This window comes from Trichosurus vulpecula, chromosome 1 (assembly GCF_011100635.1).
Source record: "Trichosurus vulpecula isolate mTriVul1 chromosome 1, mTriVul1.pri, whole genome shotgun sequence".
Classification (NCBI taxonomy): domain Eukaryota; kingdom Metazoa; phylum Chordata; class Mammalia; order Diprotodontia; family Phalangeridae; genus Trichosurus; species Trichosurus vulpecula.
In genome coordinates, this window is record NC_050573.1 from 459,926,608 (window position 1) to 459,998,696 (window position 72,089).

Consider the following 72,089-nt stretch of genomic DNA (forward strand, 5'->3'; position numbering starts at 1 on the left):
TGAACTAAACATAACAATCTTTTGGTTGAAATTATGTTTGGATACTATAAATTAGGAACTGGTCATTTCATTTAATGACCTTAGGTCATGTCTTCAAATCTTTAAGGATTCATGATTTCCTTAGTGTAATAGTCCATCAACTCATGAAAATCATAACCCATCTGTACCTTAATAGGAAGTTTTGTATATTACTATAGTCAAGTTTCTCATGACAAACTTCTGTAAGTTTAATTGGGCTGCCTGATCTATAATAGAAGCCATTCTTTTTTGGTAGGACCTTCCTGCTATCACTTTCAAGAGCCCAGGGTCACCTCCACACCAACATGAGGCATTAGAATAGGAGTTTATCAATGTTTTTTTTTAAAATGCTACTTTTTAACATATACCATTTTAATTTAAATTCAATTAATGTTCTTTTAAAATCTTATGTTTGTCATTTTTTCTTTGCAAATAATCACATATTCTATAGAATATTAAATATAAATATATTATTTGTAGTAAGGAAATAGAACGTATAGGTAAATGTTATATCATGTAATAATGATTGTAATACTTGTGTCCCTTTCAATGTTTCCCTTCCTCAGTTTTAGCATTCCACTAAAATGTATGTGCAATCAAAAAAAGAGAATTAATTAAGGTCAGTGGGAAGGGGCTGGCTTAACAATATAAAGCCTCTAGATACATATATAGAGGTGAAAAATATTGGTAAAAAATAAAGTGCTCTCTTTTACACTTTATATTCAATAAAATATTCTATACTAAATCATAATCTGTTCTGAAATAAACATAATTCATTCTGTTGGGTTGATGATCGTCCCTAACTCATCCATGAAATCATTACAGTGACAGCATGAAAGAGGGAGGGAGGGGCACTCGATGGAGCAATATAGCTTATGTAAGAGTACTGAGTAAATAACATTAGGGAAAACATTCTAACATTCAAGTCTAAAGTACATTTTGATTGGTCATTTAGAGTTGTTTAATGTGCTAAATTGATTTATTGACTTAAGAGACATGTTTTCTCTTTGGTCTATGGCAAGTTGTACCTGTCCATTTGTGGTAGTGTTAGTCTTCAAGTCTTTGACTATAGCAAACTGTTGAACATGTGCTCCAAGTTCAAGTGCATATTTTTAGATGTATTCAAAAGGAGATTTTATTAGTCCTATTTCTCCCCATTTATGCACAAGAAGATATGTGTGGCCCTCCTTACAGTAATGTCTTTCCTTTTCCCAGCTCCCATGATTTTCCAGTCCTCTATCCAAGTCTTCCACAACCTTCACCTGAGTTATGAAGCTGCCAGGAGAGGGTGGGGCATCATAGCAGAGCATGCTCTTTTCCTTTCAGTAAGCCAAGAAATATTCATTAACACTTACTAAGTGTTATGTATTGAGTAACTGCTCCTGATACAAAGAAAGGCAAAGACAAAACAAAGTCTTCAGGAATTTACCAGGAGTAAGATATTATTTGAGAGACATGGGACTGCTTTGCTCCTGAAAACCTTGCTCTATGCTTGGCCATACCCTCTTTAGCACTGGGTACAAAAATATTTAGTTATTTATACTTCTTAAAGCGATTGTCTCTCAAACCATTGTAAGAAAAATATGAAATGTTTTCAGCAACACACTTTTGTAACACTTTCCAATGGTATACTTTCTGATTTCTTGATCCTCGGGGGGCAGGGGACTGTTTTTCCACTTTAATTTGGCTATCACAAGGGTAAAGTTTCAGATTACATATGATATGGGCATTAACTGGAACCTCTGGTTCCAAATCTATCTATGTGGGAAAAGATGAGAGAAAGACAAAACTGCGATGATTTTCCACTGTGCATTTGAGATAGTCAGAAGGATAAAAGAATATAATAGTGTCTTTTATGCACAGAATCAATTCTATCCCACATATTTATAATTCTACATAAGATCAATTTTTTTTCAATAATTGTTTTTCCTTTATTTTAACTTATAGAAAATGGGACTATATTTCTTTAAGAAGAGTCTCATTGCTATGTGTTACATTTTCTACACTTTGTAATATCAATTAGCCATTCTAGTCCCCTGCTTACCTTAATTAATGCCTAGTTTGTTAAAGAAAGAAGTCCCTTCAGCTCCACTCTAGGGTAACAAACAAACCAGCCACAAACTACTGATGATGGATCAGCTTAGGGACTATTCATTAGTTGTGTGGAGGCAGTTTATGGGATAAATTTAGTCTACATAGTATTTAAATTAAAAGCATGGCTGTTCTTTGGTGTTTCCTCGTGTTCTAGTTTAATGTTATTTTGCATTTGTGTCAAGAAATCATCAAAACTGGAACATAGATATTAGAAGCATTCAATTATATGATACTGCATGTGTTGAGGTTTTTTCCCGTACAAAAAGCAATATGTTATATTGATTTTTCTTTTAAAAAGCTGTCTATACAGGCTAAAAGAAATAAAGGGCTGTTGTAATTATCTGCAGCATTCAGAGAGGAGGGAGGGAGCCCTGTTAGTGAAAACAAAAACATTATATTTTGTTGTGATTTATCAAGATTCATTATCTACATTGATCTAATCCACCAGATAATTACTCAGGTTTTCACTTTATTTTGCTTGTTTAAACACAGTCAAAGTTGTATTTCAATTATTATGAAATATCCCTCAAGTAAATATTAGGCAAAAAAAAATTTGCCAACACTTTGTGGTACACATAGTTGGCTGGCATTGTAACAGTTCAATATTTCACTGACTTCAATATTATTATCAACATTTAGTATTATTTTTACTAATTTTTATTTTAAAAAGGAAATTGACTGTCTACAGGGAAAAGCTGATTCTTCAATCCATTGCTCAGTTAGCCCAGTTGTCTGTGTTCTATGACTCACTTTGGTCTCTCTTTGCGGGATCTTCTGGATTGCTCAGTGATACCCATTGGTGTTCTGTTCTGTGTCAATTCAATTAATCATTCATTGAATGCCTACTATGTGTAAGCTATGCTCTGGGCACTAAAAAATAGTTTTTATTTTATCCTAGAGGCAATAAGAAGCTACCAGAAATGTTTGAATAAGAGAAGGACATGATCAGACCTGTGCATTTGGATGATTATTTTTTAGCATCTGTGCAAAGAATAGAACACAGTGAGAAGGGCCTGGGGTCAGGAGTCTATTACAATAAACCAAGAAATGAGATGATAAAAGCTGGAAATACAGTAATGACCATATACGTGGAAAGACAGGAACAGATGTAAGAGATGTTGAAGACATAGAATTGATGACCTGACATCTGATTGGATGGGGAGGGGGCAGGCTTAAAGGAGATAAAAGAATGAAAAGACTCCAAAGTCACTAACCTCTGTGGCAGAAAGAATGATGGTGTCTTTAAAAAAAATGAAGTTTGGAAGAGTATTTAAAGAAGATAATGAGTTCTGTTTTTAAATATTGAATTTGAGATGAGTCCCATAACAAAAGAATGTAGAATCTAGGCATTCAACAGCACAGGAAACACTTTTTTTAGTTCTCAAATTCTGAATTTATAGATATGAGAATGAGAGAGAGAGAGAGAGAGAGAGAGAGAGAGAGAGAGAGAATATCCAATACACTATAGAAAACAAAAATGACGATTTTATATAAAGGTGCAAATTTCACTTCTTACCATTGGCTTTTTTTAAAGTATGTAATATATACTTTCCAAGTAGTCCTCCTTTCTACACTTCCTCAGAACTTCCTTTTATTCTTTTATGTGCATATTTTAAATGTTTCAGTGACTGCTTTTTTGAGGGGGATCATTGTTTCTAACTCTCTCTTCCCTCTAGATTCTTCCACTTCAAACCCAAAACTAAGCAAAAGAAAAATGTCTAAAAAATAAACAATCAAGCAATATAAATCTTTACAGTGGTCATGTCCCCCCAAAATTAGAGAAAGAGACATTTATCCTATATCAACTGCACCACATCCCTGTCAAGAGGTGGGTAAATTTTTTTCCCCCATAGGTCCTCTGCAGATGTGCCTGGTCATTGTATTGATAAAAGGTCTTTTAAAGTTGTTTTTCTTCAAAATGTTGTCGTTGTCTAAATTATTTTCACTTCATTCTGCATCAGTTCATACCACCTAGCATCCTCTGTAATCATCTGCTCTTACAGTGCAATTATTTCATTCCATTTGCAGACCACAAATGATTCAGCCATTTCCAAATTATCTAAGAGGACATCTAAAGCACCCTCTTAGGTATCAGTCCTTTTCTTTTCTATTCCCTCTTTTTAATCTCACTTCAGGATCAGGAAGTTTGGTTGGGCTATGGCTATTCTCTACCAAGTATTATTCTCCCTCTTAAACCCCCTGAGATCAGCAGGGCCACTATTAGAAGCATCATTCAGATTTAGCAGAACTCCTCCTAACCCTCTGTAACTATGGTAACTGTAGGTCCTGTTTCCATTGATATCCAACACCTCCTGTGTGCTAGAAACAGCTGATGTTGAATAAGTGACCCGGGCCACCTCTTGTTTATACTGTTTGTCATCTGAAGCAGACTCATCCTGCTGTCTGTCCAGACACATCCTCTTCACAGCACTTCTACCTTTACTCTCACAGGCTGAAGCCAAGATACTCTGCATCTGCTGCAGTAAGGTGAGGAGGAAAAGGCTGAGAATTAAAAGCTTTCAGTCACTTAGCTTCTACTCCATCTGTCTCATTAACTTTCTTGGAATCTTCTTGCTCATTGTGGTCATCCTCATTTCCTCTGTTCATTGATAGGTCCTCAGCACTTCAGTCTACACTCTCATTCTTGCCAGATTCATAACTTGAGTAGTTGCATGCAGGGGATGCTTTTCCAGACCAAGGGCCTAGATCTTTCAGTGGCCGTGTGCTCAGGTTTTTTTTTTTATTCGTGGCTTTTCTGGGAGTTCAGTGATTCTTAAATAATCTTTTCTTGATCTGTTTTCTAAGTCAGGTTTTTTAAAAAACTTTCAGATACCTTACATTTTCTTCTATTTTTTAAATCATCATATTTTGTTCTAATATTTATTCATCTTAGTTTAATGTACTTGTTAGGGAGTCCTGTACTTGAGTAGTTTTTACTGCTTTCTATTTTCTGTTACTTGTTCTTTCAATTCTTTTCTCCAAAGCTTTTATTTAAACTTATTTTTAACTCTTCCATCTTTTCTTCAAAGAATTCATACAGTTCTGTGAATTGTTTCTCCCTTTGAGTCTTCTTGAAGTTTTTTCTTTTTTATTTGTAATTTTTAAAATTTTAAACTTAAATACAAAATAAGAAAAGAGAAAAAGAAACAAACTTAAACACTAAAACTAAAATAATACAAAATAAGAAAAGAAAAAAACTCATTTCTATGTATATAGCAGAATGTGAGAGAGGATTCAAAAATATACAGCAATAAATTTCCATTTCAAGAAAGCCTATAGAAAAAGTTTTCCTTCAAGAGATCAACAATACATTTTTTAAAGCTGGTCAGCGTCTTTTTGGTACTCATCTCTCCAGGTTTAGTACCTGAATTGTGGCTTTGCACTAGGGGCAGGCTCTCTCCTCTGCCGTGCTTTGGAATGTGGTGATCAGGCCTTGATTTTACACATAGTTTCTTTGGTTCTCTGGAGCCCTCTATAACAATGACTTTATATACTGTGGAAACACCATACACTATTTTGGTGTTTCCAAGGTCCCCATTCTGAAGCTTTCTGACCTCCTTGGGTCATTTGACTTGCTGGATTTCTTAACATTTTTTCTGTCCAGTATAAATTTTAGATTTTTGCTGGAGTACATGGGTGAGTACCAGATGATCTGTCTCCTTTCAGGCAGCCATCTAGGACAGAAGTCTACAGGATATGCTTCTATGCCTCCTCTGGTTCCATTTTGAAATCAAATGTATATAGAAGGCTAATCTACAGTTGTTCTGTAACGACTGGAAATAGTCAAATCTAGGGAAAGGGGACTGGCTTTTCTTCTTCTGTGACCTGTAACTTATGCTCTCTTAAGCTCAAAGGGGAAACAAATACACATAAACACATATACCTATGGCAATATATATTATACATATATATGTATATACCCACATGTATAAGGTATGCATATACATATATTTCTATGTATGTATGGGATTCTTAATGTTCACTGATTTCTAAACATCAACCAAACATACTAAATAGTTGGCTCTTCTTGACCTGTAAGGCTAAATGCCTTCCCAAATCTAAAATCTGCCACACTCAATTTCTGATTACTTTGCTCCCCTTTCCCAATTCTACTGCTATAGCTAAATTCCAATCAGGAATCTACTTGATCACTCCTTTTCTTCCATCACCATATACCTGAGATCACAGGAATTATTTTTTCTAGGTTTTATGTTTAGGAGAAAATAACTGTATAGCAATTCAAAATATTACTAAGGTAATGTAATTAGAAGTATGAATAACAAAAAAACCATTTATATCCTTAACATCTAAGTTATCATATCCAGTTACAAATTCCCAGAACTAGCTCTGTTCATTATGATTCTTACTTTGACCAGTGTATTTACTACCTCGTGAACTGAGAGGAGAAAGGTATCTTCTATATCACAACTTTGAGGAGCCAATTTTGGGATTTCCTCAGCTGGGCTTTCTGGATTAAACTCATTTGCCAGATATAGAATCCCAGGCTCCTCCTCAGACAATAAGAAAAACCTCCTGACAGCATGGTGGGTTTTATGAGATTCATCCATATTACCACAGAACCACTTGTTATTTGATTTTCTTAACTCAAAACAAAAAAAAAACATGGAAGTAGAGATGAACCTAAGTTTTCCCATCACCTCAAAAATCACCAATGAAAACTTGATCTCTAGATTAGGTCCACAAAGGATAATCTCTTACTAAATCTGACTTAAATCTCATTTCCTAGGATTATTTATAAAATATTTCTAAGAATTAGGAAGTTTAATTTGATTCAAAAGAAAATAAAACAAAGATGAATGAAATTATATATATGATATATATGTATATATATATATGTTATACATGTACACACACGCATATATATGCACATACATCTAAAGCACATTATTTTGGGTGAATGCCATGTAGCCATGGAACCATTAATAATGTCATTTTTTTATGTCATAACTAACCAAAGGCATTCTGAACAGATATTAGGTAGATAGACTTGTCCACACAACAAAAGAGGTGAAGGGCTATGAATTTTACAAATCAACCATCAAATCTTTATTAAGCAGTCACTATGTGCTAAGTTCTAAGAACACAAAGAGAAAAAAAGTCCCTGATTTCAAGGGGCTTACCTCGGAGATAGCAGCACAGGGTATTATAACCCTTGGAGGTATGAGTTTTCAAGAACATATTCAAAATCAAATCTCTAATATGGTCTGGAAAGCAAGGAGATGGCAACTCTTTCCAAAAGACTAAGGGTAATACTTCTTGAAACCGCCTAAACCATAATTTGAGTAATTACCTTCTCCCAATCCTCAATTTGGCTTCTGTTTCATTGGGATGTAGTCTGAATTGGATATTATTTGAATCTCAGCTGGAAACTGCTGTTTTGACTAGATGTAATTTCATATTGTATATAGGATATTTGGGTATTTATATCACTTTCACTTCCTGGCTGAAAAAGGCCTGCTACATTGCTGTGTGCTATTAAACAGATGCCAGGTTTTATTCCTGACTTAAATGCGTTTCAATAATGGGTGAAAGTTGAAAAAGTTTGAGAAGGCTTTGGCAAATGTTGAAGATGAATGGCATTGTATTAGTGTGAATATATTATACATTCCCCCAAAGACTGCTACTGGTCCCTTCTCTTACGATCTCATAAATTATATGGCTTAATATTGGCTTTGGAATTTTCCAGATGGATTGGTCCTCTAATGGCACTTCTTACATTCATTTTTTTCCCTTTGGCAAAAGAAAGAAGAGGACAATCTTATTCAGATTGTAACAATGAAGTATCATTCACTCGTTCAAAATGGAAATTGTCATTCCTTTTTTTGGTGGCACCCTAGAGTGTTTCTAAGCATCTCAAGAAATATCATGAAACAAAAATTTCTCAGAAGAGAATTCACTCTAATTCAGCATAATTGACAAAATAAATATTTGGGGTGAAGGCTGTAGCAACCAAAGCTATTTCTGAGGATCACTAGTACAAACATAGCATAACCTAGATTTGAAATTAATTCCTTTTTGTATCTTTATTCTTTCTGTTTTAAATGTAGGAAGTTTTCAAAGGCCATTTTGCTACTTAAAATCTCAGTATCATACTAAATTTTATATTTTAAGGGGATCATTGAGGTTATAGAGAAACAAATTATTTGTCAATTACTTAGGGATGGTGAATAATTTTAGAGGCAGAATACGTAAGAAAGTTGAGAATTTGAATCCTACTTCACTGGCTGTGTGAATCTAGGGATCTCACATGTAACCTTTCTCAGTCTTACTTTCCCCCATATTAAAATGGAGATCACAATAGCACCTCCCTCACAGAGGTTGTGAGAGTCAAATGAGTTTGTGTGTGTGCGTGTGAAAATCTGTATGTATGTATGCATACACACAGAGATATACACACACGTATGTATATGTATACGTGTATGTGTGTGTATGTGTATTGCAAAGGTTAAAATACTACAGAAGTGTTAGCTATTATTTATTATAAATTTTATTTATACTGTCATAGAAGCCAAATGTCAAACAGCCAGTTGGTTTACCTCCCATTTCATATAATTCATGTCTAAAAAAATTTTGGACTCACTCTTATACAGAGGTGGGGAACCTGCAGCCTCTAGGTCATATGTGTTTATTCCAAAATATTTGCATTTACTCTTCAGGTTATTCTTGCTATCTCAAGAAATGGTTTGGATCAATAAGGATTACGGTGATACAGTAGAAGAAAAATATTGACTCTGAGGTCTTTGAACTTTGAACTTGGGTTCAAATCTGCCATAGTTTCCTAATGTTCCTAAACTTCCTGTTCATCATCTGTAAAACAAGGGAGTTGATTTAGATGAGCTCTAAGGTCCCCTTGAGCTCAAAATGTAAGAACCTATCATCTTCAACTCTGTTTGCTCAGTGATTACTGTTTTTAGTATCAATGACACATATTTATGTAAGGATTTAAAATTTAGAAAGTACCTTGCTCATAATGACTGTGCAAAATAGGAAATGTGATAATTATTAACATTGCAATTTTACAGGTGAGGAAAACTATAATTCAGAGAGGTTAACATCCTTCCTAAGGGACAAAGAGCTACAAAATGTCAGATTGAGAATCTGGACTCAGATCTCCTGACTGGTGCCCTTTCTTGTAATCACTGCCCTAATAGCTAGCTTGCTTTTATACAGTGCTTTAAGGTCTGCAGAATGCTTTACGAATATTATCTCATTACATACAGCAACCCTCGGAGGTAGTGCTATTATTATCATCCCTATTTTATATGAGGAAATTGATGCAGATGGAGGTTAAATAACTTTCCCAGGGTCATACAGCAAGGAAATGTCTGAGGCTGGATTTGAATTCAGGTCTTCCTGACTCCAGGTGAGCACTCTATCTATTGTGCCACTGAGAACTGAAAGGGACATCAGTGGCCATCTAGTCCAAGTCCCTCGATTTTGTCATCATTGTTCAGTCATGTCAGACTCTTCATGACTCCATTTAGGGTTTTGTGGAGCTTTTTTGGCAAAGATACTGAAGTGGTTTGCATTTCCTTCTCCAGCTCGTTTTATGGGTGAGGAAACTGATGCAAACAGAGTTAAGTGGCTTGCCCAGGGTCACACAGCTAGAAGTGTCTGAGGCCAGATTTGAACTCACAAAGCTGAATCTTCCTGATTCCAAGCTCAATGCTCTATCCACTACCCTTCCTTTTACAGATAAGAAAACTTAGACCTATAACACAACTCTCTACTATACCACATCGCTACTCCCCTACTTCATATAGCACCTTGTCAGTCACATAGACCCAGTCCAAGATATGCTTGCATTGGAAATGTTCTAAATTTGCATGTCTATCAAGAAAACATGCAAAATTCTGAACAAATGAGGGAGGTTCCAAATTGACTTTTCTTAAATGTTGATATTGGAGGATCTCCATGTAAAGCAGTGACCTAAGAGAAGGTAGTATAGGTGGCACATCAAGGACCCACCAAGAGAAAGGAGCCAGAGATAAAGCTTAAGTGGAAATTGCTGCTCTTTCTTCTGTTAATAGGCTTGTTCCTTGTTCCAATTCTTATCCTCTCAGAATTATTCATATGAGAAGAAGGGGAATGCTCCCAAAAAGTGAGTGTTTTGCTGTTTGCAAGGCAAATGGAAATGTAAGGAGTACCCATGCCAGCAAATCTCACATTTGGTACATCCACTCACTGGAAAAGTAGCAGTGAGCTGGTTTACAATAATCTAAAGCATCCTATTTGCGTCATCAACATATCACGACCTCTTTTAAACTGAAATTATTCTTGGTTGAGCAGCCTACACAAGTGAAAGTGTTGAAAGACAATACATACAATAAATATAACCTCATCACCAATACTGTCTATTTTAGGGCTTAATATTGTGTTTTGTTTTTAATAAAACTTGGTCAAGACAACAGGGCATTAGAGCCTGAGAATTCTTTCACTTTTAGAAATTTGTTATTGGCATGCTTATTACACTTTTCCCACCTCAGATAATTAATTTTGTGTACATTTGCTACCCTTACAAGGATTTCAGCTAGTGCTTCTTTAGACGGAGCCAGAGGAGGCTGTTATGACTCACAGTACAATCCAGCAGGAGGCTGCCCAACCTTTAATGTGAGATAATAATTAGGGGCTGTTATTACAAATAACTTAAGTACACAAATAGACAAGTACATTTCCTAACTTTCCACAAGGTAGAAAATTTCCTTCACTTCTTTACAAAAGAATTATGGGGTTAATATTATGAGTTGTTAGATTTAATTTCAGCCCATATTTTCCCAGACCCCAATGCACTGTGAGGTATCCATTTAACCAGTGAGAAAAGGATTCCCACACACAATTCCTACTTATTGGAACTTTTTAAAAGTTTAATTTTCATTTCAACTAAGCAGGAATTGCTGTGACAAATGACTCTCTATCTTAGCAACAAAGAGAAATGAATAGCAGCATAGTTGAGTGAATTAGCTCTAACGCTCTGATTCTGGATTATAAGGAATATGCAAATATAGCCCAGGTAACAAGATGTCCATTAAGTGCGAGAAGTGCTATGGGAACAAGTCCACCAAAATGAGCATTCATTTCAACCAGTCACATATATACATTAATGTTTAACCTAATGATTAATAGAACACAGAATCTACTGCTAGAAAGATACTTAAGGGCTATCTCATCCAACCTTTCCTTTTTTTAGACAAGGGAAGCAGAAAGGGAAAGAGAGGTTCCCAATATTGCATAGGTAGCAAGTGGCAGAAGAGTGATTTGAACCCTCTAGATTCTAAATCCAGCGTTCTTTCCTGGTACCATATTGGCTTCCTCCTATATCAATGTAATGATACTGTTCTATAAAGACATCCAGAGAGACAATAGATAGAATTATCACTTATTCAAAAAATAAAAGATATACTTCTTATCCTATTACATCCTGAAGACTGTAATATCTTCCTCTTATATTATACCCATTAATAGGAATGTGTAGTAGACATTTACACTGGAGGGAAGGACAGGCCAAACAGAATTCATAACTTCTGACTTTAAAATACACTTATAAATCAGTCAACTATTCCTTCCTCCCCCACCTCCATCAATCTTTTGGTAGAAAAGGAACATTCTTCAAGCCCAAAGGGAAGCTCATCTGTTTCTGACTGTCCTCTCACACTCCCTCCTTCATCTACACTCCATCCCAAATAGACTTTACATTTTGAACCGGATGTTAGAATGTGTTTTATAGGCATAATGGAAACAGAAAAGAGTTTTATAGATGTAGTTACAGAATCTATCTAACCTTTTCTCTTCCCATTGTAGAACTCCTTGGTGCTCTGAATTTCAAAAATTTCAATTAAGCACTAGAAACGGTATGTGTATGTATATGTGTGTGTCTGTGTGTGTCTGTGTGTGTTTGTGTATGTGTCTGTCTCTCAGAGAGACAGAGACAGAGAGACACCCAGAGGATCTGAAGGTAGAGATAGAGGCAGAGATATAAAATAGGGAAAGGCAAAGATATTCCCTTCCCCTACACACACACACACACACACACACACACACACACACACACACACTTTTTCATCAGAGAATCAGGCTTGTGGATTTATAAAGCCAAAGTAATGTTACCTAGGGCTTTGAAATTGTAATTTTCCCCACATTAGTACCCTTTCATACTGTATAGAATGTGGGTACATCAGAATAGACTTTCCAGTTTGGCTTTTGATGTAAGGGAAACACAAGAGTGGAGCATTCTAGCCCCAGCAATGGACAATCTCCCAACTCCTTTTTTCTTCAAAGATGTTCTTTAAAGCCTCTTTTGCAGCTGAAGCCTTGTCCAATATTTTACAATTAATGATTTGGCAGTGTTAGCTCCAATATTTGTTAGCCAACAGTGGGCTGGAGTGGAGTTGGCATACAGATCTTCAGAGGTTTGGAGATTTCAGTTAAAAAGGCTCCCTCTTTTACCTTGTACTACTCAAACACTGACGCTTTACCTCCCTGAAATATTTAAACAAGTCGGCCCAACCAAAATGAAACAGAGTACGAGGGAAATGAAAGCATTTTTTTCACATGGTGAAGACATCCAATTTAGTAATTTGTTCATCAGAGAAATATCCAGGATCGAAGGAATGGAGAGATTTTAAAACCTTGTACTCTGCTGGGGGCAAGGACCCATTTCTTAGCTCTATTCAATTTCAAATCTCACCAGGCATTTAAATGTGAAAGTTTAAGAATCCTAGGGGGAAAAGAAAGCTCTATCCAGGTCAACTATGCCATGGTCAGGTCCTCCCATTGCCAAGACACAGCTTCAGTCAAATATAGGATACCATCAAATCACAGAGAAGAGAGATTTGTTATACAGGTTGACAGGACAAAATATAAAGCACATATTGCCTACAAGATGCTAACACACCAATTGATGTTCCTGTCATCTGACATTATTTGCCCTTTTCCTCTCTTTCAGTTTAGATGGTCATCTCTCCCTGTTTGTGTGTGAATACTTGGTGAGGGATATAAAGCATGCTTTTGTTTTCATTGGAAGTACAATATTTGGGAAAGATGTCTAGAGATGGAATCCTGACTTGGGTTCAAATCCCACCTGTGACTCATTTTTTTCTGTTGATGCGAACGAAAGATCATGTAAACTCCTTGAGACTCCAATTAATCATCTGTGAAATGGGCATAATAAGATCTAATCTCCCTACTTCACAAGCTTGCTGTAAGAAAGAGTTTATAATATTAGTTGCTATTTTATTATTGCTATTATTTTGGTGTCATGTACCCATGGACACTAAGAGCAATCTTTTTTTTTCTCTTTTGTGCTTTATGGCATCATGTGGGAATTAGGTTGGGGGTCAGCCTGCTTTTATAAAGGATAGTCCATGCCTTCAGGGAAGAATAGTGAGCATCCAGGAGGTGCTTAATTTCTCACTGCAGAGGGAGATGCCATATCGGCTGAGGCACATCTTCAGTCTCAAACTGATCAATTATTCAAGAAGCATTCAGTAAGCACCTACTAAATGCCAGACACTGTGCTAGGTACTGGAGATAAAGAGACAAAAGTGAAACAGTCCTGCTTTCAAGGAACTTCCATTCTAATGAGGAAATACATCATGTATGGATATTGGTATATGTTGGTTGAATACAAAGTAGATACAAGAAAGCCACAGAGGAGGGGGGTAGCAGATACCGGGGATGGGGAAAGGCAAGCTAGTTTAAAGAAAATGATATTTGACCTGAGTCTTAAACAAAACTAGAAACTTTTTGAGGTTCAAGTAAGGAGCAAGAGCATTCCAGGCATTGGTGGCAGCCAATGTAAAGGCTTAGGGATAAAAAATGGAGTATTATATAGGAGGAACAGTTGGAAGTCTGGTACAGCTAGATAGTAGTATAGCATAGTGTGGAGGAGAGTAATGTATAAGAAAGCTGGAAACGTAGATTGAGGCCAGGGTGTGAAGAACTTAAATAAATGAAATGTTCACATTTGTTTCACAGAGGTAAGAGAGAGCCATTGGAATTTATTAAGTTGGGGTGAGGGGGGGTGATAAGGTCAAACCTGAATGTTAGGAAAATCACTTTAGTAATCGCTTAGAAGACAGATTAGAGAGGGAAGAGAATTGAACTGAAGGTACTTGTGATAGTTCAGGTGGGAGGAGATGAGAACCTGAACTAGGATGATGTCTTAGTAAGGGAAGAGAAGGGAACATGTACCCGAGTTGTTTGGGAGATAGAAACAAGATTCGGCAACTGATTGACATATGACACCGAGGTCACAAATAAGTAGAGGTGAGAAGGGAGCACATTCGAAGCATGAGTGATAGACTGTATGAAAACAAAGTTGGAGCATTGAGAGTTAAGAGTGAGTAAGAGTAAGAAAGCTAGTTTGACTGTGAGTTTCTGAAAGGGAGTTATATTTAATAAGTCTGAAAAGGGAGGTCGTGAGGGCTTTAAATTAGAAACACAAAGGTTTATATTGAATGCAAGAGGTAATAGGAAGCTGCTGGAGTTTACTGAGTAGAGGAATGAAATGATCAGATCTGTAGTATACCTGATCACTTTGGAAAGTCACTTTGGTATCTGGGTGCAGGATAGAATGAAATTGGGGGAGATGAGGTAGGGGAATGACTTAGGAAGTTATTGCAATAGATCTAGGGTCATTTGTTTGGCCTGAAAGAATATTCCTGAGCATTATGACAAGGAGTATCCACTGTTATAATTGTCCTCCCTCCTTTCTTCCCCTAAGAACTTGCAACACATTTACTTTTATCCTTATTGGGAGAGAATCAGAAGAGCAGAGTTCAGAAGCTAATAAGGACTGTTTTGCTTTCTGGCTCTGTCTCCAGCACAGATAATTTCATTGGTAGTTCATTTTGGGTTACATTTCTGGGGAGCTTTTCTCCTTTGGGGAATATGTGGAAGCAAGGCAACCAGCTAAGAAGAACGTTACTTCATTGCTCTAATAGTTCCTCCATAGCCCCTTTTTAAGATTACTGACTTAAGTCCACAGAACATTCTCTTACCAAGCCATAGAAACCTCTTCATTCTGGAAGCTCACCCCACCCTTCCACTACTTCTCACATTAGAAGTGTTTTTCACCATTAACGTCTCACCCTCTGGTTGTCTGGTTCCTCCCAGAACCTCCATTTAAGAGGTGGGGATGAGGACAACCATGTCTTCATTCCTCTCCAGGCTCAATTGCTGACTTACCTTCACAGAACTTTCTCTACCATATCCAAGTGCTGGGTGCCTTCACCCTCCACATCCTCCATTCATTTTTTAATATCTTATCTTCTCCCACTAGAATGTGAGCTCCTTAAGTTCAGGGACTCTCTTTCTATTTGTGTTTATATTCTCAGTGCTTAGCTAGGTGGCTGGCACACAGTAAGTGCTAAATAAATGCTTGTTGACTTGATAATAAACAAAGAAAGGCACATGGAGAAGCCGTGTAGGATGGACCCACAAAAGACACAAATGATGTAAGTGCAGGCATTCACAGATTTGTGGGTTTGAGTGTTATTAGTTCTTTTTGAAGGTGTCATTATCAAGTGGGCTGGAAAGCAAAGATACCTCAGACCAGACCAATGGTGACCTGATCTGAGGTGGTTCAGAAAGACATGAATCAGTCCCAAGATTGCAGGATTCTGACTATTCTTTTGGCTCCAGATTTTATTTTTTTATGATGTAAACTTGTCCTCCCTAATGAAGAAACGGAAAATCACCTGACTGACCTTTTAAACTCTTCCTTTATTTCTGCCCATTGCCTGGATAACTACTTCCAAATCTTGAAAGCCCTAAAATAACCTTATCTTTCTCTGCTTCTTCTCTCCCAGCGTCGTTCAAATACTGTCCTCCCAAACCCTGACACTTTTCCAAGTCGTCTTCTTCTTCAGGTACCAATTATTCCCACCAATCTGTTCCTCACAGCATCTCTAAAATCTGTTCTTTTCTCTTTATCTCCACAACTAAATCAAGTTACTTCAGTAACTCTGTCTTCCTTCCTTTTTGGCATGTCCCTTTCTCACCTCCTTTCTTTCTATCTGCTCAATATGCTACAACCAAATGCATCTTTGAGTCCTGTGATCTTGTCACTCCTTCCTTAGTTCCCTCATCAAGTGTATGCCAACTTATTTCATGAAAACAACCTTCTCAGTATCACATTCAAGTCTCTGTATCACAATTCTTACATCACCTGCCTCTTCTTAGGTTTCTTTCTTTCTTTATCTCTCTGCCTATTTAAGTCACACCTCAGTGACCCCTTGAATCAGAGCTTCTTAACCTGGAGTCCATGCCCTCCTGCCACTCCTTCCTACAGTGAATTTATGGATAGATTAAAAAGAATCTCTAAAACTTTTATAAGGAAAAAAGACCTCTTTATTTTCTCTAACCACTAACTGAAATTTAGCAATTTCTTAAATATTTAAAAACATAATTCTGAGAAGGGATCCTGACTGCCAAAGAGTCCATGACAAAAGCAAAAACACCAAAAAGTAAACAAACAAACAAAAAAACCTTCTCAGTCACTTTTATTCCCCTCTATTATGAGACTTGCAAAATGAGAAAGGGAAAAAAAAGAACAAACAGCTTAACCTTTGGAGGGTTTTTTTGTTCTGTTTTGTTTTTTAAGTACCTTTGGAAATTTATATTTTCATGTTGTTTCTGAAGCATAGGAGAGAATAAAATATTATTGAAGAGATTGCCCATTGTACATTTTTGATAGTTGGAAGAGATACTTAAAGCAGGGAGAGGAGTTGGTGCTATAAAAAGGAGTGGGAAGCTATCCCAAGAGCCAAAGTCAGCCCAGTAATGGGAGTGTGCAAAGCCTGCAAAGCATTCTGGGTAGCAAGATCCACATTCTTTTCCTCCAGCTTCTGACACCTCCAGCTTCCTTGCTTCTTCTTATCTGCATATGGAAAGTGATTGTGGAAACTTGCACACGTAAGAGTATTGTCACTATTCAGGAAATTAATAATGCTGGTAGATTTATGGAAAAACCCAGTCCCGTATCTTTTTTCAAGAACCAGTTCTAACAACATCATCCTGATTATCCACTTCAGGGAAGTCCTTGCCAGGGTGGATTTTCATGCCTTTCCAAACTGAAATAAAGCACCACAATTGATTTTGTTTTTCTGATTCTAACTTTCTAGGTTTTCTAAAATGATTTGAAAGCAAATTGTTATTTCCTCTTCTTCATCTTCTTTGTTCTATTAAATTCAATTGATCTGCCTTTAAGAAACAGAGAAAATAAGTGATTATATAAATTTCTAGGGACGGAGGAAAGCAATAGGAGCTAGGCACAAATAAAGTGTGTGCGTATTAGGCACATGTAGACAATGACCATTTGAGTCCATTCCTTTTAAGACACACTGGGAATACAACAAAATGGAGGGTATGAAGAGACTCACCACCCCACCCCCATCTCACCATCTGAAGCCTGGAGTACTCTGAAGCTCCTTCTAAGGGGAAAGAAATGTTTCCCAAAGCCTCCAGCGAATGTTAACATGCCAATGTGTGTTCATGACACTCTGAATTACAGCCCTGAGGCAGCAAGGAGCCCTTGTGATTGAATCCTGACACAAGAAAGGAAGAGGGACTTTGTACATGCTCAGCTGGCATGGGCGCTTCAGCTTTAAACCACATTTGAGCAGTGCACTAAGCTTTTAATTTATATGGAAAAAAGTCTCAGCCATGAAGCAATTTAATTATTTCAAGGTAAGGAGCGAACAGCTCAACTTCCAGCAGAAGCAGGATCTCCCCCCTACCCTTTCCCTGGCCCTCAAGCTGCAGATCCCTTAACCTGAGAAAAGAAGGATCCTTCTTCATCACACATACTCCCCTCCCCACCCCGCCAAAAAAGAGAACAGAACAAAAAAGTAGGAGGGAAGAGAAGGAAACATTTTCTATTTGAACTGGGTTATTTTAAGAAACAACAAGCATTTGTAAAATATTAGAAGACAGAAAATGATGGAAAAAATTAAAACTGCATATACATATATACATGCTTTAAAAATCTAATTTGGGGTCACAGCTGTAATTGCTAAGGCTCTGGATTGTGTGTCATGCTGGAATAATGTCATGTTAGTGAGGGGAATGCATTCAGCTTTACTTTATGCCTCATTGCACCCTAAGTGTGATGCTATTTCAATACAACACCTACCACTTTTAGGTCTTTATGCTTAAGTATGTCTTGCTGGATGAAATCAAGCTACAAATTGGATGAAATTTGGTCCTCCTGGTACATACTACTGTTAGAGACCTCTAAAACCAATTGTTTCCTAAGTTTGTCTCCTTGAATTCAAAATTTAAATTGTCATTACTCCTTGCACTGAAAAATAAACACAAAAGCTCACCTTGCCACTGGATGAGAAACAATTTCTTGCCTGGAAAATAATTCAATAAAACGAAATGTTATTCTGCAGTTAAGCCTGACTCAGAACAATTTCTACTGCCTGTGGAGAAAACTTTGAGCGCTAGAAAGAAGGCTACGAAATGTCCACTGCTTAGGTTTAATTGGCCCTTCACATTCCCAGTCTCATCCAAAACATGCCATACAAGTGAACTACCCAGTGGTCAGATGGCTTCTTATCTCCATGTAGTAGCTATACCATCTGTGTTTGGGTCTAAAGAAAATCTTACTTAATCACAATGTCATTTTTCCTGGACATTAAAATATTTTTGCAAAGTTCAAAATCTTATATCAAAGGGTACGAAAATTTGTTTACAAAACGATTACAAACCATCAATAATTATATAAAAGATGACTCCAAATCACATAATGAAAGAAACAGAAATTAAATCAACTCTGAGGTCTCTTTTTTTACAGAACAAATTGGTAAAGGTAATAAAAGAGAGAAATGATGTTAGTTCACATATTAGAGTCATAGCTCATAAGCAAGAAGGGACTATGGGAATCATGTAGCTCAATGTCCTCATTTTACAAATGAGGAAACAGGCCTAAAAAGGTTGGATGACTTACCCAGATTACACAGGTAGTATCTGGAAGAAACTTATTCAAACTCAATTCTCTTGACTCCAAGGTTACCATTCTTTCCATTCTATATTCTCCAATCATTCTGAAAAAAAACAATTTACAATTACACTTCCAAAAAATCACTAATCTTTTTGCACCCAGCAATGAGACCAAGCCAAACTCTAGCCAATACAAAATGTAAAAACTGTGTTACAAAAAGCAATTATTAATATGTTTCTTTTTTGTGAGAACTGTAAGTGAAATCTCCCCAAGCCTTTTCATTATAGGAAGCAATACACTCTTTTAAAAGCCAGCTTTTTGACTGCCAAAATTTTTGGGGACACTTTCTAATGAAAATAAGTTGTTAAAAAAGTCTGAAGTTCTTGTTACAGGGAAGATTTTTAGTTAGGCCAAATGAATGCTATTTTTTAAAGGAGGAAAAGCAAAACAAAGAACAATGTCTTAGCACCAATGAGTGGGTATTTTAGTAATTTAACCCACAACCATGGTATTAGTAGCCATAATCAAACTGAATAACTACCTGGAGAAAGGAAAACAGAAGACAGATATCACATTTTCGTGATATTCCTAATGGACCCCTTCAACAATGAAGGACAAACAACAATAACTTATGAAAGAATTTGATATCATTATTAGAGGTAATTAATGCTTCTGATAAAAAAATTGTCACATAAAATCTAAAATATTCAACAGTGATATAAAAATTTTGGTCAAATATTTTTATTCAATCTTATTTTTCAAAACCATGTACCATAAAAAATAAACTAAAATGACAACTTGGTAACCCCTCTGAAGATAGTATAGTTCCTTTTGAACAAAAAGTCTGGTCAGAAAAAGTACAAAGCAAAACCTGTTCAAGGAAATCTTCAAAAAGATTCATTATATTCTCTATGGTTTGAAGACACCTACACTGTTATTTCAAGTTCACAAGCAATAGTTTAAAAAGGACATTAACAAAATGGAACAAACACAGCTAAAATAAGACAACCAGAGTGGTGAGGGAACAGGAAAGTATATCATATGAACAAAAGATGATTAGTCTGAAGAAAAGGTTAAGAAGGCTGTCAGTCAGTCAACAAACACATATTAAGCACTTCCCATGTGTCCACATTGTGCTAAAAGCTGGGGGTTGGAGAAAGTCGAAAGCCATTCTTTCTCCCTGCAAGAAGCTCGTAGTCTAAAAGAGGGAATGGTAATGCAAACAGTTATATACAAACAAGCTAAGTACAGGATAAATAGGAAATAATCATCAGAGGTAAGCCAAGATAATAAAGAAGAACTGGGAAGAGCTTCCAATAGAAGGTGTAGATATTCAAGGCAATGACCTAGGCACTAAGGATACAAAGATGGAAATTGATATGAATAGCTGACCTTGAGAGAATCTATTTGATAAAGAGGGAAATGGCACATTTACCATTAGCAATGTGATACAATGGGAAACATTGACAGGTTTGGATTCAATTTCTTCTGTACCTTATTACTTAGGTTACCTTGGATAAATTATCTAACCTCTCTGTGCTTCTGTTTCCTCATCAATAAACTGGCAAGGTCTTACAAGTTCCTTTCAGCTCCAAATCTATGTTCCTATGCTCTAACAACAATAACAGCTAATACTTATATAGCATTTGCTTTGCGCCAGACACTGTACTAAGAATTTTATAATTATTATTTCATTTGATCCCACAACAATCCTGGGAGGCAGGTCTTATTATCCCCTTTTCACAGATGGAAAAACTGAGACAAACAGAGGTTAAGTGATTGACTTGCCTGAAGTCAGCCAGCAGGTCTCTGAGGCTGACTCAAGACACTGGTGCTCTATCTACTATACTGCCTAGTTTCTTAGAAAGTGATAGAGAAAAAATGAGATGAAAATGAGAAATGAGCAGAAACAATAGAACATTGTATACAGTAATGGTAATATTGTTTTAATAAAACTTTGAGTGAATAAATCATTTTGACTATTATAAATACCCAAATTAACTACAAAGAACATATGAAGGAAGACACTACCTGCATCCAAAATAAGAATGGATAAATAGAAGCGTGTATAGAATGAATTTACATGTGCGTTTGTATGCATATATGAATGTATATAGATACATACACATATATACATATTTGTGTCTAATGGTAGTCATCTCCAGGGCACGAAGAGGGGAGGAAGAAGAAAAGGGGAATAAGAAATTTATGTGATAACTTTATTATATATTTAAAAGGAATAGCGAGCTGTACATAATAAATCTGCAGTTTCACATGCAATCATCTTTTTTATTATACTATGTTATAGAAATGCTTGTTTTATTCCATAAACTAAAAATAAAATAAACAATATTTTTAAATAAATTTAAAATACTTTTTACTTTAAAATTGTTTTTTATTTAAAATAACATTTTTTAAAGCACTGTGGGAAAATTGGAGGAAAGAGAGATAAATGTGAGGAGTTCAGGAAAGACTACATGGAAAAGGTGGCACCAGAACTAAGCCTTGGGGGAAGAGAGGATTTCGACAGGCCTAGATGAATACTTCCTAGCAATAGGGAACAGCCTGGAAGAATACATGATAGAGATGAGAAATTTCAAGATAAGACAGGGAAATAGTTAGTAGTTGAGTTTGGATGGAGCCTAAAAGGCCCCCAAAGATGGGGTATGAAATTAGACAGGAGAGGTTAATTGGAGCCCAGTTGTAGAAGGCATACACACAATGACTGTTTTCAAATATTTGGAGAACTGTCATGTAAAAGATGAAGAAAATTTATTCTGGGTGTTCTAGAACAGTGGTTTCCTATTTTTTTTTAACATATGTCTCTAGAAGTAAAAAAAAAAATTGAACATGCACACCCAATAGATGTATATTTACTTATAAATTATATACTACATCACTGAACTAATAATAATGTACATTAACAAATGTGAGCAAAATAGAAATTAAGATATCATAACAAAGATGAAATCATATTTGATCCTAGAGTTAATAGGCAGTCACTGAAATTTATAGAGTAGGAGAGTGACTTTCACTATTGTTTGGAGGATAGAGAGAGGGAAGAACCTGGCAGAGAGACCAAGTGCTAATCCTGGTGAGAAGTAATGATTGCCTGATTCAGGGTGGCCCTTGTATAAGGCAAAGAAGAGCATAGATAACAAGATACCGGGCATAAAGAAGTTACGATATTTAGTAACTGATTGGATATATGGCGTGAATGAAAGGGAAGAGTCAAGGATGATGCCACATTGTGAACCTGGGCGAATGGAAGTATTTTTTGAAAGAAAGAAGGAAGTTTGAAGAATAGTGAGTTTGTGGAGAAGGCTAATATAATGAGATATTCATTCCAGATCACAGCCTCCAAATGCCTGCTCAGTTTGTGAACAGCACACTGTCTCACAAAAAGCAAAAGGAGGAAGGGAAGGAACCTCTTAGTGACCACTGCCTCAAAGCACAGAGCCTACAGAAGGGTTATTGACTCAGTCCTAAGAAGATCTATGCATCAGAGTGTGAGAATTCCTGAAGGATGAAATTTTGTTTGCGCAGCTGCTGGAATGGGTGCCTGCGAGCAGTACATTTAGAACTGTCTTTAAGGTCTGACCCCAAGTAAGAAAGGGTAAAGAATCGGGAGCTTGCACAGAGAGATCACTAATCAGAGTGGGAGAGTTTGAGCCATAAAAGGGTAAAACAGGTGGCATGGTTGTGTTGAAGACAAACCTCAGGAGTTGTTAGGAAGAGGGTACCAAGAATTTAGTGGAGTTAAATTGTCCTAGCTCTCGGGAGCCGATTGTTAAACTTTTAATGAAAGCATTTATACCATGTTAGCAAACACTACAAATCAGAGCTTGATTTACTGTTCTGTTGTTTATCTAGACTTAAGAAACTAATAGAAAAAATGTTAAAAATGTAGATTAAAGGTAGCAGCACATTGTGCATGCCTTTCTTGTTGGTGATGGTGGTCTTTCTTTTTTTGTTTGTTTTTTTGCAGAGGCAGCCAGGAGATTGTTTCACAGAACCAGTTGTTAAATTTTACCAGCACACCACTGGATAGAATCACTCTTTTCATGCCTCGGCGGATTGATCCTCAAGTGTTTGTTATTACCCCAGGGCCTCCTACGTGTGATGAGATCCCACTTTGGAAGACCACTGCAAGATAAAATAAAATGAAAACCAGTGGGTAAAATTTATAGGGAGATTTTCTGTCAACATAAAGAATAATGTTCTACCAGCAATAACTGCCTAACAATGGACTGGGCTGCTTAACATTGTAATGAGTTCCTTGAAACTGTAAGTGTTCCAAAAGAGACTGTATTACCATCTGTCAGGAATTTTGTAGAAGAGATGACTATATTGGGAGGGAAATTGGACTAGATGACCTCTATATTTTAGATTCTAGCATTCTGTGATTCTATTTTTTTTAACGAATTCTTTCAGGGATCAGCTGTATGGAGCTAACTCTCAAATTTATATACCCAGCCTTGAACTCTCCCCTAAATTCTATACCGGAATTTCCAATTGCCTCTCTAGCATATTCCTTGGAATATCCTACTAGCACTTAAACCTCTAGATATCAAAAACTGAACTCATCTTCTCTTCTAAACCTAACTTCTCCTCCCAACTTCCTTATATCTGTTAGTGGATGACCTTTCTATTTCTAGTGGCCCAAAATTTGAATATCAGAATCATCCTGAAATTTTTCTTCTTCCTCTCCTCTCTCACACACATCTAAACATTTATCAAATTCTTTGGTCCTGAAAATAACCTTCTATTCATTCCTACTCATTCTACTGCTACTTTGTTTCAGGCTGGAACCTTCTTTTTGCCTGGACTGTCATGTGCCTGTTGTCAAGAAGTCAAATAGTCAAAAAACATTTATCAAGTGCCTACTATGCGCCAGACACTATGGATACAAAAAATGGCAAAAGACGTCCCTGCTCAATCCTGGGGATGAAAAAATACAAATAACAATTTTCTAACAAGCTATGCACAGAATAAATGGGAAATAATTGACAGCAGGAAGGCTTTCAAATTAATGGAGATAAGGAAAGGCTTCCAGTCAAAGATGGAGTTTTATACAAGGGGGAAAAGGACCCATATGTACAAAAATATTTATAGCAGCCCTTTTTGTGGTAGCAAAGAATTGGAAATCAAGAGGATGCTTATCAATTGGGGAATGGCTAAACAAATTGTGGTATATGAATGTGATGGAATACTATTGTGCTATAAGAAATGAGAAGCAGATGGACTTCCTAAGAACCTGGAGAGTCTTTCATGATCTGATGATGAGTGAAGGAAGCAGAATCAGGAGAACATTATACATAGTCACAGACGCATTTCTTCTCTGATGACTAACTTTGATAGACTTGTCTCTTCTCAACAACGCAAGGTTCTAAGACAGCTCCAAAAGACTCATGATGGAAAAGGCTATCCACAACCAGAGAAAGAATTGTGGAATCTGAATGCAGATTGAAGCAAACTATTTGCTCTCTCTTTTTTCCTTTGTTATTTTATTTTATTTTTTTGGTTTTGTTACGTCTTTCTCCTGGTTCATTTCATTGGTTATAATTCTTCTTTACAATTTGATTATTGGGAAAATAAGTTTAATGTGAAGGTATAGGTAGAATCTATATCAGATTACATGCCATCTTGGGGGGGGGAGTGGGGAGGAGAAGGAGGGGGAGAAAATTTGGAACTCAAAAACTTGTGGAACTGAGTATTGCAAACTAAAAAAAAGTATTAATTAATTTAAAAAGATGGGGTTTTAGCTGAGCCTTGAAGGAAGCCTAGAAAGCCAGGGGGTGATAATGATAAAAGAGAGCATTTCAGGCATGGCAGTAGGCAATGAGTCAAGATATGTTAGTGTCTTGTTCCAAAAACAGCAAGAAGGTCAAAATCACAAGGAACAAGAGAAGGTGTATGATGGTAGGTGACATAAGGTGTGAGAAGATTAGAAAGGGTCAAAAGGCAGAGGTGGGGTAGGAGGGGAGTTATAAAGGGGTTTTAATTCAAAACGGGATTTTCCATTTTCTCCTCGAGTTGATAGGGAAGCACTGCAGGTTGTTGAGTAGGTGAGCGACATGATCAGACCAGCATTTCAGGAAAATCACTGATAGTTGAATGGAGGATGGACTGGGGAGAGGTCTAAGGCAGGCTGAATAACCAGTATGTTATCGAAATTTGTGTAAACATTAGGTGATGGGGACCTGTTGGCAGTGTAAGAGGAGAGTCTGACTCCAGAGTTTCCTCCTTTCTAATCTATCCTGCCAAAAGAAAACTTCCAATGCTCAGATCCTATTGTATCAATTCCTAGCTCCAAAACCATCCGTGTCTCCACCTTACCTAAAAAATTAAATACATGTTCCCCAGACAGGAGTTTGAGATCCTTCGCAATCTGGCCCCAACCTAATTTAACTTGCAAGCCTTATCACATATTACTTCCTCTATAGTCTATTCTCCAGTCAAACTGGACCACTCCTCCCATGCTCTGAGGCCCAGGCATTCTCATAGGCTGTCTCATATACCTGAAATACACTGCTTCATCTCTGCCTTTTGAGATCCTTCTCTCACTTAAAAGCCCAACTCAGTTGTGACCTCTTCCATAAGGCTATTTTCCATAAGGCTATCTCAACTGGATTAGAAATGTACATCCTCGGGGTGGAGCCAAGATGGCAGCTGGTAAGCAGGGACTAGCGTGAGCTCTGTACCGAGTCCCTCCAAAAACCTATAAAAATGGCTCTGAACCAATCCTAGAATGGCAGAACCCACAAAACAGCAGAGGGAAGCAGGGCTCCAGCCCAGGACAGCTTTGATGGTCTCTGGGTGAGGTCTATCCCACACGGACTTGGGAGCTGGGAGCTGGGAGCTGGGAACGGAGTAGAGCAGAGCCCAGCCTGAGCAGCGTGGACCATCCAGACCAGAAGCCAGGCGGAGGGGGCCCTAGCACCCTGAATCAGTGAGCTGCAGCAGTTACCAGACTCCTCAACCCACAAATACCAAAGACTGTGGAGAAGGTTAGTGGGAAAATCTGCGGGAGTGGAAGGAGTTCGGAAGGAGTTCGCGGTTTGGCTTCCAGCCCCGGGGGCAGCGGAGGTGGGGCAGCCAAGGCTGTTGTTACTTCTGGTCCCAGGCCCACCTGGTGGGAGGAATTAAGTGGCGGATCAGAGCAGGAGTTCGCAGCCTGCTGAAGATCTAAGCCCAGTCCAGGTTGGGGGTTAGGGAAGGAGCAGTGCTGGTGTGGCAGAGGCTGCACCTCCCCCCAAACGTGGAACATAGAACTCTCTAGTCTACAAGCAGTCATACCCCACTGAAAAACTCACAAGTCAAGTTAGTTGGCTGGGAATATGGCCAGGCAGCAAAAACGCACAGAGATTCAGTCTCAGACTTTGGATTCTTTCTTTGGTGACAAAGAAGACCAAAACATACAGCCTAAAAAAGACAACAAAGTCATAGAGCCTACAACAAAAGCCTCCAAGAAAAACATGAACTGGCCCCAGGACATAGAAGAACTCAAAAAGGATTTGGAAAAGCAAGTTAGAGAAGTAGAGGAAAAATTGGGAAGACAAATGAGAAGGATGTGAGAAAACCATGAAAAACAAATCAATGACTTGCTAAAGGAGACCCAAAAAAATACTGAAAAATACACTGAAGAAAACAACACCTTAAAAAACAGACTAACTCAAATGGCAAAAGAGCTCCAAAAAGCTAATGAGGAGAAGAATGCCTTGAAAGGCAAAATTAGCCAAATGGAAAAGGAGGTCCAAAAGACCACTGAAGAAAATACTACTTTAAAAATTAGATTGGAACAAGTGGAAGCTAGTGACTTTATGAGAAATCAAGATGTTATAAAACAGAACCGAAGGAATGAAAAAATGGAAGACAATGTGAAATATCTCTTTGGAAAAACCACTGACCTGGAAAATAGATCCAGGAGAGATAATTTAAAAATTATTGGACTACATGAAAGCCATGATCAAAAAAAGAGCTTAGATATCATCTTTCAAGAAATTATCAAGGAGAACTGCCCTGATATTCTAGAGCCACAGGGCAAAATAGAAATTGAAAGAATCCATCGATCACCTCCTCAAATAGATCCCAAAAAGAAATCTCCCAGGAGTATTGTTGCCAAATTCCAGAGCTCCCAGATCAAGGAGAAAATACTGCAAGCATCCAGAAAGAAACAATTTGAGTATTGTGGAAACCCAATCAGAATAACCCAAGATCTGGCAGCCTCTACATTAATAGATTGAAGGGCTTGGAATACGATATTCCGGAGGGCAATGGAGCTAGAATGAAAACCTAGAATCACCTACCCAGCAAAACTGAGTATCATGCTCCAAGGCAAAATATGGATTTTCAATAAAATAGAGGACTTTCAAGCTTTCTCGGTGAAAAGACCAGAACTGAATAGAAAATATGACTTTCAAACACAAGAATCAAGAGAAGCATGAAAAGGTAATCAAGAAAAAGAACAAGAAAAAGAAATTGCAAGGGACTTACTAAAGGTGAACTGTTTTGTTGACACTCCTACATGAAAAGATGACAAGTATGATTCATGAGACCTCAGTATTAGGGTAGCTGAAGGGAATATGCATACATATATGTTTATGTATATATATGGGTGAATGTGTATGTATGTATATATCTATATATCTATATATATATATATATATATATATAGAGAGAGAGAGAGAGAGAGAGAGAGAGAGAGAGAGAGAGAGGACACAGGGTGAGTTGAAGATGAAGGGAAGATATCTAAAAGAAATAAAATCAAATTAAGGGATGAGAGAGGAACACACTTAGAGAGGGAGATAAGGAGAGATAGAATGGGGTGGATTATCTCACATAAAGGTGGTAAGAGGAAGCAGTTCTGTGGGAGGAGGGGAGAGGGCAGGTGAGGGGGGAATGAGTGAACATTGCTCTTATCAGATTTGGCCTAAGGAGGAAATACCATACATACCCAATTGGGAATCTTACCCCATAGGAAAGAAGAGGGAAGAAGATAAAAAAAAATGGGGTGGATGATGGAGGGGAAGGCTGATGGTGGTGGAGGTAGTCAAAAACAAACACTTTTGAAAGGGGACAGGGTCAAGGGAGAAAATTTAATAAAGGGGGATGGGTTGGGAAGGAGCAAAATATAGTAAGTCTTTCACAACATGAGTATGGTGGAAGGGTTATACATAATGATACACATGTGGCCTATGTTGAATTGCTTGACTTCTTAGGGAGGGTGGGTGGGAAGGGAAGAGGGGAGAGAATTTGGAACTCAAAGTTTTAAAAACAGTTGTTCAAAAACCAAAAAATAATGTTTTTACATGCAACTTGAAAATAAGATACGCAGGCAATGGGGCGTAGAAATTTATCTTGCCCTACAAGAAAGGAAGGGAAAAGGGGATGGGAGGGAAGTGGGGTGACAGAGGGGAGGGCTGACTGGGGAACAGGGCAACCAGAATATACACCATCTTGGAGTGGGGGGGTAGTAATGGGGAGAAAATTTGTAATTCAAAGTCTTGTGAAAATCAATGCTGAAAACTAAATATGTTAAATAAATAAAAAAAAAAGAAATGTACATCCTCTTGCATTCTTAGGGAATTTCCTCTGAAACTCTTCTTTGTCTCTATCAAATTCTACCTTGTATTCCATTCATTTGTGTGCCTGCTGCATCATTCTCATGTTGAAGGTTTTTTGAAGTAAGGTACTAAGTGGCTTTTTATTTTTGTATTGTGGGTCCCCTCACATCATACCCTGATTGTGGTAGGTGCTTAGTAGTGTTGGTGGAATTGAACTGAAGAACACAGGTAGTTCAGGAAAATATGGAGACACTATTCTTAGGAGTTGGATTAGGTAATACTAAAGCTTTGGTGCCAAAATTAGCTGGTGGGGTAAAACACTTGTTTAATGAGACTTGTGACCTCTTGACTTCTCTCCCTCAGCCAGCTATTTTTATTTTGTGTATTTCTTATTCATTAATCGTTATTGAGGTGAGTAATGAATCCTTCTGAATTTTCCAGGTATTTATTTATAAATCAATACCTTTCACAGCTATGATTAGAAGAAGCCCATCCACAAGCCATGATCATGGGTATCATGTGCCACAGGCATCTGTTTCTCTCCATCAGAGGAGGAAATCAACTCTGTCTCCCAGAAATACTAAGAGGTGGAGACTCTCCATATCAACCTTATGGTTCAGATCCCAATAACAGAACAGCCTGTCAGTCTCAAAGGGTGAGTACACTCAGCTCCTATATCATCTCTAACATATGAACTATTCTAATGGTATTAAAACTAAAAAAAGCTAAGTAAATCCAGTTTTCTCCCTCTTTTCTTTTCCATAAGATTCACTCCCATTCCCCCCTCGCCCATCAACTTTCAAAACAAAGGATTATTCAAAGATTATTGGAAGTTGTTTTATAGAGCCTAAGTGATAATACTTTAAAATAATTTTCTGAATAAAATGAAAAAGAATCACCAGATTTCTGAATTCCTATTGCCCAGGTTATAGAATTCATGCTCATTTCATTGTAATACTTCCCATTTAGTGAAAAGGACAATCAATCCTAGGGTTAATGTTTTGGTTTTGTGATTCATTTTTGGTCATTTGTTTTTTAAAAATATGCCTTCATTATTCCACAGAGATCAGAGATGAAGAAAAGGACCCATATGTACAAAAATATTTATAGAAACTCTTTTTGTAGTGGCAAAGAATTGGAAATTAAACAGGTGCCCAACTATGGTTAAACAAAGCATGGGCTATGTATATAATAAAATATCTTTGTTCAAATATGGAGAGATTAAGAGGAAACTAAGAACTGTGAACTAATGCAGAGTGAAGTCACCAGAGCTTGGAGAACAATTTACACAATTACAACAACATTATAAAAGAAAAACAACTTTAAAAGACTTTAGAACTTTAATGAATGGGGGCAGCTAGTTGGTGCAGTGAGTAGAGCACAAGCCCTGGAGTCAGGAGGACCTGAGTTCAGATCTGACCTCAGACACTTGACACATGTACTAGCTGTGTGACCTTGGGCAAGTCACTTAACCCCAATTGCCATACCAAAAATGAACTTTAATCAATGCAATGATAAGTCGTTAGTCTCAAGGACTAATGCTGAAACATGCTACCCACATCCTGTCAGAGAAGTGATGGAGTTAAAATGTAGAATGAGAAATACATTTTTGAACATGGATGAGGTAGAAATCTGTTTTGTTGTGCTATGCATATTTGTTGTGAGGGTTTTATTTTTATTAATGGTTCAATTGTAGGGAAAGGAAATAATAGAGACAGATAATAAATATGTGCAAATAAATACATGAAATGCCCTCCTCCCAATAAAAGATGCCTTGAATATTATTACTATTGCCAGAACATCTTTCTTACAAGATAACTCATTTTTTTTCTTGGAACATTTGCCAATAGTGTTAAATACTCTTGGGAAAAAAGTGAAAAAAATGACAGAATCCTGCCATCAAAGGCTTTCTACTGTGAGGCAGTGATAAAAAACTGAGGGTAGAAACAGCATAGTTCATATGAGGAAATATTCTGAGTAAAGTCAACACGATGTTATTCTAGCAGACTTCTGTGCTTGCTTGCCTTTATTATAGGAGACAGAGTAATGGAGATATTTCATATATATATATATATAGATATAGATATATGTACATTATATATATACACACATAAATATACACAAATATATGTGTATATGTACGTGTGTGTATGTATATACATACAAATATACATGCACATATGCATACACATGCATATACATACACACATGCATGTGCACATACACATATACATGCACGTGCACATGCACATGCACATGCACGTACACATACATATACATATTATTGACCTCTTTGTGCAGCATGGGAAAGTACATAAGTTAAGTCACGCCTTAACCAACTGCATAGAGATTGGGACTGTACCTGTGATGTCATGGGTGTAGGGAACTCCTAGGAAATAGACTCTCTCCACCAATGCATCAGCCACACCTCTTCAACTTGTAGCACTACAGAGTTGCTTAGTGTAATAATAATAACAACAAAACAACAATAATATTTTTATGGCACCTTAATGTTTGCTAAGTGTTTTATGCATATCATTCTATTTAATCCTCATAACCTCAGGAGGTAGGTGCTGCTATTTTCCCCATTTTACAGATAAAAAAATTTAGTTAAAAGGAGTCACATAGCTAGAAATATCTAAGATTGTATTTGAAATCAGGTTTTCTTCATTCAAGGTGCAGCAGTCTATATGCACTGCACTGCCCAGTCGCCTTGAGGTGCTTCCTCAGTACAAGGGATAGAGTATTAGACCTGAAGTCAGGAAGACCTGTATTCAAATACAGCCTCAGACACTTGCTAGTCAGTGTCAGATACTCTAGCTAGTATGAACCTGGGCAAGTGACTTCACCTATGTTTGCCTCAGTTTTCTTACCTGTAAAATGAAGATGACGATAGCACTTGTCTCCCAGGGCTTTCGTGAGGATCAAATGGGATAATATTTATAAAGCACTTATGCAGTGCCTGGCACACAGTAGGTGCTATGTAAATTCTAGCTATTATTAACATTGTAATTACCGGTGTTCACTACTTGCCTGGGGTCACATAGACAGCACATGTCAAAGGCAGGGAATGAACTAGGTCTTCTTGCTGCCAAGGCCTGCTCTGTATCTATGACACTATACTGCCTCTCAGGGCTTAGCCAACTGAAACATGTACCAAACGTACCAAAAGAAAGAAAGAAACTAGGGCTTATAATTAGGTCTAAGATGGAGGGGGCAGTCTTTGGAGTCAAAAGATATCTCAGAAGGAGAGACTGTTGGTGTCCATGGTGATGGAGTTGGGGGAGGGGACCTTGACTACAGTAGAGACTGTATTGGAAGCATATCTGTGATAAAGGGGAAGATTTATAATGAACTCAGATATCCTGGTTTTTAGGATGCCAGTAGGCATTGTAAGGACTCTCTCCACAGTCTCCTTGGTCCTAACACAGATATCTAAAGTATGATACCCAACATTGTGCTGGTCAAAAATCCTGGGGGCCTAAATGCAGAGTTTTAAAGAGATTAATGTGTCTAGAAGGAAGGATGTCAAAGCACCATTTGCTGTGCCCTAGTGTGGGTTCTTTTGGGAGGAAGCAAAAGTGTGGTTGAAACATTGCTTCTGATGTGGAGTTCTCTTCAAGAACTGAGGTAGTTTTATCCCAGAAGGAAGAGAATTCAGCCTGATGAAAAGGTCCTATTGCTCATCAAACCGAATGACTGTCATCCTTCTTGACTATGTTTGTTTCACAAAACAATTTTCAGCCTAGAGGACCTGAGAAGGCTACATCTTGATTAGAAACCCCACCCTCCTGTTTTCTAAAGAGGACATAGTTCTGAACCCCTGGGGAACATGTTTGAGAAAAATTGACCTAGGTAGAAAATAGAGATCATAGGGAGAATCATAGATTTAGATTTGGAGAGACCTTGGGGATCATCTAGTCCAAGCCCCTCATTTTACAGATGAGGGAACTCAGATACAGAGAAGTAAAGTCTTGTTCAAGGTCACACAGCTAGCAGAGCTGAGACTGGCACCCGGGTCCTTTAACTCCTTATTTTTACTATATCACTCTGTTCCATAGGACCTTCCATTATTTCAGTTTCTGAATCATCCTGAGTTACCCTCAATCAGTTAACAACTTCTAATAAATGCTTGGGCACAATGCCAGGCACTTTGCTAAATGCTAGGAATACAAATACATGTGAAAAAGAAAGGCAGGGCCTGTCCTTAAAACAGTTTATACTCTAATAGAGAAGACAATACATAAAAGGAAATTGAAAAGGGGAATGAAGGAGTGAAGGTACCTGGTGAAGGAGGGCATGATAGAGAAATGCAGAAGAGTACAGGCCTGATGGAAAATGAAGGGAAGATAAGCTTAGGTCCCCTGTTTAAGTGTAGGTTCTGGGAGGAGAGCTCTACCTTTTTCAGAGGGAAGGGCCACAGGAGCAAAGGTTACAGAGGTTCCTCAGGGGAGCCTTCAGAAGAGGAATCTTTCCAGGAGAAGCCAACCAAGATGGCAGAAAGCAAGCAGCAACCCAGTAGAGCTCTCCCAACATTTGCCTCTAAACAACTTTAAAATGAGGGCTCAAATCAAATTTTGGAGTGGCAGAACCAACAAAAGTCAGAGCGAGACTTTATTTTTTGGCTTAAGACAATTTAAGAAGTTGGCAGGAGAGGACAGTGGGGTGGAGTATAGCAATAGCACCAGCAGGCAGCAGTAACAACAGCAGCTTCAAGAGCTCTCAGCCCAGAAACAGCAAGGGAGCCAGACAAATGGTCAGAAAGAGATTACAGGGGGCCCTTTGCTGGCATTAGGTGCAGCTGGTATTGATTGGAAATTCTATTGTTCTTTCATCATTCTGGGTCACAGTTGCAGGCAGGAGAAGAATGCTTGTGATTGGTCACAAGGAAGCATGGGCCCTGGTTGCAGTTCCAAGGCTGAGAGGAGTACTAACACTTCTGATTGAAGTAGAGCAGGTTACTTGGTCACAGTTCCAGGACCCAGAGGAGCACTACCACTTGCAGATGCTGGGGAGCATTGGACCAGAATACATACCAGGAAAGCAGTGACTACTCCTCTTCCTGGATCACACCACCCTGGAAGAACCAAACCTTGCAGACCCCCTAGAGCTAGTTCTGAAAATAGTAGCACAATAAAACCAAAAATATAGGCAGTGCCTCCCTACCCTCAGTTGAGCAGAGTCTAACTTTAACATAAAGTTCAAAGTCAAGAAATAGGCTGGAACAATGAACCAATAACAGAAAAAAACTTCATTACAAAAAGCTACTATGGTAACAAAGAAGAGTAAGACATCAACTCAGAAGGCAATAATATGTAAACAGCTAGATGAAAAGCCTTAAAGAAAAATGCTAATTGTATATGAATCAAACAAGAATTCCTGGAAGAGTTAAAGAAAGAATTAAGAGTAGTTGAAGAAATTTTGGGAAAAGAAATGAGTGGTGCAAGAAAATTATGAAATGATAATTAAACAGCTTGGTAAAAGAGACACAAAAAAATAAAGAAAATAACACCTTAAAAAGCAGACTAGGCCAAATGAAAAAGCAGGGTAAAAATTAACTAAAGAAAACAATGCCTTAAAAATTAAAATTGGGCATGTAGAAGTTAATTTCTCCATGGTGCATCGAGAAACATTTTTTTAAAAAGTCAAAAGAATGGAAAAATAGAACATGTGAAATATATTATTGGAAAAATAACTGACCTGGAAAACAGATCAAGGAGAGACAATTTAAGAATTATTGGACTACCTAGGAGCCATGATGAGAAAAAAGTCTAGACATCATATTTGAAGAAATTAAAGAAAACTTCTTTGATATCCAAAAGACAGATGGTAAAACAGAAATTAAAAGAATCCATCAACCACCTCCTGAAAGAGATCCCTAAGTGAAAACTCACAGGTACTTACAAACAGATTAAAGAAATCCAAAATAAAGGAGAAAATATTTCAAACATCCAGAAAAGAAACATTCAAATATTGTAGCACCACAGAGAAGATCAAGATTTAGCAGCTTCCACACTAAAGAAGTAGATTAAAGAATATGATATACCAGGGGCAGTTAGGTGGCGCACTGAGTAGAGCACTGGCCCTGGACTCAGGACAACCTGAGCTCAAATCCACCTCCAGATACTTGACACTCTTACTAGTTGTGTGACCTTGGGCAATTCACTTAACCCCAATTTCCCTGCCTTCCCCCTCCAAAAAAAATTAAAAAAAGAATAGGATACTCCAGACAAAAGGAGCTAGGATTACAACCAATAATCAACTACCCAGCAAAAATGAGTGTAATCCTTCTGAGAGGTGGGGGAAAAATGAATATTTAATGAAATAGAGGACAAGCATTCCTTATGAAAAGACCAGAGCTGAACAGAAAATTTGACATTAAAAAACAAGACTAAGAGAAGCATTAACTCTTTGATGCAGCAACTCCACTATTAGGTCTGTCTCCTAAGGTGATTGGGGAAAAAGGAAAAGAACTTAAGTGTTCTAAAATATTTATAGCAGCTCTCTTTGTGCGGGCAAAGAACTGGAAATTGAGGGGATGCCTATCAACTGGGGAATGGCTAAACAAGTTGTGGTATATGATTCTGATGGACTACCATGGTGCTTTAAGAAATGATGAGCTGGGGGTGGAGCCAAGATGGCAGAGTGAAAACAGGGACACACCAATTGTATATGAGCCCTCTCAAATTCTTTCAGATACCTCTTGAGAAGTGAATCTGAACAGTTTTGAGAGAGGGAGAATCCACTAGGAGACAGAGTGTGGCTGATTTCCAAGCCAAGAGAGTCCAGAAAGAGAGGGATCTGTTGTAGAAGGCCGGAAGAGCTCTGGGCATGTGGAACCACCCAGGAGCACCATACAAGAATGGGAGCAGGCTGAGCCCGCCTGCTGCGGTGGCAATCCCCAAGGCTTCTCTTCACAGTACAAGAGTCTGTTGTAGCTAGCTGAGTCAGAAGAGCCTGTGGCAGCAGCAGCAGCTACTACTGAAGTTATCAGCCCAGTGTAAAGGTTTGAAACTCACCTTGTTGAACTTCTGGGAGTCATGATGATCCAGTGAACTCTAAGAGCTCTAGAGCCTCCCTTGAATAACCTAGAGAACACTGCCCTAGGAGAAACCCTGGAATAGAGGAGCCAGAAGTGGGTGGTTCAAAAGTCTTTTAGCTTGAGAGGCTAGGGAGACCAGCCCCTCTCGCAGTGATGGAAGGAGATAAGTGCAGGAAGGGAGGCATCCCAGCAAGCCCCACCTTAGCAGACCAGTGGGAGTTCCTGAGCCCCAGGGTGGTGGAGCCTGCAAGCACCATTACCAGGACCCCAGGCATGCTTTGCACAGCCAGGGGAATTGGCTGACACCAGTGCAGACCTACAGATCAGATGACCTGTGCTATACATTGCAGCCCTAGGGGAAGAGAAGACTTCCAGCAGCCAGACCACCCCTGCCTCACACCTCACACTCTGACACCCCGAGGAAACTCAGGAAGACTTCACTGGGCATCAATCTTTGGAACACACCAGCCAGCTTCAGCTCAGCATCAGGTGAGCTGTAGCACTATATAGCTTCTAGCTGACCAAACCAGAGACCACAGCACACAAAGCCAGTAACCAGGCCCCTAGCTCCCAACACAAGATGTTTGGGACAGAGACCCCTGGGCCCTAGAAGCAGACATCCACTTAAAAAGCCAGGAAAAGACAACTACCATGAAGAAACAATCTAGAAAAGTAAAAAAGATCATTTAATTGTATTATGGGGACAAAGAAGATAGAAATACAAATTCAGAAGAGGACAAAATTGACACTATACCCACATCTGAAACCTCAAAAGGAAATATGATCTGGTCTCAAGCCCAAAAAGCATTTCTGGAAGAACTCTAAGAGGATTTTAAAAAGCCAAATTAGAGAGGTCAGAGAAGAATTACAGAATTTAATGGGAGAAAATGAATCTTTGAAAAGTAAAATTGGCTAAATGGAGAGATGCAGAAGCTATGTGAAGAAAATAATTTGTTAAAAATTAGAATTGGGCAAGTAGAAGCTAATGACTTCATGAAGCATCAAGAATTAGTCAAACAAAATTTAAGGAATGGAAAAATAGAAAAAATGTAAAATATCTCATTGGAAAAACAACTGACCTGGAAAATAGATCCAGGAGAGATAATCTAAGAATTATTGGTCTTCTGAAAAGCCATGATGAAAAAAAAGAGCCTGGACAGTATCTTCCAAGAAATCATCAAGAAAATGGCTTTGAGATCCCTAGAACCAGAGAGTAAAATAGTCATTGAAGGAATCCACTGATCACTCCCTGAAAGAGCTTCCAAATTGAAAACTCCAAGAAATGTTGTAGCCAAATTATAGAGTTATCAGGTCAAGGAGAAAATACTGCAAGCAGTCAGAAAGAAACCATTCAAATGTCTTGGAACCACAGTCAGGATCACACAGGACCTTGCAGCGTCTACATTAAAAGATCAGAGGGATTGGAATACGATATTCTGAAAGGCAAAGTAGCTTGAAATACAACCAAAGATCAACTATCCAGCAAAATTGAGCATAATCTTTCAGGCAAGGAGATGGACATTCAATGAAATAAGAGAATTCCAGACCTTCCTGATGAAAAGTCCAGAGGTCAATGGAAAATCTGATCTTCTAATACAAGACTCAAGAGAGGCATAAAAAAGTACACAGAGAAAAAAATATAAAAACATGAAAAAAAAACCTTGCCTTCCATGAAGGCAAACTGTTTACATCCCTATATGGGATATTTGCTAATTTTGAGAATGGTACAATTAGTATGACATCTAAAAGGGATACATGTGGACAGAGGGTGTGAGTATAAATTAAATGATGTGATGATAAAAAAAAATAAGGGATGAAAAGGGATTGTAATGGGAGAAGAGGCAAGGAAGAGGAAGAAAGGGCAAATTACAACACATGAAGAGGTACAAAAAATATTATACTGGAGGGAAAGAAGGAAGGGAGAAGAGCATTGTTTAAGCTTTACTCTCATTGGATTTGGTTCAAGGAGTGAATAACATACTCTGTTAAGTATAGAAATCAAACTTGCCCTACAGGCAGTAGGAGGAGAAAGGGGAAAGGAAAGGGAGGGGTGGTTAGAAGGGAGGGAAGAAGTAGTAAAGGAAAAAGGTAAGATAAGGGGCAGGGGCTGAAAGGGAGGGAATAGGTAGGGAGGCTGTGGTCAAAAGCAAAACTCTTTTGAGGAGGGGAAAGGAGAAGGGAGAAATAAAAACATAAACAAAGAAGGAGGGAAATAGGATGGAGAAAAAGACACAGATAGTAATCATAACTGAGAATGTGAATGGGATGAACTCTCCCATAAAATGGAGGATAGCAGAATAGATTAAAAACTAAAATCCTACAATATGTTGTTTACAAGAAACATTTGAAACAGGGGGATACACACAGGGTAAAGGCAAAAGGCTGGAGTAGAATATATTATGCTTATGCTGAAGTTAAAAAAAAAGTAGGGGTAGCAATCCTTATCTCAGACAAAGCAAAAGCAAATAAGAAAGGAAACTATATCCTGCTAAAAGGCACCATAGACAATGAAGTAATATAATTACTTAATATATATGCACCAAGTGGTATAGCATACAAGTTCTTAGGGAAGAAGCTAAGGGAGTTACAGAAAGAAATAAACAGGAAAACTATATTAGTGGGAGACCTTATCATCCCCCTCTCTGAACTTGACAATTCTATCCTCAAAATGAACAAGAAAGACATTAAGGAAGTGAATAAAATTTTAGAAAAAGTAGATGTGATAGACCTCTGGAGAAAACTGAATGGGGATAGAAAGGAATATACTTTTTCCTCAGTGGTACATGAAACATACACAAAACTGACCATGTACTGGGACATAAAAACGTCTTAGTCCAGTGCAGAAAGGCAGAAATAGTCAATGCATCTTTTTCAGATCATCAGGCAATAAAATTATTCATAATAAAGGACCATGGAAAGATACACTAAAAATTAATTGAAAACTAAATAATCTAATCTTAAAGAATGAATGGATCAAAGGACAAATCATAGAAACAATTAATAACTTCCTTCAAGAGAATGACAATAACGAGACAACATAGCAAAATTTATGAGATGCAGCAAAAGCAGTTCTTAGGGGAATTTTATATCTCTGAGTGCTTACATGAATAAAATAGAGAAAAAGATCAATGCATTGGGTGTGCAATTGAAAAAGCTAGAAAAAGGACAAATTGAATATCCCCAATTAAATACCAAATTAGAAATACTGAAAACCAAAAGAGAGATTAATAAAATTGAAATCAAGAAAACTATTGAACTAATAAATAAAAGTAAGAGCTGGCTTTATGAAAAAAAAACAATAAAGTCAATAATCCTTTGGTTAATTTGATTAAAAAAAAAAGAAAACCAAATTACCTAGTATCAAAAATGAAAAAGGTGAATTCACTTCCAATGAAGAGGAAATTAAAACAATAATTAAGAATTATTTTGTCCAATTGTATGTCTATAAATTTGACAATCTTAGGGAAATAGATGAATATTTACAAAAGTATAAACTGCCTAGATTAATAGAAGAGGAACTAAAATACCTAAATAACCCTATCTCAGAAAAAGAAATTGAGAAAGCCATCAACGAACTACCTAGGAAAAAAATCTCTAGCACCAAATGGATGTACATGTGAATTCTATGAAATATTTAAAGACCAATTAATTCCCATACTTCATAGACTCTTTGGGAAAACAGGTGAAGAAGGAGTCCTACCAAATTCTTTTTATGACACAAATGTGGTACTAATACCTAAACCTCAAAACAGAGAAAGAAAATTATGGACCAATTTCCCCAATGAAAATTGATGCAAAAATTTTAAATAAAATATTAGCAAAAAGATTGCAGCAGCAGCTTATCAAGAGAACAATACACTATGACCAGGCAGGATTTATTCCAAGAATGCAAGGCTGGTTCAATATTATGAAAACTATCAGCACAATTTATCGTATCAACAACAAACTAGCAGAAACCACGTGATTATCTCATTAGATGAAGAAAAAGCTTTTGACAAAACACAACACCCATTTCTATTAAAAACACTAGAAAGCATGGGAATAAATGGTCTTCCTTAAAGTAGCATCTACCTAAAGCCATCAGCAAGCATTATATATAATTGGGAAAAGCTAGATGCATTTCCAATAAGACTGGGGGTGAAACAAAGATGTCCATTATCACCCCTATTATTCAGTTTGGTACTAGAAATGTTAGCCGTAGCAATAAGGGAAGAAAAAGAAATTGAAGGAATTAGAATAGGCAAAGAAGAAACTAAGTTATCACTCTTTGCAGATGATTTGATGATAGAGAATCAAGTAAAAAAAACTACTTGAAATAATAAATAACTTTACCAAAGTTGCAGGATACAAAATAAACCCACATAAATCCTTAGCATTCCTATATATTACTAACAAAGCCCAAAAGCAAGGGATAGAGAGAGAAATTCCGTTTGAAGTTACTGTAGACACTGTAAAATATTTGGGAGCCTACTTACCAAGACAAACCTAGGACCTATATGAAAACAATTACAAAACACTTTTCACACAAATAAAGTCAGATCTAAATAAAGGAAAAAACATCACTTGCTCATGGTTAGGCCAAGGTAATATAAGAAAAATGACAATTTTACTAAATTAATTTACTTATTCAGTACCATACCAATCAAAATACCACAAAAATATTTTACAGGGCTAGAAAAAATAACAAAATTCATCTGGAAGAACAAAAGGTCTAGAATATCAAGGGAATTAATGAAAAGAGATGCTAGGGAAGGTGGTCTAGCCATACCAGATATTAAACTGTATTATTAAACAGCAGTCATCCAAACTACTGGGTACTCGCTAAGAAATAGAGTGGTGGATCAGTGGAATAGGTTAGGTACACAAGACGTAGTAGTCAATGACTATAGCAATCCACTCTTTGATAAACCCAAAGAGTCCAGCTTCTGTGTTAAGAATTCACTATTTCACAAAAACAGCTGAGAAAACTGGAAAATAGTATGGCAGAAACTGGGCATAGACCAATATCTTACATTGTATAGCAAAATAAAGTCAAGATGGTTCTATGATCTAGGTATAAAGGCTGATAGTATAAACAATTTGGGAGATCAAGGAATAGTTTACCTGTCAGATTTATGGGGAAGGGATGAATTTATGACCAAACAAGAGATAGAGAGTGTTACAAAATGCAAAGTGGACAATTTTGATTATGTCAAATTGAAAAGTTTTTGTACAAACAAGGCCAATGCAACTAAAATTAGGAGGGAAGCAGAAAATTGGGGAAGAATTCTTACAACCAGTGTCTTTGACAAAGGCCTCATCTCTAAAAGATGTGGGGAACTGAGTCAAATTTATAGGAATACAAGTCATTCCCCAATTGATAAATGGTCAAAGGATGTGAACAGGCAGTTCTCAGAGGAAGAAATTAAAGATATCTATAGGCATATGAAAAAATACTCTAAACCACTATTGATTAGAGAAATGCAAATCAAAACAACTCTAAGGTACCACACCTCTCCTGTCAGATTGGCCAGCATGACAAAACAAGAAAATGATAAATGCTGGAGAGGAATTGGGGAAACTGGAACACTGTTACATTGTTGGTGGTGTTGTGAACTGATCCAGCCATTCTAGAGAGCAATTTGGAACTATGCCCAATGGCTATAAAGATATGCATACCTTTTGATCCAGTAATATGACTTCCAGGGCTGCAACCCAAAGAGATCATAGAAGTGGGAAATGGACCCATATTATGAAAATATTTATAGCAGCTCTTTTTGTTGTGTCAAAGAATTGGAAATCAAGGCAATGACCATCAATTGCAGAATGGCTAAATAAGTTGTGGTATATGAATGTAATTTTATACTATTGTGCTATTAGAAATGGGTAACAGAAGTACTTCATAATAACCTGGAAAGACCTAAGTGATCTGATGCTGAGTGAGGGGAGCAGAATGAGGAGAACATCATACACAATCACAGACACACGGTATCTGCGATGACTAACTTTGATATACTTGGCTCTTTTCAGCAATATGAGGTTCAAAGACAGCTCTGAAAGACTCATGATGGAAAACACTATCCACATCCAGAGAAAGAATTTTGGAATTTGAATGCAGATGTAGGCAAATTATTTGCTCTCTCTCTTTTTTTTCTTTTTTGGTTTTGTTTCTTCTTTCTCATGACTCATTCCATTGGTTATAGTTCTTCTTTACAACTTGACTATTGTGTAAATAAGTTTAATGTGAAGGTATATGTAAAACCTATAGTGGATTACATGCCATCTTGGGGAAGAGGGGGGAGGGGAGGAAGGGGGAGAAAATTCAGAACTCAAAAACTTGTGGAACTGAGTGTTGCAAACCAAAAATAAAAAAGAAATTAAAAAAGAAATTATGAGTTGGTTGATTTTAGAAAAACATGAAAAGATTTGCCTGAAATAATAAACAGTGAAGTGAAGAGAAATGAGAAAATTGTACACAATAATAGCAATATCGATCTAAGAACTCTGAAGGACTAAGTCATTTTGAGTATTATAAATATTCAAATCAGCTATAAAGGACCTATGAAGGAAGATGCTATACAGCTCCAGAGAAAGAACTGATAAATAGAAGTATGTCTAGTATGGTTTTATACACACACACACAAACACACACACACACACATACACACACATGCACTGGTAACCTTCTCTAAGGTGCCCAAGGGAGGGAGGGGGAGAAATTGCATAGCAGAGAACAAATAAAATTAGAAGGAAGCACAGAAAAGTAGGGTAGCTTTGAAAACAACGTGTAGTATTTATTACATAGCTTTTCAAAAAAAAGGAAACAGTATGAAATGGAAATTCATGGTTTTATATTGCATCCTCTTTTTCTGTTGTGCTGTATATATGGAAATGATCTTTTTTTGTCTTTTTCTATTTATGTAAAATGAATAAAATTTTAAAAAAGAAATTGTCATTTGGGCATAAGCAAGCTAGTGCTTGTAAATGGTATCTAAGAATAATTCATATATTTTTAATAGAAGTATGGTGCCATTAAAAAAAATAAAAAACATAAAAGTGGAAACATGAAATACTTAACAAAGTTTAACTGTTTACATTCCTATATGGGAAGATTATACATGTAACTTTTAAGAACTTTATCATTATTAGAGTAGTTATTAAAACAAGTCTACATAAACGGAGGATGTGCATGTTGGGATGATCTTAAAAAAATGAAGGGATGAGAAAGAGAGCTGCTTTAGGAGAAGGGGGAAAGGAGAAGGGGGAAGGAAGAAGTAGAATGGAGAACATTTTCTCACATAAAATAAGTGTATAGGGATGAGCTTTTATAGTGGAAAGAGAAATGGGGGTGGGGGAGGTGGGAGGAGCTTCCTGACAGGAAAAAGATGTTATGACACGGAAATGCTGAGAGAGAGAGAAACACAATATCGCTGCTGGTGGCTGCTAAGGGCTGCCCTTGTGATTGTTAGAACTGAACAGGCTGACTTAGCTGTACTGTGAGTTTGTTTTGGGAAAGACCACAGCAGGGGGTCGGAGAGGTTTTTGGGATGGCAAGTTTCTAGGTGGTGATATTGTGTGTGGAATGTTTTACTGCTGTGGTAGACTGGATAAATGGCTTGTGGAATATGGTTCTCTGGTGTCTGAATAAATGGTTTACTTCTTCTACCTTCTACGTGGAGAGTCACGATACAGAACTACATAGGCATTTTGACAATTATCATCTACATTTTCATTATTGCCTTACTCTTTCGTCTGAGAAATCTGGAATTTGGCTACAATATTCCTTTTGAGATCTCTTTCAGGAGGTGATCGGTGAATTCTTTCCACTTCTATTTTACCCTTTGGTTCAAGAATATCAGGGCAGTTTTCCTGGATTATTTATTGAAAGATGATATCTAGGCTCTTTTTTTGATCATGGTTTTCAGGTAGTCCAATAATTTTTAAATTATCTCTCCTGGATCTATTTTCTGGTCAGTTGTTTTTCCAATGAGAGATTTTACATTATCTTCTATTGTTTTTCATTCTTTTGGTTTTGTTTTATAGTTTCTTGATTTCTCATAAAGTCATTAGCTTCCATTTGCTCTAATTTTTAAGAAATTATTTTCTTCAGTGAGCTTTTGGACTTTGTTTTCTATTTTGCTAATTCTGCTTTTCAAGGTATTCTTCTCCTCATTGGTTTTTTGGGCCTCTTTTGCCATTTAGGTTAACCTATTTTTTAAGGCGTTATTTTCTTCAGCATTTTTTTGGGTCTCCTTTGGCAAGCTGTTGAATCGTTTTTCATGATTTTCTTGCATCACCCTCATTTTTCTTCTCAATTTTTTGTCTACTTCTCTTACTTGATTTCCAAAATCCTTTATTTATCTCTTTAGTGGCCTGAGGCCATTTTGTACTTTTCTTGGAGGCTTTGGATGTAAAGGCCTTGACCTTGTTGTCTTCCTTTGACTGTATGCCTCGATCTTCCTCGTCAATAAGTGTGTAAGAAAACATCTTTTCACCAAGAAAGTAACCTTCTATAGTCTTATTCTTTTTCCCTTGTTTGCTCATTTTTTCCAGCCAGTTATTTGAATTTTGAGCTCTTTGTTCAGTGGAAGGTGTACTGTCCCAAGTTTCAGGGGTTTTGTGCAGCTGTTTCCAGAGATATCTCTAGGGACCTGTAAATTCTCAGTTCCTCCGAAGTGGTATGATCAAACAAGAGATGTTTATTCCTCTCCTGGCCTTCCCTCTGGTCCATGAGCAACCACAAGTGCACTCTTTTCTGCCCTGGAACTGGGAGTAGGGTTCCCTCTCCACAGCTGCCAACAACTCTGCCATGTCAGCACTCCTCCTCACCCCAGGACTGCCAGCCAGCACTGCACCCCAGTTCAGCTGCTTGGTTCTTCCACTGTCTATAGGCCAAGAGCTCCAGAAGAAGCCCAACATTCTAAAAACATCTACTGCTGTGGCAGTGGCTGCTGCTGCCCTGGGGCTGGGACTGGGACCAGACCAAGCTCCTCTCTCACCCAGGTGAGAGACCTTTCCCACTGACCTTTGAAGCTGTCTTTGGAGTTTGTGGTTTAAGAAGTATGGAAACCACCCCAGCTGCCAGTGATTCATTGCCCTGAGGTTTGTTCCAGTCCAGTTTGTGCTGGCATGGCCCAGGCTGGGCAGCTCTCCATTGTGAGCATGACACAGTAGACCCTTCCTGTCAGCCTTCCAGATTGTCTTGGGCTGGAAATCTGCTTCACTCTGTCATTTTGTGGCTTCTTCTGCTCTAGAATTTGTTTAGAGTCATTTTTACAGGTATTTGGAAGGGTTTTGGGGAGATCTCAAGAAAGTCCCTGCTTTTATTTGCCATCTTGGCTCAGCACCCTAGTACTAGCTGAGAAGTAGAGTGATGGATCAGTGGAATAGATTAGGTACACAATAGACAGTAGTAAATGATGATAGAAATATTGTGTTTGATTAACCCAAAGATCCAATATTTTGGGGGAGCTCAATCAGATCCTTGCTTCTACTCCACCATCTTGGTTCCACCCCTCTCCCTTTATTATTTCTTATAGTATAATAGTACTCCATCACAACCATATGCTACAACTTGTTCTGCCATTCCTCAATTGATGAATAGCCCCTCAACTTATAATTCTTTGCCACCATAACAAGAGCACCTCTAAATATTTTTGTATATATAGGTTCTTTTCTTTTGATCTCTTTGGGGCATAGACTTAGAAGTGGTATTGTTGGGACAAAGGATATGCATAGTTTTGTAGCACTTTGTGTATAGTTCCAAATTGTTCTCTGGAATGATTAAACTGCTTCAGAACTTTACCAAAAATTTATTAGTATGGCTATTTTCCCTCATCCCCTGTAGCTTTTGTCTTTCCTAACAGGTATGAAGTGTTACCTCAGGGTTATTTTAAAATGCATTTCTCTAATCACTAGTGACTCAGAGTATTTTTCATAAGACTAAAGAAAGTTTTAATTCCTTTTTCATATCCTATTCATATCCTTTTACCACTCAACAATTGGAAAATGGCTCTTATTTTCATGAATTTGACTCAGTTCCCTATATATTTACAAAATGAGGCCTATAAAAGAGAAACTTACTTCAGAAATTTTTTTTATATTAATTCATTGTCTATGATAACTTTGAGCAAAATGGAGTTTCCCTGATTATTTCTTTTAATGAGATCTATTTTTGCTTTTGCTTTGTTTGAGGTCATGATTGCTATTCCTGTCTTTTTTTTTAAACTTTGACCAAAGCAAAATAATTCTGTGCCAGTCCTTCATTTGAACTCTAAGTCTCTTTGATTCAGTTGTGTCCCTTCTAAACAACATATTGTTGATTTCTGGTTTCTAATCCATCTGCTATCTGCTTCTATTTAATGGGTGAGCTCATTCCATTCACAATCATAGTTATGATTACTAATGGTGTATTTCTCTTCATCCTATTTTCTTCTCTTTATCTTTTGCTTTCTCTTTTTATCTTGTTCCTTCTCAAAAGTCTATTTCACTTCTGATCACTGATTCTCTAAATCTGCCTTCCCTTTTATAATTCCCTCCCCACTCCCTCTCCATGTCTCTTATTCCTTTCTCTTCCTATTTCCCTACTAGGTAAGATAAATTTCTATAACCAACTGAGTGTGTGTGTGTGTTTGTGTGTGCATGTGTATGTATGTATGTGTGTATATATGTATACATACCCACACCCGCCCATGTATATATGCCTGCATGTATGTATATATGTATGTATGTATGTGTGTTAAGAGCAGGTCACATGGCCTATTAATGGGTGGGAAAGATCTTCAAATCAAAATTGTTAATACACCAGGTCAAGGAGAAAATATTGCAAGCAGACAAAAAGAAATAATTCGAGTACTGTGGTAACACAGTCAGGATAACACAAGATTTAGCAGCTTCTACAATAAGGAATCAGAGGGCTTGGACTATGCTATTCCAGAGGTCAAAGGAGATAGGATTAAAACCAAGAATCACCTCCCCAGCAAAACTGAGTGTAATATTTCAAGGGAAAACAATGAAATTTCAATGAAATAGAAGACTTCCAAGCTTTCATGTTGAAAAAACCAGAGTCGAATAGAAAATTTGACTTTCAGATACAAGAATCAAGAGAAACATGAAAAGGCAAACAGGAAAGAGAAGCCACAAGGGACTTATTAAAATTGAGCTGTTTATATTCCTACATGGAAAGATGATATTTTTAACTCAAGAGAGCTTTCTAAGTATTAGGGAAGTTAAAAGGAATATATATATATATATATATATATATATATATATATATATATATATATATATATATATATGTGTGTAGTGTGTGTGTATGTGTATGTGTATGTATGTATATATGTGTGTGTATATGTATATGTCTATATGTGTGTGTATATGTAGACAGAGGGGACAGGGTGAGCTGAATGTGAAGGGATGATACCTAAAAAATAAAGTTTTGAGAGGAATGTACTGGGAGAAAGAGAAAGTGAGAGGTAGAATATAGTAAATCATCTCAAATAAAAGAAGCAAGAAAGAGCTTTTACAATGGAGGGGAAGAGGAGGGAGGAAAGAAGGAATAAGTGAGTTTTTCTCTCATCAGATTTGGCTTAAGGAGGCAATAACAAACACACTCAATTGGATATGGAAATCTATCCTACCCTACAGGAAAGCAGGAGGAAGGGGATAAGAAAGGGGAGATAATAGAAGGGACAGCAGATTGGGGGAAGGGGCGATCAGAAGCAAACACTTTTGTGGAGGGATAGATCAAAGGAGACAATAGAATAAATGGAGGGCAGGATAGGTTAGAGGATAATATAGTTAGTCTTTCACAACATGACTGCTATGAAAGTGTTTTGCATGACTACACACATATAACCTTTGTTGAATTGCTTGCTTTCTCAATGAGGGTGGGTGGGGAGGGAGGAAGGGAGAGAATATAGAGGCTTTAAAAATGAACGTTAAAAATTGTTTTACATGCAACTGGGAAATAAGATATACAGGCAATGGAGTATAGAAATATATCTTGCCCTACAGGAAATAGAGGGAAAGGGGATAAGAGAAGTGGGTGGGGTGTAATAGAAGGGAGAGCAGATTGGAGGATGGGGTAATCAAAATGCAAGCTGTCCTTTCTCAGAATTAGGGGTGGGGGGAAGGGAGAGATGAGGAGAAAATTTGGAATTCAGAATCTTGTGGAAGTGAATGTTGAAAACTAAAAATAAATAAATTTATACAAAAGAAAAGAGAAATAATGAGGGGCTGATTTCAGAAAAATAAGACAAGACCTGTAAGAACTTATGGAAAGTGAAGCAAACAGAACCAGGAGAAAACCATGCACAGTAACAGTAATGGCATGATAATGTACTTAGCTACTCTGATCAATGCAATGATCCATGACAATTCCAAAGGATTAAGGATGAGAAAATACTAACTACCTCCCAAGACAGAACTGATGAACTCTGAATGCAAATTGAAGTATGATTTTCTCACTGCATTTTTCCTTTTGTGTGTGTGATATGATTAATATGTCAAAATGTTCTGCATTATTTCACAGCTATATTTAATATCATATAGCTTTTCAGTCATGCATAAGGAATTGGAGGAAGGGAGAGAATTTGGAACTAAAAATTAGAAAAGAAAAAATGTTTCAAAAAAATGTATTTTTAAAAAAGTCCGGAGAAATGCTGTCTGGTGGGAAATGAAGAGAGGCCTAGCCTAAGTGTCCTCCTTAAATGGATGTTCTGGAAGTTACTGGAAGTTACTGGAGGAGCCCTAGGGCTGGAGGGCACTTTTAAGGTATAAGTTCCAGGACTAAAGTGATCTTCCAGGATGAAGAAATTTGTGGGGCAAGGTGGAAAATTCCAAAGAGTGCCATCTGGTGGGAAAGGACAAGGTGGCCGGTTTGGGTACACACTATTTTTTACTATGCCACCATGGCCTACTGGATATGACATTATTTCAGCTGCTAGATAATCCTGAGATACTCCTGTGGTCAGTTTTTATTACTACCAGATGTTGAGCCTCTTCCATACAGTACCATCTAGTCTTAAAATCTACCTTTTGGTCCAGCACTCCTCTTGGCTGACTATTTAGTACAACTCCTTTTAGTAGTAGGCTTCTGGGAAAGATAGTAAGAGATTATTTATTTATCACACACCTTTACCTACATTTTCTCCCACATATTCCTATGTAAAAAATAATGGGAGCCAGGAAGTACCAAATCTGAGTCAATTATCAAGAGTTGAAATCAAACAAGAATAAGATTGAATGGATGAGTTATAAAGATGAGAAGCCCAAACCAAAAAGAACAGAAAAGTAATGAGAAAAGCAGGATGGAAAGAGCTCAAAGTAGTGAACCAGGAAGAAACTAGAAGTACCGAAAACTCAGCTGGTGGTAGTATATCCAGACTGCTACATGATGAGGTAATTTCCAGGCTATAGCTTGCTTTATTTTAAAAAAAATGATTTTCACGGTTTTAAAAATTATAGCATTCGGCTTTTATATCACAGCCATTTCCCCTTAACTTCCTCCCCACCACTGAATCCTTCTTTGTCAAAAAGAACAACATCTAAGCCAACCCAACTGATAGTGAGCACATCTGATAATATAAAAAAACATTCCATACTCATAGCACTCCACCCTATCTTTCTCCTGAGAAGTGATAGGTATGTTTTGTTATCAGTTCTCTAAGACCTAGTGTTTTAACAACCCAGCTAGCAGCTTCTGTGGGGACGTAAGATCCCCCCCCCCCCACAGCCAGCACCCAGGAGGCTGCCAAAGCACAGGTTCTTTTTATCTGCTTAAACAAGGAAAGCACGGTGAAGGGGTTGACCAGCTTACTTTAATCCAGCATTCAGTTAGCATACAAGCAACATTCATTTAGTTCAGAGGAAAAATGCCAGCATTCAGTTAGCATTCAGTTAGTTCAGGTGAGCATACAGACAAGCATCAAAAGACATACCAAATACAGATTCATTCACTTACTTCAGGGGAAAAAGCCAGCACCCTGAGGTTCAGAACATTCATTTAGTTCAGGGGAAACGAACCAGCACCCCAAACCTCAAAACCATAATACAAAAAAATTACAAATATCAACAGACCGACCCAATACAATTCATAGTTACCAACATCTGGGCTCAGCCCGAGAGCAAGGGCTGACCCAGAGTCACACTTGCCGCTGCTCCCACACCAACCGGAAAAGGAAAGAGGAATCTTCAAACCATCTTCTCCCCTCTTATAGAGTTTTTGACATCATCAAGAGCCGCCTGAATGACCAGGGCCAATTGGTTCTTGAGTTGGCACCTCCCCCTATCGTAGACTAGGTTAACACCCAATAGGGCATGGCTCTGGGGTGAACACCTCCCCTCAGCCAGCCCCATGACTCATCATACAGGAAGTTCTCTGTTCCCAGGCATGGTCGCTGGGCTTCCTGCCCAGGAAGAGAAGCCCCAGCACCCAGCGAGGCTCAATGAGGTAAGCTGAGTCACTCAAAGAAAACAAAGGCCATTCTGGCCACACTTAGACTGTGCATCCATTTGACTCATGTTTGACATCCACTCATCCATTTGACTGCTGTTTAGGGTTGTTATTTAAAACATTAACGTAATTGTGTATATTGCTCACTTAGTACTGAGATCTGTTTCACAATTTCATACCAGTCTTCCCATGTTTCCATGAATTTCTCATTCATCATTTTTATGGGAAAATAATACTTCATTTTAGTCATAGAACACAATTTGTTCAGCCATTCCCCAGCTAATATATACCTATTCATCCATTCTGATTTTTTCATACTCTGTAGCTACCTTGTAATGAAAAAGTATACTGTACCAGCCATTTCTAGTTTTGCATAGTAAAAGAGATACCATCTTGTAACCATATATCTACCTTTCAAGAAACACAAAGAGAAAAAAAATACTATCATTTAACATTAGGATTTTTTAAAAACTGGATTTGTGATTTCATTAATGGAATGAAACTTTTGGTGATGCAACTCTCCTTCTATCAATGCATATTAGCACCTTCTCTATAATTTAAAAGTATTAAAGAGTTATCTTGAGCCCTGAACATTTAAATGGTTTTCTTGGGGTTACAGGTAGTATGTGGTAGAGGGAGGATTTGAACACAGAATTTTTAGACACTAGAGAAGCCATTTCCCTTCTGATTATGCCAAATTGCCTCTTTACAAGAGTAACAATAGTGGTGATGACCATAATGAGGATGATGCCAAAATGCCTATGTTGATTTAAGCTTTAATATGTATCTTAGTGTCTTGAGTATCTGTGTCAATATTCAGAAATGCTAAAAATTTAGCATAACATTTCTATAGTTCATCACTCTCCATGGAAAACTGTTAAAGCAATAATTTGTTGAAAGGAAAATTATTTGGACTTTCACCTTGACTAACAAGGCAAAACTCAGGACAGAGAACTAAAAGGACAATTATAAGTAAGCCAAGGTAGCAACACATTGATGGGCTGACACTGAATATCAGCAATGACTTCAAGGTGGGGCCAACTTTTATAGGTAACTCTAAGACACTTCATATAGGTCCACCTCAGCAGAAAACGTTGGGCCTTAGCATCTTGGTTCCTCCTCAAGGTAGCAAGAACACAACAATTTGTATATAAGGTACATGACAAAAAGGAAGCCATACAAAAAGCAACAGACTTAGTATCTCCTTTCCCACCAGAGCCACCCCCCCAACACTGTTGATAAATAGGGCTGAGAACAACAGGTGAGTCAACATAACTTTCAACCATATATGCGTACGTATGTATATGATACACATTATATTTACATCACATTCTTTTTTGCTTCTGAAGAAGTATCTCCAGAATAAAACATTTCACAAGGTAATATGATTGTCCCCCTTAAAAGATCTGCCCTTTAGCTTTGAACAAATGAAGTCCCAATCCCTAAATGAGGTTCTACTGGCCAAATAGTAACTACACAGAGGAAAACATTCCATCAGCTCCAGCTGCCACCAGGGCCTCCAAACCCTAAACTGAGCAGTGGTTTTACAAATTGATTCTCAGCTCCACAAGAATCTCAGGGTCCCTTTCCTCTGCAAAGCTCTCACTTTTAGTAAAGGGAAGGGAGGGCAGAAGGAGTAGATAGAAACCTCTTAGAAGGATTCTCATTTCATACCATACCCTTTCTACTACATATTGAATCAGCCTGGGTCAAGTTTTCAGACCATGCACACCATTAACAACGCTTCTCTCATCAACAGGGGTCTTCACTCCCAGCCTAGCCAAGTCTCCCCAGCCTGCTTTATCACCACCGTGTCTGAATGAGGAACCGTTTGAAGGTAGTTTCAAATACAACCTTAGGAGCCAAAGCTTCCCAGTAGAAACCTTTTCTGCTTAAGGAGGAACCTTTCATCAGTGGAGACACAGAAAAGAAAAAGTCCAGCAAAGGAGTTAAAGAATTCAGCTGATACCAAGGTAGAAAGCATATTCTTTTGACAACCTAATATATTTTCAGTGTCAATTTGCCCACTAAGATCATAAAAAAGTAAAAAGGTCTTTAAAAAAAAGGTTGCAAAAGTTCAAGTTCTTCTAATAGGAACCTAAAATCCTTCTCGCCCCTTCTCGTAGATCTTTCTCAAAGCTTCTAACCATATCCCTTTCAGAACAAAGTATATGCAGTTCACAAATTTCAAATTACCTGAATGATGCATGTCCTTGCTTATGAACAGCTACCCCAACTGAGGATTTAGCCCCCAATTCTTTTTGCCTTTCATTTCTCACCAAGATTCATCCTTCCCAGTCAATGTTGTTACTGCAGATTTTCTACCTTTTCTTTCTTCTCCTTTTCCCTACATAGCTTCAGGCACTGACCAAATCTTGGAACCACCCTTGAATCAATTAATCAATAAGCATCTATTAAACACCTATTGTATGCAAGGTAGTGGAAATATAAAAGCAAGAATAAAAGTAGGTGGTTCCTCCAAAGAGCCTACAATCTAGATGGGGGAAATATTTAGGTGTTTACAAAATAGATATAATATAGACTCAAGGTAATTGGGAAATGGAAATGCTGAGGGAAGGGGGTCAAAAAAGGCTTCATGTTCTCTCTATCAGAAAATCCATCAACTTTTTTTAGAAATTAACTTTTGGAATACAACTTATGTGTAAAAATGGGAATATCCTATACAAGTTTATTCCTTTTGAAGTTGTTAGCTGCTTTTCAAGTCCAAGGATGACATAGAGGGGAAAAACACTAGATACTGAGATGGAGAACCTGGGTTCCTAATCCTATTTCTTCCGTGTGATGCTTGTGTGACCTTTAACAAGTACTTTACCCTCTCAGGAGTTCAGTTTCCTCAACATAAAACAGGGAAAAATGTGTTTATTTGTGGCAGAGTGAATGATTTCTAAGGTCTATTCCAGCCTGAAATCCCTTGAACCTGTCTATATTCCTTATCTGAGTTGAACAATTAATGGAAATTCCTTACTGTGAATTTTTACTCAGGACCTTCCATTGTTTAAAGATAAGTTTATTGGTGATTTTGGAATTTTTCTTTTGGCTCATATATTCAGATCACATATTGTTTGTATTTACATTTTGTTTTTAGCTTTACTTAGCCCTCCCCTTGTTCTTTTTCATTTATTTCAATGTGAATACTCTCAGCAGGAGGGTGACTATATTTGTAAACCCTCCCCCCTGGCCCGCCTAAAACACACTAAACATATCTTACTTATTTTGTAGTCTAGAAAATTGCATAAATTAATTAAATTCAACCATATTTTTCCCCCTTTCAAAATGTCCTTTTTAGGATTTTCTGCCTGTTTTTTGGCCGCATTCTTTCTTGCCTGGAAGGGAACAGAGAGGTGTAAATGATATTCACACCTCTTAATTGGAGTAATTAGCAGTTCTCCAGGTTATTCTGTAGCACAAGGTCTATTGCTTCACTGGCAGAGTTGCAAGGAACTAGATTAAACACTTAATGACCTGTCCATACCAGAGTGAAAAACCAGCTTCAATTAGCTACAACTAGCTTTGCAAATGATTATATAATGCTACCATCCACAAGGAAACATTCCTGAGAAGCATTTCCCAACTTGGTTATAGCTATCACAGCTGCAGTACTGGTTATGTCGCCATTGTGTGAAGGATGAAAGAAAGATAGATAGATAGACAGACAGATAAGATAGATAGATAAATATATATAGATATATACTCACAGATATACATATATGAGCATAGTACATATACTCATGTCTGTGCATATACATATATGCATTATACACATGTATACTGTACATGCATGTCTAAATATATACCTTGTATATTCGTACATATATGTGCGTGTATATATACACTATACATTTACATACATATATGCATTGTACATATGTGTATGTGTGTGTATACATGTACATGTGTACGTATGCATATACCTATACAGTAAATAGGTACAGAGAAGCCTGAAGTTTTAGTTTTATCCTACTATTGGTTTTCAAATAGAGTCTGCTTTCCCAGTTATGAGTCTAAGTGGTACCCTCATTTCACCTCTTCTTGAAACCCTTCTTGACTCTTCTTACTTACGTCAGCTGATTTTCATTCATTTGTTCCTAATTTTCTGTACTTCTCTCAAAAGTTATACAAGCAAAAAGATATAAATGGGATTGATTAGGCAAAGAATATCTTGATAGAGAGTGCTGCAAATAAGACAGGAGGGGACTAATGAACAAGGCAAGAAATAATAATTATATATATGTATATACATACATATACATGTGTATGTGTATAAAATCAATGCTATACAGCACTCTTTCAATCATTTAGCATGCTTCTATTTAGTTTTTGCTGTTATTCTCTTTTTTTTTTCAGAAATCTGGAGATAGATCAGCCCCACACATTACAACTGAGCATGCCCTACGGGCAAGACACAGAAACACAGAATTTCTGAGTTGGAAGGAATGCCCAAGACGTTATCTAGTTCAACTTGCTCCTAAAAAAAGGAATAACTTTGCAAAATAATTAATAGGTATTAAACATTCCTTTGATTGACATCTCTCAATGAGATAAAAACCTGCCACTTCTCAGAGCTCTTGTTAGGATTATTTTTCTTTACATTCCTGATTTTGTCCCTTTACATCGTCCCTAGTTCTGTCTTCTGGGACCAAGCAGAACAAGTCAAATTCTTTTACTATGAGAGCCCTTCAAATACTTAAAGACAGCTATCATGTCCTTTTTAAGTATTTGTCAGGCCAAATTTCCCCAGTTCCTTCAATATATCCACATACTCCTTTATATTGAGTCTCATCAGCATCCTGGATTACCCTTCTCTGGATGCTCTCCTGTTTGTCAATGTCCTTCTTAAAATAGGATACCAAGTACTGAACTCAATACCCCAGATGTCATCTGACCAAAGGAAATAATAGCATGGCCATGTCTTTCTTACTCCTGGACACTAAGTCACTATGAATGTTGCCTAAAATTACATTGTCTTTCTTGATTTCCTTACCATGGAGTTGACATTGAGATATATTGAGCTCATCATCCTCTAAAGCATAATCTTTTCAGTTAACTTGGTGCCTAGCTCATATGTGAAGATAATTTTGAAACCAAGAATAAAGCTTTACATTTTCTCCTATTACATTTCTTCTCCTCAGCCTGTGCCAATGTTCTAGCTTATCAAGATCTTTTTGAATCTTGATGCTGCCATCCAGTGTGTTAGCTATTGCTCCAATATTCTCATCAACTTGATATACAGGCCATCTGTTCCTTTATCCAAGTTATTGACCAAAACACTAAAAAGCACAGGCCTAAGTACAGATCCCTGGGACACTCAGCTGGAGACATTTCCCTCTCCACCAAGTCCAAAGTGAATCTTTAATTGAAACCAGCTTTTCTATCTTTTGTCTAATTTCCCCATGTTTTCCGTAAGAGAGACATGAGAGTCTTTGTCAAATGTTTTGCTAAAGTCTAGATACTATACCTAGAGAATACACCTGACAAACCAATTAAGTATCCCTATAAAAAAAGGAAAGAAGATTAATCTAGTTTTCCTGTTCTTGATGAAGCCATGGTTGTTTGGTTGTTTTTCATGACTACCACTCCCTTTATTTCATGTCACTAAACATTATTCTGATAATACACTCTAGAATTTTCTCAGAGTTAAAGTCAAATTAATTGGCCTGTAGTTTGTGGATTCTATCATCTTCTCTTTGAAAATCATCACATATCGTTGCAGTTAGGTGGCGCAATGAGTAGAGCACTGGCCCTGGAGTCAGGAGGACCTGAGTTCAGATCTGGTCTCAGACATTTGACACACTTACTAGCTGTGTGACCTTGGGCAAGTCACTTAACCCCAATTGCCCTACCTTCCTCCCTCAAAAAAAAAATCAGCACATATTTGCTGTTTTGAATCCTACGGTGTCTCTACCATTCCCCCAAATCTTTCAAAGGTATGACAAGAGCTTAGTCACACACTAATCACATCTGCCTGCTTTTTTAGCCCCTAGGAAAGCAGCTCCTCTGTGTCAGGTGACTTGAATTCATAAAGGACAGCTAAGGGAACTCCCCCTTCATCTTACCTTTTTGGGATATCAAGGCATTTTGGTTTTGTTTTTTCCAGTTCGATACCTTTCTCCCTAACAGAGAAACAAGAATTGAGTAGCTTTTCCTTCTCTCACAAGTTCTTATTCAACTGATTCTCCTTTCCCCTCCCAACATAGTTAAAAAACTAAACTAAACTTTTTGATGCCTTTAGCTTTCTTCGCCAACCTCAGCTCATTCTAAACTTTAGCTTTCTTGACATTTGTCTCACAGGGCCATATTATACTTTCTATATATTCTGATACCCACACTTGCCTCCAACTTCTTTATACATCTTTTATGAATTAAAGATGATTGGTAGTTTCTTTGCTCATTCAAATAGGCTTCTAGGAACAATGTACTCTTTTCTTTGTCACATGGAATTATTTGTCTTTGAAGATTAAAAATTTCATTCTTAGCTTCCCATCCCTTTGATATTTGGTTTTTTTTTTTTGAATCTAGGGTGGATGTCACTTTGCCTAGCTTTTATCTTCTTTATCATTTCTTTTTTCCCCCTATTACGTGGACAGAAATATTACTCATTATGAGGGGTGAAAAAATATATAGGACATCAGCCTTGCAACTTCCTTTGCCTTTCTTCTTGGTCTCCTGATCCCCTAAATTAAAATTGGATTAAAAAATCTATGCATTAAATGAAGCCACACCATTGGTCTTTGCTCCATATTTTTCTCATTTCTTGTAGTTGATCTGTCCCTTAGCAAGATGAAATCCATTACTTGATAATTTTAAGAGATCTTCCAAATGATGAGGACCTGAAAATTCAGCTGCCTCTACTCCAACTTCCCTTAATTCCAGAACACTTTTTCCCCATGAATTTACCTTAATACTATATTCTAACTAGCTAAAAACCAAGTTGGGGAGCAAACTTAAAAACTGCTCTGGATGGGAGTGGCTGGTGGACATAGCATATTGATTAAATAAGCCTCTGTAGGTTACCAATAATTCTAGATTAGCTTTAATAGATGCTTGGACTGAATGAATCCATGGATGATTCACAGAGCTGCCTCCTACTGCTAAAATATGGTGGGTGCAATGAGGTAGCCTGCTTTAAAAAAATTAGCAACCATGTGGACCAACGAAAGCAACTTAATGTGGTGGCAGCTGGAGAAAAAAAAGTCTGCAGGAAATTTTTTTCTTAAAAATATCTTTCAACACTTAGTGAATGTAGGTAGAAATTTTTTCATGGACACCACTATAAATGACTTGGGTTTCTGTATTGGATTAAGAAAACACAGTCTGTACAGGGTATTTTTATAGACAATGTCAAGCACAGTCTTTTTTGGTTACAGCTCATATTAGAGTTCAAGATAAATCACAAGGAATTGCTCTGAGGAAAACAGGTTTTCAAGTAAATGCCATGATATTTGCTTTGGCCAGAATTTTTACCTTTTGACTGTGTCTACAAAACACAACATAGATTTGGAAATTATCCAGTGAGTTAATTGAATCAACATAGGCAAACAATTGAGTTAATTTAGGTCCTGGAGGGAATTTTCTTTCCTCCCTAAATTTTCTGATTTGCCTTCCTACCTTGATCTAACTCTCTTGATCATTGACAAATTCCCCTTGTGCTTTGTCTGGTATAGACAAACAACCATTTTGTGAGGTCTTCCTCTGCAGGGCAGCAAAATGATATGAGACTTCTCTTGCTGTGAGAGAATTGAAACCGAGGGCATAAACCTGTGTGTAACATCAAAGAAGTGAATGGCGAACCAGGCAACTGAGAAAGAGAGACCACAGAACTGATTTCTTCCTTGATTATCTTTATTCACATCCTAGGTTTTCCATCCTCTTACCTCCACTCCCATTGTTCCTTAATGAAAACTCTTTTCACTTAAATGAAGAAAGAGAAACCTTGAGTTAGCCCTCAGCAGTTCACTAAGTGCGGAGTGCTACTCTTGTTTGCAATCAATTTCTGCTTTTATATGAAAGCAGAAAATAAAGGATAAATTGTTATGGATCATTTATTGAAGTTACATAATGGGCTCTCCGTAACAGGATGTCTTCATAACAATGAAAACGTTAGATGATTTTTTTCCTTCCTATGAATTTTTTAAAAAGGTAATTTATTCATGAGCAGAAACAAGTAAAACCACCTTCTCACCAGTAAGGTCATATTGATAACATGAATCACTTTTTGCCTGATGCAGCTGGATGGTACCCAGTGGGACTAAGTTTTCATTCAGATACAAGTGCCAATCAAGGAAGAAAGAGCACCTGGTGAAATCTGAGTGTGGCCAGCAGGAGTTCTGGGCTCTATTTGTGAACCAAACAGTGTCTATCTCTGTGTCCTTAAACAAATCATTTGCATCCTCCTTACTGTGCTATTTTTCCCCTCTCAAATAAGAATTTCAATCCTTAGCCACCTTACAAAAATATTGTTACCTTTAATCAGTTCCTTTCCCCTCTCTGTGTCTGGGATTGCCCTGGCAGTTCCCTTACTTGGGAAACACCCCTCTACGTCTCTCCCTCCTTTCTTTCCAGTCTCTGGCCAAAGGGGAGAGCCACTCTTTAGCTTTGTAGGGCCCAACAGAAACATGCAAAGGAACAGCTCTTCCCAAGGTACATGGGGTAGCTGGTAATTGCACCCTTGAGAATGAGATTATACTTGCTAGCTTCAACCGCATTCTGGGCTACCTGATCAAATTATTCTCCTGTACAGAAACTCTCCGCCAGAGAACGCAAAAGAACACAAAAAAGGCATAATGCTCTACATCAACTATTTCTGTGTCTAGAGAAACACAATCAGTTCAAAGCCATGAATTTTCTGGTTGGGAAATGAATTTGGAATTATTGTCAGGTAACTAAATTATATTGAGTCTCCATTCCAGTATAAAAGCACTTCATAATTATATATTGTTTTCACATATATTACTTCACCACTGCCACCAGCCCCATTAGTCAAACAAAGTTATATTTATGCTGTATATATTTTGACATGTACTGGTCTCCTCTACTATAATGCTGTTCCTTTCAAGTAGTCATTGTTTTAGTCTTTTCTATGTGTATCCCCAGAAACTAGTGTAATATCTGACCCATTTTAACTGCATAATAAATAATTTTGATGGATTAATAATGATAATGATGAGAAGGAGGAGGAGGAATAGGAGGAAAAGAAGAAAGATAGAAGAAAAAAGGGAGAAGAAAAGAAAAAGAAAGGGAAGAAAGGAAAAAATGAAGAAAGAAAGCAGAAGAAAAGAGGAAGAAGAAAAGAAAAAGAAAAGAAGGAAGGAAAGAAGAAAGAAAGAAAAGGAGAAGAAAAGAGAAAGAAAGGAGAAAAAAAGGTTTATGTAGTACAGGCCTGCACAACATATGGCTCATGGGCCCCTTGTGGCTGATCAAAGGATTTTGAATGGCTTGTGAAAAAAGTAGAGAGTTTAAAAGAAAGTAAAGATGCAATGAATGGCCCACTTAACCAACCTTGTGCTAGTCATTATTGTGCCCATCATGTAACTTGGTGGGTGGGTTGCCATTGTGCACACTCTCTTGTTTGTCACATGAACTGTGGCAACCAACCATCATCATTCTGTCTCTAGTCTGAGAGCAGTGAGAGTCATATCTTTTCACTGTGTTTTTAGGCATTTAACAGGGACAAAGTGAGTGCAGCCACCCACCAACATAGCTGATGCCCACTATGTGATGAGTAGCAATAACACAAGGGCTTCTTCTCCTCCCTTGCTGTGTGGCCACCCTCCAAGTTACATGAGTGTCTACTTCTCTCTCCAAGGTCAGACACTCAGTTCACTATTTCTTTGTATGTAAGCAGTTGCTTTGGAGATTTTTTTGGCTCTAACATTAAAGTTTTTGGGGTGACCTTATAAAATATATGATAAAAAGAAACAAAAGATTGAATCAGAACATAGAGTGTTTAATCCAGAGTGGAAAAATAGATAATTGTTTACTTACATGAGAGACAAATACTGTGCTTTGTTTACTGAGAAGTAATAGTCATTCCAAAGGAATACAATCTTCGTCGTCTTTTTGAATCACAACATTCTGACATAAGCAAATTGGAAACCAATGAAAAATGAATTAATGTGTCCAAGTTATTGAAAAATCTCAGTGGGGAACAATGGTTTTTCAAGAAAGTAAACTCAGAAAATGAAGCAGCTACTAAGGTTAGTTTTCAGATTTCTAAAGAAATCGATTTCAAATATGATTCCATAGAATGATAAACCAATTGCTGACAAGTGTAATATATCCCATTAACTAAATGTAAACAGTAAGAAAACATGAAAAATTTATTAAAACTTGCACCACTTAGCAAAGTATTGTTTTTAACATTAATATAACTTCACAATGAGTAAAAATCTTAAGTAATAAGTATAATTAATTGATATAAATTGGAATTTCCCTTTTTAAAATATGATTTATTTAGAAAAGAGTTTAATCATTAATTATACCTTTAATTGGAAAGTGAGCCTTTAAAAACCTATATACACCCTGAAGTTCAGCCTATTTTAATTTTGGCTGATACCTACTGCCAAGTTGTGCTTGTATAGTGCTTACTATATGTTTGCCACTGTACTAAACATTTTACAAATATCATCTCATTTGACCTTCACAATAACACTGAGAGGCAGGTGCTATTATTATCCCCATGTTACAGATGAGGAAACTGAAGCAAACAAAGATTTTTTGATGAGTTGCTCAAGGTAACACAGATATGAAGTATCTGATGCCAGATGTGAGTGCGTGACTTCTTGACTCTAGGACAGGTGCTCTATCTACTGTGCCACCTGTGTCCAGATAGATTGTACAAGTTCTATTTTCCCCATTTTATAGACTCCTAATGTTTCTCTCTACTGTTCCCCATGCCTGGATTCCTAGAACTCTCTCGTTCTCCATCTGTCTCTCTGCCTCTCTCTCTCTGTCACTCTCTGTCTCTCTCTCTCTCTCTCTGGGCACCCTTCAAAGTTCAGCTCACATCTCATCTTTTGAAAGACAGGTCCCCTTAATTTTAGTGTCTTCCATCTGACACTACCCCCAAGTTATACTGTATATATCTTCTTTGTACATAGTTTTTTGGCATGTTTTCCCCCATTAAACTGTGAGCTCCATGAGAGTAGGGACTGTTTTTGATGTTGTTATTGTTTGCCTCTCTTTGTATACCCGGAAATTAGTACAGGGGCCAACATATATTTGGCACCATTTAAATGCTAGTTAAGTATGTCCTAAAGAAGGTAAATTCATTGCCCAAGATCACTAGTTAGTCAGTCAGTGGTGGAGTTGGGGCAAGATCTCAAGTCGCCTGATACTAGGTTTAATGTTCTCTTTGGAACCTACTTTCCATCCCCATCTCCAATCTTGTCAACCCAAACTTCTTAGGCGAGTTGCATTCTAAGCCACTCACCTAGAAGCTGCTGAGAACGAGAAAATAGGGATTTGGGATTATTATTTGTACTCATGGGAGACAGAATGCTGTGATGGAAAGGGCCTGAGACTTGGCTTCTAATTCTGACTCCAGCAGTTACTTGCTATGTGACTGGCTAAGCACGTAGCCTTTTTTGTGAGCATCAGTTTACTCGTAAATAAAATGGGAATGGGTTTATTTGCCTTACTTACCTTCTACTGTGGTAGCAGAAAAATTAGGTGATATATGTTTTGAAGACCATAAAACAATATATAAATTGGAAAATTTTGGGGGTAGCTAGGTGGCACAGTGAGTAGAGCACCGGCCCTGGAGTCAGGAGGACCTGAGTTCAAATCCGGCCTCAGACACTTGACACATGTACTAGCTGTGTGACCTTGGGCAAGTCACTTAACCCCCAATCGCCCTGCCAAAAAGCAAAAAAAAAAAAAAAAAAAAAACCAAATAAATTGGGAAATTTTTTTTGGTCCATTATGCTTTCCTTTTCTGGTGATTGAAATTGCTTCTTTGCTCAGAGAAGCTTCAAGCATTGAAAGTTGTAGGAGTTCTAGGCAAATTATCTACTTTGCCTCTCTTTCTCACCAAAGCATTTATATCTACCCAATCTGAGTGAGCTATCCCTATCTTGGAGCTACAGAAAAATATATTTGCTCACATTTGGAGTTTCATTCTATTCATTTGGATATTCCCTCTACCACTACACATTTCAGGCCTTCTGGACTAATAGAGAGAGTAAGGAGTTCCTATGAACAGAAAACACTTGGTAATCAAGCTTGTGGATGATCACATGGGGATCATGTAGAAGAGATTCTTCCTATTAAGGAACAGATTGGATGATTTAGGCTACCTTGCTAAGGTTTCTTACAGCTATCTGATGGTGATTTGTTGTCCCACCTGTTACATTTTCTCTATTTTTTAGATGATAATAATAATAACTAATAATAATAATAATAATTTACTGTTTGTGGGAAAAGTTACACAGATCCTTTAAGATATCCTTATCTGTTAGGTCCTGTGAGACTTTGTATTCATGCAGGGTCATAAGATCTTGTCAGCCCTACCAATCATATGTTGCAAAATCTGAAGTACTGAAGTGTGAGAACTTAGGACTGAAGAAGCAGGATCCCCTCTCCCACTCCTTGTCAAAGGGGGAAATTTCAAAGGAGTTTTCATTTGAAAATTTTGATCTATCACTTATAAAAATTATGAAAATGTTGAGGGTGGTTTAAAGATGTAACTTCAGTACATTAATATGAATCAATTGTCAGGTATTTGCTTTATGTCTGAAACACCAGAATGTAGTTAGTTTTCATTTATAAGGAAAGGACAAATGAAATGCAAATGTTAGGGAAGCATGAGAAAAGTAATAATATTCAAGCCTTAAGTTATAGTTAGTGAATTTTTGCTATTTGGGGGGATATTGTTTACAATCTAAGTTCAGGTTTGGTTGCATGACCTGTTATTAAGCCACTAGTTCATCAGGCAAGGAGAAAATGGCATTGCTGCATTCTGAGTACTGTTACATGTATACACCAGTTCCTGTAAAAAAGTTTAAGTGATAACCTTGGTGTGGTGTAATGTAGGATACTATTGGCTCAGTTTTCCGATTATGCAATTTCCTTTCTTAACAAATGTCCTTACCTGGGTCCTGAGCCTGGCTTTTGATACCCTGTGAATAATGTGGAACTTTACTATGTAACTGGCTATCAGATATGACTCTTGCCTGAAATCAGATAGAGCTAAGGCAGCTTAATCCTTGTTATGGTTATCTATCAGGTCAATCTGTGCCCTTAAGGGGATAAACCTTGGCACTGTTATAAATATATTCCTCCTTTTCCTTTCAGCAAATTTCTATAATCAAGGCAAGTGAATAGCAAAAGTTTTGTAAATACAATACTAAATCTATTAATTAATAGATTGGTAGTAGAACATCTCTGAGTTATTATAATAGGATGAAAGTATTTAAAAACTTAGAATTTTAATCTGTATTTGTGATCAAAATGAAAGATAAGGATGATATCCTCCTAAAGAGGGGGTGGGGATTAGACAAAGTAAAAAAACAGAGATGTAATGTAAAAGTTTTCTAATTAAATGGAATAGTAAATTTTGAGAAAGCAACAGGATTAGACTGTTTCCTCTAAGAACTATATATATATATATATATATATATGCATATGATTGACTCTCAACTGCATCTAGTACGGAAATTTGGGCTTTGATTACATTTTAGTAATAAGTTCTTGAAATTGGATTAAGGATTTTATGTATAGAATTGCACTGATAATTTTAAAGTGAAATTGTTTTTTCCCATTTTAAAGTATCTGTCTGATAATTTTAAAATACAGAAGGGTTCATTTTACAAGTTAGACCCTCATGATATTTTTTAATTCTTATAACAGGTACAAGGTTTAGGAGTAAAGATAAAAACAGCAATTAGTATGTAAACTGAAATTCTCTAAAGTCTCAGGTGAATTATAGGGTTCATATTTTGATGTTCATCTTATAGTTCTATTGTTTTAATAGGATTAGTTACACAGGCTTTCACAATATGAACTAGTTATTGGAAAATGAAATATTGTAGAATCTACTAAATTGCAGTAACTTCTGTTGCTGATAGATTTTAGCAGAATTACCTAGAAATCTCTACAAGTGATCTGGAAACAGAGAAACAGAAGTGTCCCGAGAATAAGTTCTATGCCAGAATGTCTAAGAGAAGATATATCCAGGGACCAGATGATTATATAGAACATCTGGGATTCAAGACCAAATATGATGATCAAATGGACATTGAGAGTGGGTTACTAAGATAAAAGGAGACTTGATATTATTTAATATTGATGATCATCATTGTGTTGCTTTGGCCTCAGTTTCATGGTATTTATGTTTTTGAAATTTTTTGGTTACTTGGTGACATGTAAGTCTCCCCTCTCAGAAATAGTCCATTGTGAGCCCTCTAGTAGTTTTCCCTGTAGCCTCACTTAGTTTACCTATAGAGTCTGTTTAACAAGGTTTGTATATCATCATTATTGTTAGCTGTTGTGCTAACTATGTGAGAGGATGTTTCCTGGTGGTCTTTTCTCAGCATTTAATGTTGATAGTGTGCATGAGCCCACTAAAATCTTATAATTTGGCTTACAGATAAAGTGACCCATGGGGGAAGTGAGCTGGCTCCCTACCTCATGAATCAAAGGAAGTAATTGAGAGAATTGTGGGAATTGTGGGAATCAAACCAGACTCCATTTTGTAAAACTGATTCCATTTTGAGACCTAAGTTTCATTTTTCTGTAAATTCCACCTGTTTGTTAATGGTGGGAATTGATTGGCATACTTTTTCACTTATAGAAAGGCCATCTGCATGTTATAACCCCTCCCAACTCTCAAAACTCAAACATCCCTCTCCCAACTCAGAAAACCCCTAATCTTTCCTTCAATCAGAAATCAGATTACCTAATCTTGTGTCCTGGTTTATGTCCTGTTAATTTTCTTTTAATGCTTAAAAATTGTCCCTCCTCATATCTGGGGACCATACCAAGCTGAGGAGGCCTGGTGCCAATTTGTTGTGCTATTGGCATGGATCACTTAATAAATTGATATGGTCAGAAGCCCAAACCTTTGTTTCTTCAGTTACTTGAGATTTCACCAATCACATTATGGCCTTTGATAGCTGACCTTAGTTCTAATTCTTAAGTCCTTCATCTGTATATTAAAGAGTTTACCATGTTCTTGGAAATCACTTGTAACTCCAAATTCTGATTACTCCCCGCTCTGCCATTACTCAGGTTACTTGATTTCAAGGACTCTCACCATCATGACTATCTTCCTCTAGATTCATCGTAGTTCATCCGTGTCCCTGTTAAAGCGTGGTTACTTGAGCAAGGCAAAATGTTCTAGATGTGATCTGATCATTGAAGAACAAAATGGAAGTATCCCTCTTGATTATACGTTGATTCATGTAGACCACAATTAAGTTAGTTTTTCTCAGCAACCGCATAATGCTATTGGTTTGTATTGAGTTTGTGGTGAACTAAAATGCCCAGGTTGTTTTCACATGAACTATTTTCAAGAGATGTCCTTTTTATCCTGTATTTTTGTAACTGATTTAAATGCAGCACAGGACTAAATTTAACCTTGTTAAATATCTTCTCACTTCAGCTTTTAAAGATTTTTTTTGATCCTTAATTCTGTCACACAATCACTTCTATTTATCTGTCATCTACAAATTTTATGTCACTCTGAAATATCTGCCTACAAGTCACTAATTAAAAAAAATTCATAGGACAGGGTCAGTGTTGAACATTATAGGATGGCATGATGCTAGAGACCTTCTATTATCTTAATATACATGTATTAATAAATATTCATTGGGCCTTGTCTTTCTAAATACACCACCTTTCAAAGTATTTATATAAATATGCAACAGCTCATATATAGGATATGTCATCTACTCTCTTCTTGCTGCATTCTCTTATAACAAATTACTTTTTGTTTTTTTGTTACTTTCATCCAAACTTTGCCATCTAATTTTAAGATTTTCTTTTCTACAGCTTGTTTTAGGATCTGCCTAAAGGCCAGATCTCACCATGTCATAGGACAGACACCTGGAAGAGATCTTAGAGGTCACTAGTTACTTCCCTACTTCCGTAAAAATCATTGCATAAAATATATATATTCTCTGTGTGAAGCAATTCATTTGTCATTCCCCCAACTCAGTGTGTGTTCTGCATATTTGTCTCTTGTGTCATTCTTTTTCTTTTTTTTCTAAGCCTACACTCCTTGGGGTAGTGACTGTCATTAATTTGGAGCAGCTGAAATTATTATTATATGGTGCCATGTATATTTAGAATGCTTTGCTAAGTAACGATGATTCAGATTTGGTAATCGGCACTCACAAAGATCTCACAGCTATGTGGATCAACCCTTACTATGCAAAAGCTATTTCCTATAGGTGCAGATGTCTTGGTTTCTCTTAGAGGAAACTTTTCAGCCCTCTAGGGTTTTTTTATTATTATTATTCAGATCAACTTCAGACAATGTCTCTGAATTTTGTGATTTCCCAAGATAAAATAGTGTCACACTTTTTTCTTTAATGCTGCCATGAACCTATAGATAAATCATTGTCATAATTTGAGCAAACACTCTCTCCATCCAATCAAGGACACATAGACCCAGATGTGGAAGGAACCTTAGCGGTTATCTAGTCCAAGCTTATTATTATACAAATGAGTAAGCTAAGGTACAGAGAGGTGAGATGATTTTGAAGAGGTCACAAAGGTAATAAATGGTAGAGCCAAGATTTGAACTGAAGTCCTCTGATCAAATATCAATTACTTTTTCCCTGTACACTACTGCCTCTCCAATTCTACCTGGTGCCCTCAATTCTAAAAATGTAGAACTTCACTTTATTCTTTCCGATTGAAGAAATCAGTGGGTTCAAGGATTCATTTTAAAGAATATTGTCACTGGGGAACAGGGCAACCAGAATATAAGCCATCTTGGAGTGGGGGGGGAGGGTAGAAATGGGGAGAAAATTTGCAATTCAAAATGTTGTGAAAATCAATGCTGAAAACCAAATATGTTAAATAAATAAATTGCATTTAAAAAAAATTAAAAAAAATAAATTAAAAAAAATAAATAAAAAAAATAAATAAAGAATATTGTCATCCAAAGGAAGTTTCTATAATGATGAATAATATAAATCATCCAGGAATGTGAATGTTGGATTATTCCAGTGCAGTTTCAAAGAATGCTTTTAGAAGATGATGGCAGATACCACATCCACAATCCACATAAGGTATCACACCCTTACCTGCAGGTGCTCTGCCCAAAGGAATGTAAATTTTGATCACTGAAAACTCTTAAGGACTAAACTCAAATCACTTTGGCTCTTATTCTTTGACCAACAATAGATCCCAGAACAAGCCCCATTTGGTTATTGTTTGGTTCTTGATGGCTCAGAGTGAATGTAAATAGCAATTGTTTCTGTTTTGGCTAGAAGCCCTGAGGGTCTTCCCCTCACAGATGGATTTTTTTTTTTTTTTTGCCTCCAACAAACTTAGACCTGGGAAACGCCCTAGCTTAAAAAAGGTCAAGGCCTCCCTGTACATCTGGGGCCATCTCCAGTCATCTTGATCTATATCTTGCCACTGAACCCAGATAGTTCCATAGGATAAAGTGAGACTAGTGACTTTGCACAGCCCTCCCTAACTTAAATCCAATTCACTTGCAAGTCATGGCATCATGGCATCATCTTCCTGAGTTCATAGTCCTCTTCAAGAATGGAAGACAAATGGCAACAGCAGGTACCATGTAAATATTATCTAATTTATTTTTATGGTCTTTTCACCAGGATTTTTTTTTGAATTTTAAAAAGTTATTATTCATTTATTTTTTAAAATATTCTTTTATTTTTATTTTGAATTCTAAATTCTGTCTCTTCCTTTGTACCCTCCCCTATTTATTGAAAGGAGAGCAATATAATATTAATTATGCCTGTGAAATCATGCAAAACATATTTACATGCTAGTCATGTTGCCAATAAAAGCAAGAAAATAAAGTTAAAAATACATACATATGTATGTACACACATGCATACATATATGTGTGTGTATATATATATACATATACATACATATACATACACAGACACACACATACTTCAATTTGTACTCAGAATTCATTAGTTCTCCCTCTGGAGGTAGACAGCATTTTTTTTTTTTTGTCATGAGTCCTTCAGTATTATCCTGCATCATTGTGTTAAATAGAGTAGTTAAGTCTTTCACGGTTGATTATCATCACAATATTGCTGTTACTTTTTACAATATTCTGCTATTTCTACTCTCTTTACTTTGTAGCAGTTCATATATGTCTTCCCCCGTTTTTCTGAAACCATCCCCCTAGACTTTTTTTTACAACACACTTGAATTCCATTACAATCATATACTCCCATTTATGATGTGCTTTAAATGGCCTACAGCACTGAAAGTGGAGTTTGGGGTAGGGGGAAGCAGGCAGAAAACTGGCAAGAAGTGAGGAGGACATTCTTATAGATCTTAAATTTACTTTTACTTGAAAAATTCTAGAAACCTGTTAACTATCTCTTTGGAAAAAAACCTCATTATTAAGTATTTTGTTTAAAGACTGTTTTATAATACCATGCTACTTGGATATACAGATCCTTTCAACCTGTGACAGCATGATAGCCATCCTGACTTTACAAAAGGTGAATGAACCAAACAAAGCTGGTGAGGCACAGGCTGACTCAGTAATTTATCTAGGGTCTAACTGCAAGTTGTTCTGAGAAGTGGAGTCCAAAATCTAACATACAACTTTCTATGATGTTATTTCTTTAAACAACACAGTGCTGTTCTAAGTAAATGATGATCTGTAGAGCTAAGCCTCATGCTTGAAGACTTCCTAAGCTTAAATCTTTCATTGCCTCTCAAAATTGATTTTATGATATTTTTGGATAAAGGTCCTCAGAAATTCTTAGTAACTCTTCCTTATTTATTATGAGAAAAACACCAGCTGATGTAAATCTTTGTGATATCTACAGAACTGAAGTTGATAGACACGTCTAACCCTATTTACAAGATTTAGCAATTAAGCAACATTATATCACTCGTCCAAAAAAAAAATTCTCACTAATGACATAAATATGTTGAAGTAACCAATTATATTCTGGGGAGCACATAAAAATAAACATAACAAACAACAACAACAAAAAGCATTAACAGAAAAGATGACAGCTCCACAGCTCTAGCTGTTACATAACAAAATATCTAATATTTTTAAATCTGTTGCCCCCTCCACTGCAAAAAAAAAATCTTATTGCCAACTACAATTCCTAATTTACAACTTTGGAGAAAACTATTCATCAAATTGTGGGTTTGTTTTCATTTTGTCATTGGGGATCATTTTTAAGTGAAGAAATAAGAGACTTGAATTTGGATTCAGAAAATTCTGATCACATAATTTTAAAAATGTATATTTCTTATCTATGTCTTTTGTTTTTTCTTCACCTTAATTTCTGAGTATTTTCCTCCTTTTCTCTTCCCCCCTTCCTCCCCCCAAAAATCACATTGATTTTATCTCCTTTTTTATTTACTAGCCCAAGAAATTTGAGGAAGTAAAGTAATCTCATGGTGCTTCAGCTCCTTTATCTGTAAAAGGAGACAACACTTTACTTTTTACCTCACTTAATCATATCATTGGAAGAAATAAAAACAATCCTGTGAGGTAGATAGCACACGGTTTACCATCATGGCCATTTCAGAGATGAGGAAACTGGAGCTCAGAGAAATTAAGTAATTTTCTCATGATCAAATTACTAAATAAGTGTCTTAGGTAAGATTCAAACCCAAGTCTGAGTCTGCTGAATTCCAAGGCTACCACTTTCCCCCACACTGCCGTGCTGTTACTTTGTAACTAAAAATGTAAGCTAATAACAGTAATATTTCTGCAGAGAGGATAACTGCACCATTGGGACTATTCATTCCCAGTGGGGTTAAGAGAGCAAAAAGCAGTAATGAATGCAAGGTCACATGTGTCCATATGCCTAGGGATACATCAAAACAAAATTGTATATTCATAAGGATGGGATCTGATATCGTTTTTCCAAGGTACACCAGATAGAAAGCAGCCAAGCAAATAAACAGGGAATCCAGTGGGAAAATCTCCTCTGAGGTCTAAGGCCAGACAACTCAAGGGTGGTCCTCAGGAGTACAGGACCCAGGCAGACTAGACCACAATACCAGAATACCAAGGAATAGGCAGACAATTAGAGATTTGGCCCTCCTCAGATTCCTCTCCCTTCCCTCCCCTACCCAGACTGAGTATTCAGTTATGTTTGTGAGAATATTGCTACAGTATGGGTGAAGGGGGAGAGGGACACATTTATGATGTATGTTTGCAGTTTTCTAAAGAAAACTGTGTGGGTAGTGTCCATTGTGCCAAGCAGATTTAAATGTGTGAAAGCATCAACGAATTTTTTGATATTTAATAAGCATTATATAAATAAAAGCAGGAAAGTCTCCATTTATTCTTTCTAGTGGTTAAAATGCCAGCAGGAGTTTGGCTGAGAAGGAAGACCTTGAAAGATGCGAGAGGTAGCAAATTTATACATGGGCAAAAAGCAGTAATTCATTATCGAAATTTAAGATGAACATTTTTAGGAAATGATTCAAAAGAAATAAAATGAAATTGTAAACTTCCCTAAGTGGGGGATTTTTTTTTCCTTCAGTGGTAAAAAAGATGCATATCATTCATAACCTTTTAAGAACTTGAAGCAATGATGATATTTTTTAAAATGTTATAAATTTTATAACATTTTATAATACCAAAGATGATATTTAAAAGATGTTAGGTTTGTAGAAATGAAATTTCCAGTCATTCTTAGTAGGATTCAGAAAGGATCTCAAAGAGCTTAGATTTGGTAACTTTTATTTTTCTTAATAGGGCATGATGAAAAGGGGTTTAGTGTAGGGGGAAGGGGATACAATTAATTGCAAAATGTTTATGTTTTTTTTTTCCTTTATTTTATTTTTATGGTCATGCACCCAATAAGTCAAAAACTTTGTCTTTGGTCCTTAGGCATATTGAAGCCAGATTTACGTGTTTATTAATAACTTAATGGAATATTATAATTTCCACCCCTATCACCACTAGAAAGCTCCTTAAAATTAGCAGCCAGAAAATTAGATACTCTACTTAAGACATAGCCTGAGTTATGTCATTCTCTTGCTCAAAAATTTTCAACAGTCATGCATTGTCTGCATAGGAAAGTCCTAGCATTCAAGGCCTTTCATGACCTAACTGCATCTTATTTTCCTGCTTTATATCATACGTCTCTTCTTCATATATCCTAAAAGCTAACCACACTGGACTTCCTTTCCCTGAACACACCTTTGTGCCATCAGTTTCTTATGCCTAGATTTGTGCCAGACCTTCTTCCTGGAATGCCCTAGCCCTCTTAGCCAGCTGTACAAATTATTCTTGTCCTTCAAGGACTAACTCAAATATTACCAATTCCATGACACCTTCTGTGATCACAAAAGCAGAAGTGATGTTTCCCTGCTTTAAGACCTGTAACATTTTTTATCTCTTTGACAGAAATCTCTCTCTCCCCTCCCTCTCTCTTCCCCTATGTCTGTATGTCTGTCTCTCCATCTCTCTGCCTCTGTTTGTCTGTCTCTGCCTGTCTGTCTTTCTCTCTCCCCATTATAGAGATATTTGTATATGCTTTATTTCCTCCATTAGAGTGTAAACTCCTTGAGGGCAAGAATGTATCCACTCACAGAACATAGTACTTAATCTTGCACGTAGTAGGTAGGCAATAAATATTTGCTGAGAATATTTGTAGGCAGGGCATCTGATAATGAACTAATCTGCCTCAGATATATAAAGACTTTAAAAAAAAACAGGGAAAGATTTTAAAGAAAATCGGTCAAATGGAGAAAAGCAAAGCCTGAGATATATATAGCAAGGTTGAGTTAATTAGTATTCTC

The 72,089-nt window shown here is 37.1% G+C and overlaps 1 pseudogene; it reads right to left on the minus strand.

The window, feature by feature from the left end:
• Nucleotides 1-4,280: 4,280 nt before the first annotated feature.
• LOC118839881 lies at nucleotides 4,281-59,689 on the minus strand (annotated as a pseudogene).
• Between the last annotated feature and the right edge of the window lie 12,400 nt (nucleotides 59,690-72,089).